The 72,089-nt window shown below is 33.9% G+C and overlaps 1 long non-coding RNA gene across 1 annotated transcript; it reads right to left on the bottom strand.

The window, feature by feature from the left end:
• Nucleotides 1–50,049: 50,049 nt before the first annotated feature.
• Nucleotides 50,050–57,776, bottom strand: LOC111027760. The gene is made up of 2 exons (XR_002603844.1): nt 57,057–57,776; nt 50,050–50,108 (listed from the first exon to the last, which is right to left on the bottom strand). It is a non-coding gene; the product is annotated as an uncharacterized LOC111027760 (long non-coding RNA).
• Nucleotides 57,777–72,089: the final 14,313 nt, after the last annotated feature.

Below are 72,089 nucleotides of genomic sequence, written 5' to 3'. Positions count from 1 at the left end.
GTGCGTACGAAGATAATATTATTATAATTTAGTAATAATATATTACCTATAACTAATCTTTGGCATATCAAATCGAATATTACACATGATGATGACGACACACTATCGTCTCGTGCAGCTGCCCACCAGAAACATAGATATACCTATAATAGGTATTATTGCTTATTGTATATACTTATATTTATATATTATAATATAAACAATGACGGCCGTTATTCCGGATTTTACAAATTGCATTTTAAAACATAATGCATTAATGCATCATTAAGTACTTAAATATTTACACACACACACACACACACACACTCGTACGTCTCATAATATATTGTATAAATTACTATAATATAGTAGTATTTTATTCAAGCCAAAAATGTGAGTGGCCATTTAAATATTTTTTTTCTCACATCGCGAATCGAAATATCACTAGTCGTGATACGAAAACGCATTATACCAGTATATAATATTATAAATTATCATTATAGTTACGAACAGTGAAAAACATTCTCTGTGAGTTATAGATATTAGATTCTCATATTGTATTATTTCTATATATATTTCAATATACCTTTATATGCTATTTAAATATAATTAATACAAAATAATACATATACACGGGTGTGGTTTGATATTGATTTAAATGATATGTAATTTTTGCTTTATATTAACTAAGTAGTATCTATAGAAATCTGAGTGTGATATTTTAAACGTTCGGTATAATTTATACAAAATAATAATAATAATAATAATAGGTATATAACGCCCAAATCACCGCAATTATTTCAGACCAACGAATATATTATACATATTACCAATACAACAGCTTCGAAGAACTATGTGTGTACGCGGTGGGATTAATGCACACGGTATACAGGGCTATAATATGTATTACACGTACATAAATTATAGTCGGTTGAACTCGAAAATCGACGTTTGTTTGCAGTCGTTCACTTTTCTAATCGGAATAATGAAAGAGGAAATCCTATTTTTCTGGACGAACGGGTATCCGCCGGGTATGATTTGCAGACATTTATATACCTACCCACAGGTAAGCGGAGCGCATAATGCAAATCTCGGCACCCACCGACCGTGAGAATGGGTGGGTATAGTGTTTCGTCAAACCTTTTACGAAAAATCCAATTACATATTCAAAAACGTAATTATATTCGTGTGGTACTGTCGTAGGTACCTACCTATAACATGTATATGCAGTATGCACACATGAACACTCGCATGCGCTTGACACGGCGAAACGATCGCGAATAACAACACTCTGCAGGGTATGTATGCTAAACATATTATGTTAAATAAATATTTCGAAAAGAAAAACAGCTTTTCTCACCATAATATACTATATACTTCGTACAGTCCTGTGCTGAAGTCCCATATTCACCGTATATAGATAAACCTATCATGGTGGCAAATCAATATATTTTGATGCAGTTTTTACTCGTCGGAAAGAAAATTCCTATCTTATGTCTCTGATTAATGAAAATTGATTCTATGCAATTCGGTTTATGATACAATTCAAAAAAATTCCATTTTTTATGAAATTAAAAAAATAATACTACAATTAAATAGATTTGGCCAAATTGAATGCAGAGTAAGAATTTCAGTCTGACATCCTAACTCTAGTATTAGACTTGTCATCAAAATCTCATTGCCGCAAGTATCTATTAGGACCTAAAACTTTCCCAGTTAAAATATTCAATGTTATTCTAATCATAATAACAATAATATAATTATTACGAAAAATATCATATTTTATTATTATTATTATTACTGAATAATTAGTTTGTTTCATTAAACGAGTTAAATATGTAAAATAATAAATAATAATAAAAATATTTGAAACGTCTAAGTTATGTTTATAATTTTAAAAGTTAAAGTTTCCCTCATCATCGACATAAACGAGATAAAATTCATCGTCTGAATTAAAATAAATAAACCACTATGTATACAGCGAATACCCCGATTATACTATACAGCCATCCGTTAGTACACAACGGCTACAATAAAAAACAAAACGATTAGAAAATGATTAATTTTCAATGTAAAAATTTTAAAAAATACGATCTGAATAAGTTATGTTAGGTTAAATACTTAAATCCTATAAAAGAACTATACTAAAAAACATTATCCATCTTCGTCGGACCCGGAATGTTCGGTGGTTTTGGTGTATTATAATTTATAATATTTATAACGTAAAGATCTTAATCGTATAATATATTTAAATATCGTATATAAAATCTGACTAGAAAATACGATTACAGATTACAAAAATAATTTAATGAGACGTTATGTTCAATCACGATTGTAATTAAAATATGATTACACTTCGGTAGTTTTATATCTATAAAAGTCTACATGTTTAAATAATTAAAGAACAACGATAGACTTCCATACAAATCAACTCCGTTTTGATGCACATAATAATATGTTTATATGCATCATATAATATACGAGTAAATGAGTGTACATGTGATTTAGGAATAGTCTCTATATAGTTGTAAGCCTCGTAAAAAAAAGGAGAGACAGTGTTTTTTGTTTTAACCAATCTGCTGCATTATTATTTTGATAAATTAGTTTTTATTTTGAAGTATCACTAAAGTCCGACAAATAAAATAAAAATCCAGAATCATAATTGAGTTTATTTTTTTTCATTCTATTAGTCCCCGGAAGATCGTTTTACAGCATATGCATGTTAGGAATAATAATAATTCAAATGATTTATCGTTTAATATTTTCACGAGAAACTATCAGAGATCGCTCGTTTGCTCGAATCGAATTATTTTCTTTAGTTTACGAACTACGCGATTAGCATAATGCCGTTATACGATGAAAAGGAAACAACTAACGAGCTCGTAAAAGTTCGCTGATAAAATATATTTCGTAACTCAACGAAGTTATTTATAATGTTGTCTTGACTAAATATTATTTTAACCAACCTATATATTATCACGTTTGGTTATTTTACTAAACTAATATTTATCTATATTACAAATAAATTGCAAATTGACTATTTTAATTCATAAAAAAAAATCAATACATAAAAAAAAACAAAAATTAATAACCCGAAACGTGTGATTAACTTACTTTGACTTTACAGTATGTGGGTATTTTAATCAGATCAAATGAACATCTCTATTAAATATTTAAATGTTTACACTGTTGATTACGATTTAGCATTATTGAGTCAATCTTTTATTTATAACCGTTATTATAATTATAATATTACATAACACACTTCCTACAATACACAAATATTCGTTTTTCAATAATTAAGATTTTCTCATTCGAACACGATATTTCACAGTCCGATACGTAGATACATCATAAGTCGTAAACAAATTACACCTAAGCTAAATACTATGTATTTTTTTTTACCATAAAAAAATAAAATTCAATTTATCGGAGTTTAGACCTAGTATATATTATGTGTACTCATACGAGTATACACTATCAATGTAATATATTTCCGGGAATTGAACTTTGTACACAACCGTCGACGGCGTAATGTCAAAGATCAATAACCTCTATAATATAATATTATAATGTTTGAAGAACAGAAAAAAGTTTAATTACATTTTTGGTGCAGTTAGTAATAATATTATTCAAACAACATCGTCTACACGTGTACCATAATGTTATATACAAATAAAATACACACGTATAATATATGTCATTTTCATACACGTATTACGATTTCTGCGAGTAAAACAATTATTTCAAGAGCAATAGCATATTAGGTGCATTATGAACTGCAGTTGGATGCTGTGTGGTGAATGCCAAAATATACGTTTATATACAGGACAATCAATTTAATTTCAACGATTCAATCAATGAATCAAATTTAATAATAATATCGCAGGACGTATTACATTATTATCTTGCATAATCAAAAACAAATACGCTTCACAATTATTATACGACGGAAAGCAATATTTCCTGCCGTCGGTCGATTTACAATTTGATCTTTTGACAACTATTATCACAAAATAACATTTTGAACAAAGAGTAAGAGTGTTACAAAAATGTAACCGAGGTTTGGTTTTTAGGGGATGTATATAACACATATTCACATCGTTATAGGTTTTGGGCCGAACAAATAGCCAAAGCGCAAAAATCACACTACGGTCCGACACTTTAATGAACATTTTTTTAAATAGTATATACTTGAGCAGCACTATCGAGATGCTAGGCTCGTTGGAATTTGTTTTATACGCCGATTTCCATGCACTTATATGTCTTACACTATTTTACAAAAATAGCTATAAATATTATTATTATTATTATAACGCATGTCGAACAAAACACGTAATATGCGTACACCACAGCCCCACACACACGATAATAATAATAATAATAATAATAATATGCAGTATCCCGCCAGGTCGTCCACGTAATGGTAATAATAATAATAATAATAATAATATGCAGTATCCCGCCAGGTCGTCCACGTAATGGTAATAATAATAATAATATGATAATAATAATATTATACTAAACCGTAATCCGCTATTAATTATAATATTCGCCGGACTACGAGTTCGGTTATCTTACTATTTTGTGCCAAGCACGTTACTAAAATATGAAAAATATATACATGAACTTGCGCAAGTGTATATAGCAATATTTATAATATACAACGACAAAATCACATGACGTATGATGTACCCATAATGATATTATATGTGTGTAGTGTATATAATATACGTATATTAGATGGGTGAGCCGACGACGCACACCACGCCGGTGCAACCGGTTCTCGGACTCGGCTCGCGTGATTATCTCTCGTCTTTGGGCGGCCCGAGGAGGGAAAACATACACGCGATAAAATATAATAATAATATTACCTATATTATAATGTTAATGTATACCGTATAATGTGTATATATGTATATACCTATTATATATTATACACATCCGAATTTATTACTGAGATTTATTTTTTAAATACGTACACGTGTATTATAATATATTATAGTATACACACACGACGTCCGTATAATTTGATGTTTAGAAAACCAACGCCGCCGTCGCGCTCTTCGACTTATCGTGAGTACATATATATATATATATAAAATGTTATCATATTATTCATGTACAGGTATGTGTGTGTATATGATAATATTATTGGTGAAGCGTTCGGCGCAGATAAAGTGCCGAACGTCGAGGATGAGAGAGAGGGGGGGGCAGAGGAGATTGAAAGAGACCGAGATGTGCCGAGGAGGAGAGGTGCAGTTATAGGGAGAGGCAGAGAGAAAAGAGATAAATAATCTCGAACGCGCGTTTGTTCGTATGTTTGTGTGGTGTGTGTGTGTGCATGTGTATGTGTGTACCCTGTATATGGCTGCAGCATCAGCGTCCGCAGCAGCAGCCACTTGGCCCAAGATCAACGACCCGCGCCCGACACGCCCTATACGATTTCCCTCGGCCGCGGCAACCGCTCTCGCTCTCACGCACGCACGCACGTGTGTGTGTGAACGCGCGGGGGGACAATAATCCACTTAGCCCAAACAGTAGTGTGTGTGTGTGTGTGTGTGTGTGTGTATGTTACGACTTACGATGCGTGCCTTGTACGAGAAAAAAAAGAAATTATTTATAAGACGTGTATATAATACTCGTTCTCTCGCTCTGTGTGTGAAATTTTAGAAAAACCATCTATTACACATTTTTTAGTCACCGAATGTTATAATAAAAGGTATATGAAATGTACCTAGTCCGGTTAGTATACGGTCCGGTACCCCTATGTTACGTATTACGCAAACGAGAGGCCGAACGACAGATTTTCTACTGAATTTGTAATAGAATTATTACTTATTAGGTGTACCTACTACAATAATACGAGTATCGGAGTATACGACGCATACTAATAGAACATTATATTGTATATTTTTATATGGATAATATACTCTAACCACTATAATAGCAACAACTCCCCCCTCCCAAAAAAAAATATTGAGTCTTAGCTCTTTGAGGTCAAAATGCGAAGCAGCAGTGTATACTAGTAGTGGAAAACTATTGATATTTACAGCAAAAATTTTAAATTTTAAATTTGAATGAGCCACGTGGTAAAATAGTAAATGACAATATTATACCCCACCGCTACATAGTTATTACTTATTAGTTTTTTATAAGTAGTTATAACCATCATGATCCAGTACCTATCAATTATAATATTATATTATACATTCCATCATCGAGAACAATTTATTCTAAATAATATGCTACTGACAGAAAAACGTACATGTAATTGCATAGTAGGCGTCGCGTGATTCGAAGACTACGGAATAGAAAAAAAGTTTTTAAAGATAATCGTCGTCGATATAAGAATATTGTATAAAACTAATATAGGTATGTCTTGGCAAACCAAATCGATTTCGTCAGACCCGATTAACATTTATAATAATAATAATAAACGGCTTGCTAAGTGCATATATTATTCTATGTAATACACGCTCTATAGTTTGTACGAAATTTGTATTATTATTAATATCATTATTATCATTATTGATGTAAAATAATATATAATATATATACATGTATACATGTTTATATTTAATACAACGGCTGAACTGCTACCGTCGTCGGCATCGTCGAAGTCGGGACGTAATGAGCGCACGGTGGCGGGCAATTTGCCACACGCGAATAACTTATTCGTTTAACTCTGCCACTCTGGCGTCACACGCTCTATGTGCCCACACGCATGTTATTACGCGTAATATTATATGATGCCCCGTATTAGCTGTCGTTGTAAATTATAAACAGTACCTATATAATATATTTGTCTATAAGTCTTAATTTTTTTTTTGTTTGCTAAATAATCTCATTAGAAAATATTAATATAATAATTGTAATATACGCGAATATTAGGGTTTCCTTTCGTTTCCGCTAAATTTCAAATTATTTCCTCTTCACCATTCATCTTAGCCGTTTTCTAAAAGTTCCAAGTATAAACAAAATTAACTAAATAAAAAAAGATTAAACAATTCTATTCTATTTATTGGTATCTACTATACTAAATTATGTTAGAGCACGTCACGCACACCACTGAGTGTAGGTACGTTTCCCCGACTCCTCCCTAGAATTCAAGTTTTTTATAACTTATAGTGTTATCAATAAACGTCAGCCAATGGTGTTCACACATATTTCTGTCAAAAAAAAAAAGTTAGTTTGTAAGGCAATTGGTGACAACTACGAATAAAATTGTTTTCGAAATATGTGGGGTTACCGCCTTGCAACACACATACGCCTTGAACGCTGCAGTATAATGTAGCTTCAGCTTGAGAGTGTGTACAACTATATGCTTACACAATATATTATGTATTTAGATTTCGCAAAGGTTACACAAGCTATGTAGACAAGCGTGTATGAAAAACATAACGAGACGGCGACGAGTTCCGACCGATAAGGGGTGGTTGATTGACATTTACTCCGGGACGTTGGGCGGTTTACGATTGTAGTTTAATATAGGTGTGTACATTGTATCAGGGGACTGTCGTTAGATATTTTCCGCTCTAAAGAGAAAATTGCAATGCCCCTCTTCTTTGCCAACCGACATTTTTTTTAATTGTACAGCCTTCAATTTCTTTAAAATTGTGTGTCAACCTAAAGCAAGGCATGACGCCTTGCTTGTGCCCCATAGCGACAGGCCTGCATTGTATATTATATTACACTAGTTCACATACAAACACAATACTATTTTTTTTTATATATATAAATTCCTTAACTGCTGAGGTAACTGGCGTTTCCAAAATACATTAAATTTCAAAGATTTACACTATACGCATATTCCAAGTATATGATACGTCTTGAAAGGATTTCTCACAATAATACTCATATTTGTGTATCATATAATATAACATGTGATGTGACGTGTGTCACTAGCACCCGAGTCGTTCATACATATTATATTCAAATTGCAAATGTGGCGGCGGCGGCGCCACGAAAGAGGAAGTCACCCGAGAATTTGCATAGGGTCCGCGACCTGCGTGCGACCACCCGATTGGACGACCGATCCCGCACTGCATGTCTGCACCGTGGTGTCCAGTAAATTATTATAATATGTTCGACGATACGATTAAATAGAAACTATAATTTCGGTGACCTCCGTTGCCGGCACACGCGACACGATATTCCCGAGCTCGAAAAAAATATAATATAATATATATGACATATGCTGTATGTAATATACATACATGACTATTTAACCACGCTTGCCCCATTTTTATGCACATTATACTCAAATTCTGATTTTTAGTACTTTAATACTTAGAGACGATATTTTCAGGTAGGTACAATTAGATTTTTCACGATATTTAAGTATGTCCTGCGGTGATACCAATTTTGTTTTTTCGCATGAAAACCTACATGACGTTTCAATGGAAATTGTTATAAGAATAAGATGATTTTTTTGAAAATAAATGTTGACGTATAGTAATCGAAATTTGAACAAAAGGTTTTTGAGTTCTTCTACTTTAAATACTTAGGATAATAAACAATTTGTAAAAAATGGATACGAGCTCTGTAATTATAATTACAAAATGCTTTACATCTGCACCCGATAATAATTTTAAAAACAAAAGTTAACAAATTTAATATTTTAATATAATATGCATGATTTAAACATAAAAATGGTTTGAGCGTGCTTATAAATAGACAACCAACGGAGCTTTTCCGTATTGCCACATACCTATACGTGCAAACTATACCAAATGATGATATTATGGTGGGTCACCCTGTGTATAGTGTATACCGTACGTGCATAGTTATATTATACATGGGTATACGCTTATCCAGGTGTACCTATACCTATGTCTATTATTAATATAATGTATACACTCGCGGGTGTGTGCGTGTGTGTTGTGTAACTGCGTAAGCGTGTTTTTTTTTTAATTTGAATTTTAAAACGTGTCCGCGAGTATGTAACCTTCTTAGTTCTTATACACACACGCACGCTATACTCTTATAGGCCCGAGCGTATTATGTATACAGACCTTTTGAAATGCAAATTCGAATAAAATTATGCCCACGACGTATCGTCGGGCCAGCCAATGCACCGCCGCAGTACCCCTTTATATGCGCCGCGATCGACGAGCGCGCCTATAACCTATAAACGTATACCTATTTGTACGCATATATTATATTATATTAGCGCACACGCAGGTTTATATCAGCATTTTATCACACGGTTCGGGTCACTGTATACAATAATAATATGTAAATATGTGAAATCCCGTGTGAAAATGCCAAATAAGTTCTCGCGTTATAATATACCTATAGGTTAGCCTATAATAAGTATGCACCGATTATCGATATAACAATATTAGATCATAATAATATTATATTATACAATACCTACACATATTATAAAAATTGTATTCTCTATTAATGTATATACGGACCGGTGAACCTATGTATTTAAATCTGAGAAAAAAAATCACAACCGGTCTTAGAAGACATCGAGGTCATTACCGTGTACATCCAGAAAACGGTTTATTATATTATTGTGGAAACTTTGGGGTGGCTCCGTTACAGAAAGTTAAAAAGGTCTGTCGTATCACTATCGTATTGAGTGATATGGATACGTCTTAAAAGCTATACATATAAGCTACAGCTAAAGTGATGTACGATGGCCGATAATACGTTAGCTGTTTTTACATCTATTCCTTTAAGACCTTATGATCATATGATATTAATGCCCCAGCTCTGAAACTCGTAAAGTTGGAACGTCAAACGTTTCTAAGGAACATAATTTATGATCCATAGAAATTCCAATCTTCTCTGTAACATAAATTGTACTTATATATTGCCTGTTATTTGGTACATATAGTTTTCAAGTTTAAAAAAAATGTACAAAGAAATACGACGAGCCCCAGTTTTTTATTAATTATTAAAAACTGTTTTTGGTATAGGTACAATTAATAAGACACAAATGTATTTTATTTTTAAAAATAAATTATTGCTCTACCACTGTTTATTTCCAAGACATGCATGCGTATACAATATGCTTCCAAATCCACTTATTAACTTATTCGGAATTTTACTTTTAGGGTTTGTACATTTATAAAATCGAATACATTTCCATGGATACTCGATAACAAAATATTTTTGAGCAGCTGAAACGTTTTTCATATGACTGTCATGACTAAGGTTATCCCCCGCAATAGACTATCGATAATCTACCCGATAACTACTATTCATCGGTTAACTGATTTCAACAAGATAAAAACAAATTACAGTTGCATGTATCAATATTCTGTGCATGTGTATAAAATATTTACTGTACATTAGTAGGTATACCCATCCAAGTCTAACTGCCACCTTCCGTATATTGCTGCAATTAAACGATTATGCATGCTTATAGTCTGCAGTTCAACAACAGCACTGTAGTGTATTATATAAAATCAGTTTCATATCGTTCATTCGTTAAACATTTGAAAAACAAAGCATATTAATGAACAATAATATATAAGTACCTATACAATCTGCATAATATTGTATACCTAATAGGCACATATATAGTACATACATATTCTGATATTCAGTTGATTTATTCGTACGTGTACCTACGCAAATATCACGATTGGTTCGAGACGGTCGTGACCTACGATTATTGTTGAAACGAACCACTTAAAATATATTAAATCGTCAAAAGGTTTAACGTCCTCAATGAAACAAAATGATAAAACCTATATAAGCGAATACTGCCGTATAGCCTACCTGTAGACTTACACTGTCTATATACACTGCTGTGCAGCAACATTGATAAGAATATAAAATAGCGTATTTTTCAATCTATATATTGATGTATGTACATATTGTATAACATCCGATTGTTGAAAAATAAATTTGTTGAGTCAACTTTTATCACTAAATATTATGTAAAACAAAATCCATACAGCCTTCATAGAAGTAGCGTAATGAATTTATACAGGGAGGACTATATAGCCTATAGTGTTTCGGGTAAATAAATCTGTGGTAGAAGGGGGGGGCTAAACAAAATTCCAGGAGGCCTATAGCCCGCTTAGCCCCCCCCTCATTCTGCGCATATGATAGCCTTCACCATTCAGTTAAATTTACCATTTTGGAAAATAGTTATAAAGTATATAATATTTTATTATATATAAATTGTAATGTATACACCTACTGACCACCCTCAATTTTTAAACTAATTCCCGTTAATCGTTATCATTGATTTTTACGTATAATATACACAAACATAAAGTACCTATATGTATTCCAACACTGCGGGGTTATATATTATAAAAACAATTCCATATATAAGGATAATTTTGAGGTATCAACTATAATACGAGTACATTATACATTTATAGCGAGAGAGACCCAACGAGCCGAGAGGTGAAGGATGGTGGAAGTGAAGAAAGGCTCAACCTACTTGCCATAAGGCAAATAAATTAAGTCAACGTTTATCATAGAATATAATATATAAGTAAAAACCGTTTGTAAAATTATACATTATAGGACCGTGCTTATGCGTACATAATTTATATGATAACTATTTTATTATAATATACTTTTGGTGTTAAAAAAAATGATTTATTTAATAACGTGATCCTATATACTTGGAATACATATTTTATACACGAATAACAATATATATTACACATTACTAACTATACATAAATTACTCCGAATATGACGCGTACTAATGTATAATGCTATTTTTTTTCAAACCTAACAAAATCTATATAGGTATGCATAAACGGTTGCAACAACTGCAGTGTTATAATATATTTTACTTCCCATGCCGCTGCTTTAGTCATGATTTATTTCGACGTGTATTAATATTGTCGATTAAAAACTGTTACCGGGTAAGTATGAAGCGAAAAGAATTGCATAAAACTAGTATTTCCAAGTAAGTATAGAAATAATAAAAAAAAATTGCAACACTGCACAAAAACAATGTAAGCAGTCTAAATTGCATCAATTGTTTATAATTATGTATCGTTGTTCCTAGTAAAACGATCGCATCCCGCGCAGAAGTATAGGAAGTATATAAAATGTTTCCTATGGATACACCATACCGACACTTGAGTACCTGCAGTGGGGCAAATTAGCATTATTGCTCATCGCGTCCAAGTATGGCTCCTTACTTTTTGTTTATTCTAATGATTTGGTACAATTGTAAATCAATCTAGATTTATGTAAGAATTTCATATAATAAATTATATATATAATGACCTCCCGCCTAAATATACATAGAATATAGACATAATAACTAATTATATGTTTAACTAATTATAAGTGATAAGTTATTACGGACAATGGGGTAGATCCTAACAATGAATAATAATGATATAGGAGTATATTATTATGCTCCTTCGAAATCGAATTCTACAAGATCCGCCAATGAGGACGATAAAAATGGCAAGACTGTTGACAATAAAATTGTTTGAAATTATAACTTATACGCAATATAATATATTGTGTACCTAGCTATGCTGATTACCATTAAACAGCGTATAAGGTAAAACGTATATTAAGCAATTATTATGATATACCTGTATACGCCATGTACAAATGGAGGAGGAAAACTGCCTGTTGGTGCAATTTCGAAACAGTGCAGCATATTACGAGTAAAAAAAGTTTAAGCATTTATAATATCTTAGAGGATAAAAAACAATAAACACATTCTTCGTGGACAGTTAAATTATTTTGCTCAAACAGCTGCAATCACAATAATATAATAATGGCGGCGTGTAGAATGCCGCATTTCATAACATTCGGATTTTACGATGCACTCGATCACGCTGCAAAGAGCAAGCGGCTATTTATACGTATTATCATAGGATTATGCACTGCGTTATTGCACCTACAACCGTAAACGGTGCACAATGCACATGCACTCGCAGAATTGGATCACATATACCTAAGTTATTAAGTATCACGAACCACGGTATCCTATGCTAGGTTTAATACTCTTGAATTCGAGATACTGTTAAATGATCACGGCATACATTCCATACGGGTAAACGCTTAATATGTGCAATGTCCATACATAAATATATACTCAACACCACTACGAGGGCACTACAGTCATTGCAGTATATTTATATATGTACTAATATGAATGAATCCTATAAATTACCTAAAATTCAATGTTAATTGGCGAAGACTAATTATCGAAAACGATTCGTGAAAGTGTAGCACCGAGTAATGTTTTTCACCCCACCGAATTAGTGGCAGGTATACACGATTACGCCGTTGCTTACTACAATATAATGCAGCCGTAACCTCGTGGTTGGCGGATTCGAGAGGGAAGAAGAGGCATAATTTGTATGGACCATATCAGTGGATCCCCAACAATGAATTTCAAAGTGTAAGAGCAAAATCAAACTTCTAAACGCGCAGAGTGATCGTTTGCCGAACTATAATATATACGCTGTATAATATATTTGTAAAAAGCTAAAATAAAATGCATAATGCAGGTGCACGTCTCAGAACGCGACCCAAATGGGCATACACTCTGCAAATATGTAGATGCGCTACAATAATGGTGAAAAAATCTTTGATTTGCGCGACAACACACTTTCAATGTTTCGAAAATAAAATCTCAAATCTGCAGTACCTATATTCTATTTCCAGTGCAATACATTGAAATCTGTCCATGGATTTGGTAAATGTTTTACTTGTCGACGGCTGTTGCAGTGTATAAACACGAGTCATCGTACAATATCATATCTGTATCGATTCACGCATCGTATCATATGATATATTATGCACGGAGTTCACCACGATTCCCGAGGACTTGACAGTTTGTCGGTTTACACGTACAAATAGCTATGGAAAATGTCACACTCGCATGACATACACTCCACAGGTACATATAATATTATAAATATAATATGTGTGTGTGTGTGGGGGGGGGGGATATAAAATGTCGAAATAATGTAGAGACTATTGCTATAATAACAGTATATAAAGAAGCTCCTCGGGCACGACGACGCGCGTTCGGTTAATTGGCAGTTTAATTACTATTGTTTATCATGTTTCGTTAATTTGCCTTATACGCGCATACGTTCTGTCGCTCCCCTCCCCCGCACACTAAGCTCGACGTGCAATTAAAATATAATACGTTCTGAAACGTCGTATTTCCCACACACGCACACGCACACACACACACACTCCACCATACGCATTTCCGTTTTCCTTGAGAAAAATATAATGCACACACATAGGCGGTGCCTATCGTATACGTGTATAATATTATGCCTACACCACGAGAACAAAAACAACCGTAATAACTCTAAAAACGTTTGAAAACCCGACGGCAGCGCATGCAAAACGAAAAACGGTTAAAATAACACGATATCACAGTGCCCATACACACGGTACGTATATGAGAATAATACCCAGAAACACCTTCGATACTATCGCATTATAGACGTATTGTAAATAATAATTATTAATTATATTGATATGCTCACGAAAAACATTATTCGAGTTACGGCGCATTCGTATATCCATGCAGCGAATACAATTATGATAATATACGTATTATGCGATATCGTACATGTTATTATATAATATCACGTTATTACTAGCGCAGTGTATCGCATAATATTATTATATAAATGTATATTATAATATATAAATACATATTATGGGTCTGTGTAACGCTTTAAAAACTAAAATCCATCGCGTTCAAACCTTATCAGAGACACAAGAGCATATTATTATGATCATATATTATAACACAAGTATAATATTATGGATAATCACCGTAAGCGTAGCTGGCGTGTGAGCTATAAAGCATTTGCAAACACAACGTCGTTGTCAAAGTCCAAACGTCACAAGGTCGTCCCGTGACCTCTGCGGAGCGTTCAAAGTCCAAAGCGAGCGCCCCCGTTCTCCGGAATCGCGTTGTTTGTATAATATTTTTATAATTGTTCACACATACAATGATAACAATTGGGGTTCGGCACTAGAGCATAATAACAAACTAAAAACGTAGACAATTTGAATTGCTGGTGTTAAACATTTAAAAACGCAATAGGCATACTAATAATCGAGTCCCGAACGAGGAAAAAATGACAAACTCATATTGAAACACTCGGTAGAACAGCCGGACAATTAAACTTTTCAGAATTGTACGGGGCAACCATTTCAAAATTAGTTAGCCCATAAATCATCCTACAGACAATTTATTTCATGGAATGTAATGTGATAACTCTAAATATAATAATCGGATTTGTATGTGATTGCAGGTTGGTACGTCACCAATAGAAAGGTACAAGATTTTCAAGAAGAAAAATTCGATACGTATCGATACGTACCACCTCGTATCGAAGTCCGAGTCCGATACGGGTCGGTACGTATCGCTTGTATACTGCACGTGTAACTTCTTGAACGCTCAAAATTGCCTCGATACGTATCGATACACTCCAAATTCTTCCTTGAAAATCTTGGTACTCCTTCAATGAATTCGGTTTCATGGAAAAGTCAATTTACAAAACTTGCCCGGTTGTTCCATTGATCGCTTCAATTGAGTTCCGGGTATCAACGAAAAATATACGGATTGACGCCACGATTGGAAACGAAAAATATACATATTGAGTCCGAGAATTGTTTTTCGTAAAATATATAAAATCAACCATAATAATACAATATTTAGGGACGATTACGTGACATCGTTGATATCATACAACATTTTTTGACTTTAATAAGACGATTTGAAGTTATACAATATTTATCGCATACATTTTACCAATATAAAATAAAAATAATTTAATCTTAACCAATATACATTTTTTTATATACAAATAACATGTAAACTATGAACACAAAATTATACATATGTATTATTATGTTGTAAAATACTTCAAAAATAAAATTACTGCCCTGCGTCTGTTGGAAATTGAAAAAAATATGTTTTTTAAAGTTTGATGTGACTGGGTTCGTATCAACACATGGACTCAATTTAAGTATTACATTTAATATTGCAAAGGACTTAATTCGTTGTAAGCATGTGATTGTCAAGATCTTCAAATGTAAAAAAGTAGCAAAAACTGTTTCGCGAGGGCAAGAATTGAGAAGGCTACAGTTAATAGTTATAGTTGAGAAACCAAATTTTTATCTCGAACAGAAGACAATTTTAATTGTTTTTATTTTTTCGATAACACCAATACATCAAAAATGATTTAAGTTTGGAAAACCTTAAAATATCAGATTTTTATAAGTATTATAATTTTTTTTCTTTTTAATGATATCAAACTAATAAAAAAAACTACGATACAGAAAATATTATCTTCTATATTGTGTACACATTTGGTGTCTCTACTAGGACTAAAGACTGAGCGATTTTATTCTGCTCAAAACAGTTTTTGCTATGCTGTACATTTGTTAGACGGAGACACCACATGCAGGTGTAACTCTCAAAATGTTTTATTGGGACTCAGTTCGCATGAAGCCTTGACTTTTTTTACGATATCGAAGTAGAATTTTTTTACGCGTACAGGATCAAGAATACGGTAGATACAAGATTTTCAAGAAAGAATTTGGAGTATATCGGTACGTATCGGTTCAATTTTGAGCGTTCAAGATGTTACACGTACAGTATACAAGCGATACGTACCGAGGGCGATTGTAAACTCTCCCGATGGTAAACTCTCCCGGGTCTACTCCAGTACTACCTAACGAAAACGTGTTAACTCTCCCGGGTCTACTCCAGTACTACCTGACGAAAACGTGTAAACTCTCCCGGGTCTAGTTTAGTACTACCTGAAGAGAACATGTACTCTCCCGGGTCTAGTAAAAATCATAAAATAAATTTAATATACATTTAAGTTGCGTTTAAAAATAGTCAATCATATAAAATAATAATAATAATAATAACAATATAAATTAATGTCTTTAGCTGCTATGAACATGATATTATAGTCAAAATACAATAAAAAATAAAATTTCAAAAAATCCAATATACATTTAAGTTTCTATTAAAANAATAATAATAATAATAATAATAATAACAATATAAATTAATGTCTTTAGCTGCTATGAACATGATATTATAGTCAAAATACAATAAAAAATAAAATTTCAAAAAATCCAATATACATTTAAGTTTCTATTAAAAATAGTCAATCACAATCTCTGCAGTGTAGCCAACTCGTAGTGTAGCAATAACATTTAAAACAACTCGGGAGAGCTTACATACTTCCTACAGGTAACTATAAAGTTGACCCGGGAGAGTTTACACATTTACTTCAGGTAAACATAATTTTGACCCGCGAGAGTTTACACATTTACTTCAGGTAAACATAATATTAACCCGGGAGAGTTTACCATCGGGAGAGTTTACTATTTTGAAAAATCGGGAGAGTTTACCATAAAATCGGGAGAGTTTACCACCGCCCCGTACCGACCCGTATCGGACTCGGAGTTTGATACGAGGTGGTACGTAACTATTCCCGTATCGATACGTATCGAATTTTTCTTCTTGAAAATCTTGATAGATCATAGGTGTAGTACCACCCTATATACTACTAAACAAGAACTGTGTACAACAACAACATGCGGGCTGCGTGACAACACCTAGCAGCGATGTACGATGTATTTAAGAAAAAATACAATGATCCAAATATCTTACCCTGCTACCCCGTACTACCGTGCGTTTGAGTAATCGAGTAATTAAAAAGCGCCCCCTATATGTTGTTACGCTTATTTCCATACACTCATTGCTTGTCTAGTAGTATGAGGCCTATTTATATGTACCACAAATAATCCAAATTTTGAGTAACACAAACCGATGGGGCCACGGGGATGAAAAGTGTTCGGCGTGGAAAGTGGTACATAATACAGGGTGGGGAGCGTTCGAAAAGCGTGTTTTATTATAACGAGAGAAAATAAAAATAGGAAACAAGCCGAGCAAACGGAGAAAATGTTTTTTTTAAATTTAATATACACTTTCCGAACGCGAACAGAGAGAGAAAAGAAATGGATAAAATGGCGAAATTCTACTGCAAAAAATATATATTAATACAATATCATGCCGACAGAATTTCCCGAGTAAAAAACTACTCCCAGTTGTGACCTAACAGGCTAACCTATATGATATTTATTTTTTGATAAAATAATAATAATCTCCAGACTCGGAAAATAAAATTAATAAAGAAAAACTCTGAAAGTCACTCTGCTGTATCATATAGTCAGTGACGAGTGTGCCTCTTATTTGAGTAATGGGTATAAATGTTAATTTCAATTAAATTATAAGTAATTGCAAATGAAAAGCAATTCTGTACGGAGACGATCTGTCAGTCTATATTTCTAAGGACATTTTATCATATTATGATACATGTATTTAGGTTATTATTTTGTATAGGTAGCAAAACAGTAGTTCAGTAGGATGAGCTAGTAATTGTCGTCAAGCACAAATCGCAAATATTATGCAGTCGAGTGTAGTAACTCGAATCTCAGTGGGGGAATGATAATAAATTTGACTTAAAGATGTGTGTTATATACCCGAAACCCGACTTAAAAACACTTCAAGGGACGAGAAAAGCATTCGAGTTGTATCGAGGTGTGGTAGACAAACAATTATTGAAAACGTTCTGTTTTCGTTTTCTCCGTATAATTATATAATATAAAATTTAACACATCCGAAGACCCTTAACAAGCTCGACGACGACTACCATTCTAAAAATGTACGCTTTAACACGCTGTATACACGTTACTATACACCACAATGTTGGTGTGTGTGTGTGTGTGTGTGTGTGTGTGTGTGTGTGTGTGTGTGTGTGTGTGTGTGTGTGTGTGTGCGTGCGTGTGTGCTATTCGGAGGTTCTAATCGTGTTTGACCGGTCAATTACTATACGGACCGGACGGAATGTCTATAACCGCGAACCGGACGACGACGACTACGACTGTTTTTATTTCAATAGCCCGCGCTTTCGTCTATCGTCCGACCACGCAGTCGACGAATACGTTTTTACATTTTTTTTTTAATACGTATTTCAACAGGAATCTATATTATTATATTGTTATCGACTTCGTCAATGTACAATAATATTAAGCGGGGTGCCTGTAACTGCTGTGGGAGGCGGAAAATATGAATACAATTTCATAATCATTATTGTATCATTTTCTAGCTTGCGCTTTAGTTATTAGCAATTATTTATGTGATGTTGTGTATTCGCTTTCATGTCTTAATATAAGTTAAAATTATAATATATACTTGTGGGTACCGATCGCCCATTTGCCCATACAGACAACTATATATTATCTGCAGTTCCTACGTGAAACGATTTCTTTCTAAATTATTTCAGATCTATTTGGTAGCCCCCCCCCCTCTATTTCTCCTCTCGGAAATCGAACCGTGTTTTTCCACATGGTGCAACGTTGCGAAACAATATTATATTAATAACATCATTAGTATTATTACTTCACGTCTACATTATTCTAATAAGTCCCATGCTCTTGTTATAACAATTTAATATTTTAATCTGTTATTGTACGTCCAACCTGAATGTTAATACACAATCAACCTGTTTCCTCGGAGAGTGTTTATCACATTTTTTCCGGGTTATCTGATACCACCACCATTCTCGCCGTATTTTCTCATCTCAACGATTCTGTTAACCTAACCTATATATATTTGTATTTAGTAAATGTTATATACATACGACATACCTCCACAATGATGGTCTGGAAAACACTTACAGTTCTCGAATACGCCACACTATCCGATCATTAAGACTGAGATAATAATTAATTAGTTTAAAGTAAAACTATATAGAAGTGGGTCCAGAAGTCGATTTCGACAAGAAGTACACTAACGCATTTCAAACCAAATTATTATTCAATGAAATCTCGACTGTTCATATTTGAATAAAATTTTATTATTATCATACACGTGTTCGACATTTTGGCTATAAATTAACGCCTATGAGATATTATATGCTTACTGAATTAAAATAGGTTTGTATTAAAAGTTGATTTACGTTGATCAAAACTATTACACACAGGTGTAACTTTATGGTTATAAAAAATGTTTTTGACAATGATTTTCGATATTTTTTAATTGTTGACGTATGAACAACTTATGAAGAACATAATTGCATCACATTTTCAAACTTTTTGAACCAACAAACAAATTGTTAGCGACGTTTAAAGAGAAGTAAACCAAAACACTTTCGTCAAAAACTGGTTTCGCATAAAAATTACCTTTTTTCCTACATTTTTTTTCAACACTTGTAATTTTCTATTTTTTAAGTGGTAACTAAATCCAAATTACTACCATAATTCGAGAAACCACCATCAAAGTGCAAGTTTGAAGCATTTTTTCCACTATACACCGCATAATATACAGATACAAAAAAAACCATTGTAAAATCAATATACATTCATCGCTCGGCTCAGAATCTAAAAAAAATAATTGTATAAATATTTAGATAATATATACTTTTTTAAATTATATCATATTATTATGTAAGTATATATTTCAGTATATATTTGTGTCAAAAATCGAAATTCTATTAAAAACAGTTTTAAAAATATTGTGAAAACTGTGAATCTGGAAAACTGTTTTTTTTTTTGTGAAAATAATTTTGAATCATTGAAGTAGCTGATAAACTACATGTCTTATTTGAAATGACAGAATGGACAGCAGAAGATGTTCAATTATTGTTCTTGATGTCGAATAATCAATTACACGTGATTAAAAGAAAACCGATCCGATTGGTAAATATTGATCATTATATGATATAGATTTCATTGTAGTCACTATACCCCACTTTTCCTTGATAATAATACATACGATATGATATGTGTGTTTGTCACATTAATCGAGACAAAAAGCTACGAGTGCCGGGATAATGGATGTTATTGTGTTTGAATAAATCTATAAGCTAATTTCCATAAATCGAATCGTCTTTGAACGGTCATCATTATATTCAGAGATTGTAACTATCAGAATGGTCAATTAAAGTTAAATTTGATAACGTTATAGAATGTTAATCGTGACTAGTATTTGTTTTGTTTTATATAATGCATGCAATCGCTTGAAGTCTGTATTAATAGAATAGTAGCCGCCAATGGGTACCTTCACAATATTACACAAAGAAGACCAACACTGACGACACTTTTTAGTTTTTACCAATCAAGTTTATGGCATTTCGTCAATAGAAATAGGATTTTAAGGAATTAAAAATATTTAGTTAATGTGTGAACTAACCCTTTTCACGAAATCATTCAAAACCATTGGTATCCGTAAATAAAATATTATTGCCGGTCGCCAGGTTCCTACTACTAACAAAGGTTAAATAACATAATATATTGTGTTATATTATTATATCGTATGAAGTACATTTAGTGATTATTTTTGGGAAAAAGATTATTTTATTATTATTAGCTAATTAAACTTTTCGATTACAGTTGAATATAAATATATGCATGTCCTACTCGTGTATACATCATCTATGTGTTCCCCCTTCCCCCCCCAGCATCGTTGTGCAGGAGAGACAGATAGATACTAGGGGATTTCAAGGAGAACTACAATTGCAGATATCCATTTATCCAAGATTTTAATCAATGAATATTTTATAACTGTATAATTACTTATGTTAAATTCCAGTTTTCACTTGGAAATATAAACATTCATTATTAATTTGTCCGTGATCTACCCCCTCCTTATCTTTCTCCATCACTCAACAACTATACTTTTAATTTCTCTCTCGAAGCGCAGTACATATCTTTATTTGCCTACGACAAACTAAGAGTAACAACAAGACACCTCCAATTAATATAGTTATTGTTCAGGAGGCACTTAAAATAGTTTTAAAAACTAACAAAAAATGTATTCAGATCCAATTCCGATCGGTGTAAGTAGTAATCAGTGAAATATTGTTAAAATCAATTTTTTACAATCTCAAAACCAAAAAACAATACTTGGAAATATCTATTGTTCCTGTACAACTGTACAAGAAATAATTAAAAAATAAATATAAGTATACCTACTCGTAGGTAATGAATAAATTATTTTAATGCAACAACAAGACATCCTGATTTATATGATAAATATTAAATACTAATACTAATATTAAAACCTGATTAGTCTGGTTGTTGCACCACTTGCACCAAACGACGCAGTTTGTTGTTTCTTAATAATAATATGCAATCAAAAACTAATTTTGCACAAATTATGAAGGCGTATTTTTGTTTCTTTCAGGTCTTCGAATACAGAAAAATAATACCTAATATGCGTCTCAGTCTTCTATCAAATAATAACCCTTTTAGTAAAACTAATTCTCTTTTTTCGTGTTTACCTTTCTTGTGCCAGTTGTACTTCTAAGGGTTCTCGGGATTGCATAATAGTACACTTGCCACAATATTATAAATATTAATCTATACACTAACGCGATTTAGTTAAATGTTGCGGTTTTTTCTTAATTCAATCATAGATGCAATAGCTATACGTGTCAATGTGTTTTGCTGTGATATCTTTATCAGACCGATACAACTATTATTAATACTATTGTTTAGTTGTTGCACATAACTCATAACACCACACAACAATAAAAATATTCGTCAACGCTAATTCAAGAGTATTTTTTAATCAGACGAGTGATTATAATTTCAATTAAATTAACTCGCTGTTTGCTGTTTAATTTTCGAGACGTATAATGTCGAATAAAACATGAGACATAACGTATTATATAAATCGTTTTTTCAGAGTGGAAACCTTTACGATCCTTGGATAGGTGTTTTTTCATTATATATATTGCATCTGCTACGCAAGCCAAGCGAGTGATAATATTATTAGCGACTATGATTTATAATGTTTGTCATCAAAAGTGCACAGCATATATACAGGCACGATTAATGTAGTAGTATAAAACGTCCACTCACCCGCTGAAGTATACCCACTTAATGAAAATATTATATATGAAAAACGTTTCACGTATAGGTACCGGACTATTATTTTTTTTTGGCAGGTTTAGAGCAAACGACTGAAAAATTACACTTTACATTTCATAATGCCCATCGGAAAATTTACCGACAATTTTCCAACAATTTTTAACAGAGATAAAAATAATATAAAAAAAAATAATCGGTTGACGGTCCCCTTCAGCGTGAACTTTCTAATCATATATGAAATTGCGGCTAGACTTCTAGCGTCAATAGTTCGGCTACATCAGCGTTTATTGTGATATAAGCACATAGCTCCGGAAAGTTCGTACTGCAGTACACGTTACACAAATAATAATGATAACATGACTTCTACTTCATTTTTAATGGTTCTTATAACGAGTAAAAATTAAAACAAAATATTATATTATGTGTATCCCGTGCACAGAACACTTCGTGACGACCCCGGTGGAATATATATATACATGAGCCCAGTAGGAATTCTTATCGAAACACGTGATGATTTTACCAATGTTAATTGCTCGGGTCTTTATAATATAATATCATAGTCTCTAAATCACGACCACTCGTATGGCATAGAACAATATATTTATATATATATATATATACATAATATACGCCACGGAGCGGGCTCGTTCGAGAGAAAATTCTCCGACGTACCGTTTTATCGGATATAAAAAAAAATTACCTCGCCATATTATACAGAGTGCTCGGGGCGTTTCAGAAAACTGCCTTGGATACGGCTGTTGTACGATACTGTGCGACATCGAGATGAACAATATTATTCAAACTCGTGTATAATGGTTATGCGCGTTCGAGGTATAAGTAAGGTATAGGCTTAAGTACCTGTAATTGTATAATATAATGTATAATAGCCAATAGGTATAGCCAGATAGGGACGGAGCTGCAGTTTAAAATATTGGGCGATTGTAAACTCTCCCGATGGTAAACTCTCCCGGGTCTACTCCAGTACTACCTGACGAAAACGTGTAAACTCTCCCGGGTCTAGTTTAGTACTACCTGAAGAGAACATGTATCCCGGGTCTAGTAAAAATCATAAAATAAATTTAATATACATTTAAGTTGCGTTTAAAAAAAGTCAATCATATATAATAATAATAATAATAACAATATAAATTAATGTCTTTAGCTGCTATGAAAATGATATTATAGTCAAAATACAATAAAAAATAAAATTTCAAAAAATTCATCAAAAAATAGTCAATCACAATCTCTGCAGTGTAGCCAACTCGTAGTGTAGCAATAACATTTAAAACAACTCGGGAGAGCTTACATACTTCCTATACAGGTAACTATGAAGTTGACCCGGGAGAGTTTACACATTTACATCAGGTAAACATAATTTTGACCCGGGAGAGTTTACCATCGGGAGAGTTTACTATTTTGAAAAATCGGGAGAGTTTACCATAAAATCGGGAGAGTTTACCACCGCCCAAAATATTATAAATGATATAATGCCGGCTACGGCCAACTCGTCAAGACTTTTTGATTTTTTTAACGACCACTCGATCGGGTCAAAAAGTCTAATCTAGCGCATAATACCTACTCTAGTTCTGATAATATAAGCTTACTCAAAAATCAAAATACGTCTATTTTGTTTTGAACTCGGTTCGTTCATCATTGTGTTCGTTCTATAAAATTATTAGCTTCGTGCATGACATCGGATTCACTGTGCGTGCAGTACTGAGATCCAATAGGGCGTATATTATATTTCAAATAAAATATAACAAAAAATAAACAATAAATATTATGCAGGCGTCGATACTTATTCGCAAAGGTGTTCGGCGGTCATAATATTGTATTCCGTGCATGGTCGAATCGCCGAGGTGTGCATGTAAATCGAGTTATTTTAATTCCCGTACTTGGACGTAGCCAGTAAAAAATGTTGATATTTCACCGAGCTGGTCGCCTAAGACGCCTGCAGTATACTTTACGCGGAAGAATCACGAACGTTTCGGATTGATGGTCTGAAAAAAAATTCTTTGGAAAAGTAGAAACAACATATAAATTATGTACAAGGTGATATTTTTTCTTTTAACAATTAATTAGTATCAAATTCTAATATTTGGAATTTTTAAGTATGTCTTATACTCAAAGACCATATTTTAAATTATTCAGAAATGTATGGGTACAGTTTAAGGAGAGTGTCTTATCAATCTTTTTTACTGAAAATTGTCGAGCAGATGATTTTTTTAAAAATTGTAATGTATCGTAACCAAATTTCGAACGAGCTGCAGTTTTTGAGTTATTAGAATTTATATACCAAAATTAGTTAATTCATTCTAAGTATAGTAGTTCTTTTAAGATCGTTTTACCAAAATATAAAATAGATTCAATATTGAATGCGCAGTATTTATTTTACTCAAACAATTTCTCTACATTTTAAAATGTCAATAGTTTAATATTAATTATAGCTACAATAATTTTCAAATCATCATAAGCCCCCATGTAATCCATAATATATTTCAAAACATATTATCTTTAGTACATTAAATGCTGAATAACTCCCACACGATTCGTTCGAATTCGAATTATACGCAACGACGTAAACAAAAAAAGTCATCTGGTTAACAATTTACAAGAAAAAAGGATGATTTTCATTAAAAAAAAAAAGAAGTTTGTATTGCCACAAGACACTCCAGAAACGATATAAAAGAAATCTAGTAAACCGAAAAAATATGATCCTTAAGACAGTATGGGTACTTAAAAATTGCAAAAATCAGTATTTTAATGAATGCTTTATTAAAAAAAAAAAATGGGGTTGAGTATACTTGATGAATTACACTGTATACTGATGTGTATATCTATTATCTTGTGTTAATTCATCACGCCGACGACGCTTTAATCGCATTTTAAATAATATTTTATGATGCATATTATGATACGTAACACTATCGATTGCCGGAGTGGGTACTCTAAAGACTAAAATATAATATATTATGTGGCGAGGAGGAACATAAAATATTTGGTCTAAATACGACACACATATTGTTTCTAGCATCCTCTATGCAAGGTCATTAGTTTATACTAAATATTTACATTAGATTAATCCATACTATCGATTTTTTTTAAATTATTTATCAGCTTATTATCATTTGCCAAAGATCCCCGACACACAATTATTCGCACGAGGACTCCGTATAATGCTCTCACGCGTGTTGTCTCTGTCTTATTGACGCTAATTTGAGTTCGGTAAAATCCATTTTGTGTCGTTAGTGTCAATAATACAGTGGATATAGATCTATTATAAGAAATTTCAAATTTAAGGGTAATACTCTTGCCTGGTAAGAAATGTGTAGAATATGATCGGTCTGCTCTCGTTAGGTTTTTGGGTGGGTGGGTGGGTGCTCAATATGAAAGTGAATAACTAAGTAATAGTACTTGTGTTCATTATAAATCGTTGGTAGGAGGGTGGGTGCAGGGCGATGGGTGAATTTTAGGTTGCTCACTGGTCATTTTAGGTTCGTTTGGCCACTGATGGGAGCGTATGTGTCTTCTCTATATTATTATTATCATATATTGTATACCGTCACATTATTATGCCAAGTCGACATAATTTGCTCGACTTGTCTTCTTCAGCTGAGCGTGGGAGTACTGTGGGTTTGAGGTTCCTTGATCCTTACTAGATTATTGAATAACGAAATTCCCAGTTTCACTATACTCTGTTTTAATGTACCACTACGTTCCACTTAGTGTTCAACTCCTTTTTATGTTCCGCATGTCGCCACTGATTATCAAACAAGGCCAATGAGCCTTCAAATATGGTAGATCAGTAGATGTCGAGACGCTTATATGCTGCGGATCATGCCTTCAATTTTTAGCTGTATATATATTGAACTAATTAAACACGTGTATATATATATATATCAACAATTACGTAAAGACATTAATTGTATCTTAATATGTGGTACTTGTGCAGGGTCGCATATTATGTACTAAGCATTTAATGAATAATCGACAGTGGGCTTATGGTCCTTTAAACATGATTTAGTGGCCCATGACCGGTCCATTAAATTTTATTGAACCATTACATTTTAATAAATTGTTCATGCAACCCGATATTAATCTATTAAAAAGGCTTTGCAAAAACAAAATAAATTCAGTTTAAGGTCATAAACTCATAACTCATAGTTATTACTATCGATTTGTGGTGTTTGATCGGCAATGACGTTATATTGTATACGAATTCAATTTCCACCTGTGATCACCGGGATCACCTGTAGTCACATCTGTATCTACAAATTTTTAAAACCACACTGTGCGAGAAACTAATTTTGGTCCTAAAAGGTATGCTTCCAAGTATAACGTCAACAAGATGTTATAGTTTCTCCGTAAAAATATTACGGACACATTTTCAACGTGAAAAATACCAAATATTTTATCCTCCTAAAAAACAAACAAGTCTCTCGATCATTAGGTATAACACGGAACTGTTCGAATAATATATATACTGCGCGGGATCTGGGAGTCGTTAACCCGCGTGACTCCTCGGACCACGAATAAAATGATTTATTTTTAGATGTAAAGAATCGACACGATGAAATCGTAACGAAAATCTAGTGCGTAGTTTTTGTTGTATTTTGTCGAGGTTTTTATTTTAAGAAGCGAAAAGGTTGCCGACCCTCGGCGCAGGTTCGAAAAACCGTCATTCGTCACGATTTTTCGCCGGTTTTGCCGCCAATTTGACCACAGACACCGTGATTCACATCGAGCGAATAGTTTGCGCACGGTTACGTATACCTATTTAATATAATATTTACAGATCTTTTGCCCAATATTATTATAGATCGACGGCAACTCGTTGTAAAAATATGTCTTCACTTCATACGAGAGCTGCAGCACTATTACATTATAGCTGCAGGTAATCCGCGCTTAACGCTTGGTTGGACATAATAATAATAATAAACGAACAAATATGCATTAAGGTCAACGAGACATTATCCAATACTCATAATAATAATAATAAGTCGACAACAACAATAGTAATAATATTATCGGCGGCTAATTTAATAACAATAATACCACCGTTGCGTGTGTGCCGACGTTTCCGACTGCATTCGTACCTATCCACTGGAAATAGTGAAAACTTTCATTATGACAATATGTTTACCTAATACGGTTCGTTTTTCATATTGCGATTCGGTGGTTGTTGGTGTGCGTATGAATAATATCGTGCGAACGAAGTACAAATCCACGGCAGTTCCTCCTCCCTATATATGTACAGAGAACGTTTACGTTTCATTGACGATTTCATCAACGACAAATCTCGAAGAAAAAATTAATTCCAAGTACTCATTATAGTCTCTGCTGCAGTTTATGTGTTTTCGGCGGTTCGAAACCAATTAAATCGTGGGTGGCACGGAGGAAGACTCTTGATTTTCAACCCGAACCTAGAGCAGACCAAACGTGACAAATGCTAGATTAACGTTATAATTGCAGCTATAGTGATCCGCCCAAAAACGTTTCTACATTTTCTAATCGTGTAGTACTGCAAACTGTATATACTTTATCTCGTTGTGTATTTTTATTTGTGAATCAGATAAAACAAACTAGTAAAAATAGATGTCTGAAAAAATGTGGACTTCATTTTTCCGGCTGTACTTACTGTATACAGGGCGATTTGTCTCTGACCGTGAACCAAGCAACGCATTAGAAAATAAAGATGATTTTTTAATTTTGAGAAACTCTTGGCCACAGAGACGTTCAAATATCTTAAACAATAACTTTTCGTTACAAAAACAATTTTACAAATAATGGCCTATTCTGCCGAGTTGTTATTAATATCAATAATGAAAAAACAAACATTTTTAATCATGGTTGTAAAGATATTGCCTGGTTCACAAGCCAAAATAATCACCGTAGGCACATGCGCGACGTCTGCAATTTGAGGACTAATCGACCGAAAGCTTGTCTGAGACTAATAAAAAATACCACTTAGGGGATTCATCGAAACGTTTACATAACGTCGTTTATACTATTTGGTTAAGCTTTGTTCCATACAATACTATAGCATACTATATCTACATAATATTATTATTATTATTGTATCATATACGTATAATATTATTCTGTGAGGCGTGCACTCGGCACTGCGTGTTTTTTCCTTCTGTTTGCTTAAAAATCGTTTCAGACGACTGCGAGTTCCACATCATAATAATATATGTAATATGTGTGCAGTACCTATACGCGCGCTGTGCGTTACATAATGCTATACACAGGCGTATAAATAAATATGACAATTTCGATCACGAGAAACATGCGGCGACTAATTAGAAGACTCGGAATAATCAACACACGTGGCTTTGGTTTCGTAAACATTTGAATTTTATCTGCACACACACACACAGCCACCCACGCAATAATTATGGTTCAACGAGTTCCACGCCTTAACCACTTATCTCTGCCGTCAGCACAGGACTGCGGTTCGCGGGCTTCAGATCTAAACTATATATTATGAAACCGATGCAATATTATAACCACGTCGTCGTCGTCGTCGTCGTCGGCGGCGGCTTTGCGGTACATCATCACAAGACGAAAGCAGCAAAAAAAATAAGCGAAACCTTCGGTCGTTATATTATTTTAATTACTCGACACTAATTGTCGTATACAATAACGTACAGTATACGGCTTTGTTAGTGTCAAACCATGTCTTATCACGTCGTCGTGCACCCGTGGTCGACATGCGAGTGTTCAAAGGCCGTCGATTCTCATCTATAATATCCTATGATGCACAATATAATTATTATAATTATATTATGATATTACGTGTACGTGGAACTGATACCTACAACTGTTATTTCGTGTGTATACACCTAATGTATATTTGACTTCAGGGAGACGTATACCGTTGGAATTGTTTTCAAAATGTCGAAAGATGAATAAAAACCGTTCAAAGTGTGCAAACGCGATATTATATGCCAACTCCTTTGTAATTGACAAACTAAAATGTGATCGAATTGTATTGATAAAGTGTGTTCGTTCAGCTTCTGTTGGTTATATAGATGATCAAACGGTGCAGGTGAGGGGTGTACTCACGCTATCACCTTTTGTTCGATATTTATAATCAATAATATATACATGCATATCACCTATACGTATAGGTATGCTCACATGAAAAGTAATATGAACGGTAGCCTTGTCCTCATCCCCTCACCACTCCCACCACAACAATAACCACAATAACATGACCATCTGCACTATCAGCTAGAGAGGATTAAACAACAATTTTAGGCGCCCATGCGCAGAAAGCTAATAAATGCTATATCAACACTGTTATGAGTATATTTGTACTTAAAAGACTATCGTCTTGCATATCAGTATTTTATTGCCTATTGAATGTATCACGCGTAACTAAAAAACAGTGCTAAGTAATAAATAAAATGAGCGGACGCATATTGGCCACCTGCAGCAGTCACCATTCACCACCATATCGAAACACTAATATTTGCAGAAAAAAATTATTTGGCTATTTAATTCAAATTTTTAAATATTTAAATGCTTGTAAAAAAAAATTATGAATAAATATTTTTGAAATTCATCGAATATAGTACCTACGGTTATTACATGATTGGAAATTAGTAACCTTGTATTTGAAATTTACATAATATTGTACTTAAATAAACACAACTGTACACAAATTTTATCAAAAGAAATCATAAAATAATGTCGTAATATTTTAACCTAATCTATAGGTAAGAAATAGTTAAAAGTATTAGCTTTTTTAGTATAAAATTACAATAAATAATCGAAGCGTAGAATTACATATTTTATCTGCAAAAGAAAACAAATTTGTCGTGAATAATATTGTGAAACTAAGAAATTTCTCATGGTCCAAACTTAAAGCAAAAATTTTATTTTAAAACTATTGCCAGGGCCGATTTTTAATTATAATCAAAATAACATAATATATGACTAATCAAGAACTCATTTCCGAAAAAGCTCTCAAAAAATAAATGTTCAAATTGTATTTTATAATGATAAGGCCAAAAATCAAAATAATAATATTGTATCACAACCCACCAGGTGCCTATGATAAACATGTTTTAATCGAACAGTTAAAATTACCAAGTCTAGAATTACTACTAATTAATAAATATTTGTATTTTGAATTTCTTCTGAAACATAATAGATATACTACAACATGAAGAACTACAAATCGTAATGTATGAAACTTTTGGATCACAATTTATTATTCTAAATTTCTAACCAAAAAGTGTTGACGAATTTTAAAACTAAAGACGTAAGACAGTTATTATTGGCTTCAATATTTTGGTACCTCCTACCAACCGTTCAAAATTATAAACACAAATTAAAAATAATAGTCACCGGTTTGCAACTAATCATGCGACAGCCGACGACTGAGACATTGTTATGTAATACTCTATGTATATAATATGACTATAGGTATGCCCATTATTGTTTCCTTTGGCGGTTCAACTGAATAGCAAATGAACAACTTGCAATTGCAGTTCAAAACCCAAATTTGTGTCGCACGCTTGCGATTTTTTGAAGATAATTAGTACGTTTTGAGTGAGAAAAAATTTGAAGTGTGCAGTGTAAATATTAATATATTGGTTGGTAAATCATTCAGTTATTATATTATGCATATTGTGGTATACACACTCATCACGCACATCGATTTCATATATTTTTTTATACGATACATTTACTGCAGTATACGATTTTTGAATTTTTTGCAACCGAACTGTTAAATAGAGTGAAACCTGTTTGTACAAAATTGAAAAGATTCAATTCCCCTTTCTGCCAAGAAAAAGTATGGAAACCAATAATTCTTAGCAATAATACTATGAGTGATAACTGATAATAACCATAATTAATAATAGCAATATATAAGTAAATTGTTTCTTTTAATTGATTTAAAAAAATATAATTTAGTTGTTGATTTATTTGACTCACCTACCTACTTTTTGATGGTTAAATTTCAAAATGTCATCGATGTGTCATTTTTTTAAATAATAATTAACGTGATAACTTATATTTTTATGAAATTCTTCAAAATCACCTACTTTGATAATTCATACTCGTATACAGTTCAATAATATTTAACTTTACTGTGATGATTTTTTGACGTCTTTTAAAAAAACACAACCACATTTTGGTGGAAACTAAAATCGCACCCCTTTCGTTTTTGGTGGAAATGGGCTATGCATAAATATGAGAACCAGTTTTTTTGCGGGAAATATTTGCATGTCCATTAAATCGATATCTACAAAAAATAATCGAAACACGTACAAAAATATTATCAAATACTTTTATAATTCGTTTCTCAAAACATTTCCATACTTACTGCATAATCTTACCAAATTCTGTACAAAAACCCATACACCGTAGGTGCCTATACTGCATACCGCATTACAAACGAATTTATCTCTGAAAATAAAAATTTGACATTTTCCTAACATTAATAAACTGCATACATTATACAAATAACTATTAAACCTTCGAGATCTAGCTTATAATTACTGTCAAACACGTCCTGCTTCTTCACTGCCGCAATTGCGCAGACATCACTTGGACCCGATAATGAGGATTCCAACAAAATCTTAACTTTTCCAAAAACAACCAAACTTGACATGCTATACAGTTTTATAAGTCTTTTTTGCTGTTTTTTTTTTCTTTTTCTACATTGTACATACATGGATTGATCATATTTTAGTATTGTAAAATTCTATGTTGAATCCGAATGTAATAGTAATGTATTGTAAATATGTAAGCTAATAACATTGGTTGTTGAGGCTTAAAAGTAATAAAAAATAAAATAAAAAAAGATCTACACACATAGAACTCCCGATAGGGACGAGGGATTGTATGAGCGATATAGATATATTATGTATAATACATATTAAATGACAATATTACACCGTTGAAAGTAGGCAGCAGGCACACACTCTTCTGCAGCGATGCGTAAGATAATATTATAGTATTTTCCACTTTATTGTATTAAATCCCGTTGAACACATATCATTATTATTGTTACTTCGATCGACCTTGTACGTAAAACCGCCTTGAGCGCATCAATATATAATAAAGGATAACCTGTTCCGATCGACAATGAAATCCTTTGCTTTTTTTCATAACAAACTCAACATACGAGAGGCTACATTATAATACACTGCCGTGTACAAAAACTCTATACACGCGCACGAAACCCAAACACAAAAATGACCTCATGGTCCTCTACACATTGCCCCATTATGTACAGCCGATTATCATCGAATATCCAGACACGGCGTACAACAATGTCGTCCGTCAGCGTACGAGTATTATGCGCGTCACATTATTGTATAATTATGTGGACTTGCAGCACGCATGGCGTAAACGGATATTACAACAATTAATAATGTGCAATATGCGTGCATAATAATGCGATACTAGTTTGTAAATAACACTATAGGCTAAAATCTCCGTATAGTTTTGAAGCGGCGCCCCTTTAATCAAATACAAAAAAAAAATAACGTTATACCTGCGAGGGACGGCGGCGATCGCGACTTTTCGAACGACGTTTTATTTGCCTCGTCCAAGAAACCCTTGCAATAACAGCACAATATGACACGTTGTAATAAATTACCGGCACACTACGGTGCATAATTGTTGAGCAAATTACTATATAATACGAGACTATTTTGCTGGCCGAGTTAAAAATATATCTGTGGTGACCGTTCGTTTAATCATATTTTATCCCTCGAATAATATTATACTCACACATTATTCGTAAGCTAAGGGGCCGTTCCTGCAACGACCGGATTAGCGTCTGTCGGTAACCGGATGGCAACATTTTCGGTGAAGTCTCCACGTCTCCAAGTCGGCGTTTACCGCAATCTGTTCTTACAAATTCCGGTTAGGCTAATGGATATCATTTCAAAAAATAATAATATAAATACACCGTATTCCAAACATATAATATATTTTGTGTACCTACTGCAACACGCGTATAAACGGATATTACAATTATAATATAATATGCATATAATTACGTGATACCTATGAGGAATGACGCTTGTGACTTTTCGGGAGACTTATTTTTTATCTCCTTATTTTAGACAGTGAATGACACGTTAGAATAAACTACCGGTACTCCATAATACATTGTTGAGTGAATTACTAAACAATTATACCTAAACTAGTTTGCTGGCTGTACATACCGGCGTTGAAAAATATAGCTGTTGTAATAATAATAATAATATTAAAGGTTATCGTTCGAATGATATTCGTATACTATTCAAAAAATAATAATATAAATACATTGTACTCCATACTTCATATTATATTTTGTGTACTGCAACACACACAAACGGATATTACGATCAAATTTGCATATAGTGTGATACCTGGGAGGACTTTTCGAACGACGTTCGACGTCCGCAATACTAATGGGTTAGTCTACCTTTGCCAACGTTCTGATAAATTACCATTTACCGGTACAATATAATTGTTGAACAAAATTCTATAAATTAAATAATACTATTTCATAGCCATTTGCTGGCTGTGTGCCTGCAGCGTTACACAACTTATCTATGATCGTTGGTTACAATAATAATAATAATAATATTAATAATATAAAGGTTATCGTTCGAATAATATCAAATTCACATGTTATTATTATTATTATTATTATTTCGTACACTAATGATTGCTTCGAAAAACAATAATTTAAATATGTGTAGCATAGGTACTCGATAACGTCGTACTCAAAGTTTCTCGAAGACGATAAAATATGATATTATTGTTTTTTTTTTTCGAACCACATGGCCAATGCAACAATATATTTATGTCGTACAACGGTAAACGCTGGTCGTGAATGCGTTTCGATCAGTATAAAAATACTACTAAGACACAGCTGCAGTGTATTGTTTACTGCGACAGCGCAGTTATACAAAAATAATATTATGTGCGGTGTAAGACCACGAACGTGGGAATATCGTCAAATGTGGACTCGGAAAAAAAAAATCGTAAGACGAAATGAGCGGCGCCAAAAAAAATCTCGACTGCTAGCTCGAAGACACGCGGACCGCCTTATATACTCGCACACGAGACAAAACAATAATGATAATATTATCACCGACGTCCGCCGTCAAAGGAACAATAATAATAATATTATATCATCATTTATTGTATTTATTACAATAATAATGAGAGAGACGACACGAATAATACGACGGCCGTCACAAGTACCACTACCACGGTTAGGTTGTACAGCTCGGGGACGTGCGGTTTTGTTTTCGTCTAGTTTTCGTCTCTCCTCTCCTCTCCGACGCCATTCGTTGACGGGTTGGAAACCACTGGTTTCCGCTGCGGCGGCCAAACATGCAAAACGACGACGACGACCACGCAGCGATCCGACACGAGTCGTCGTCGACGAGACTCTTGGGGAATTTTTTAGCTTCTCTCCCCCCCCCTATTCCCCAACACCACCACCTTCACCGCCATCCCGGTTTCACGTCTAACCGCGATTCTCGCAGGTATATAATATTATTATTGCAGGAGGTGTGCAACTATATACACTCGTCGCACGCGGTTTACGATTCTCGTCATCATCGTTATTACTATTATTATTATTATTATTATTATTTATATTTATATTTATATTATTATTACACGTTCGCAGTGCGGCTAAACGGTGACGATGATGGATACCAGCTCGACGGGTTTTGACCATGAATGTTTATTATCGGCCTTGGCCACAGGTTTATTACGTGCATACGAAACGAGCCCGGCCCTTACGTCCTCCACGAACAAACACACACACGCGCCACAGTACTCACATGGTGTACGCCTGTGTGTGTATGACGTATGTGTGTGTGTGTGTGTGTGTTAGTGTACCGCCGCCCGCCCGCCAACCGTCCAGAAAAACCACCTCGGAGAAATGCAAATGCAACTGGTGTGTGTGTGTGGTGTGTGTATGTGTAATATTATTATGATGTGTTTCTTTCTCGTTCCGCTGCCACGCAGAACTGTATTTCATTATTTTTTTCCCGGGTGTGCGAGTGCACATTGGTAGGTATAATAATTATTGAAAATAATAAAAATACTTTGGATTTCACAGAACACGCGAACATTAGCATTTAGCACACACAACGATATCGCATACCCGTGTCGACGACTATAATACCTGTGCATCGATAAACACGCTGAAAATTATTTTCTCCGTTGTAACATTTTTTTATTGGGCGCCTACGTACGCATCTAGCTACATTATTTTGTTGTAGGTTTTTTTCGTTATCCTCATGGTTCATAATAATATGTACTTATATTTTAATAATACTCATGCCGATCGCTAGTCATTAAAACAATACGTCGACTCCGTACGTAACGATATTGTACACACTCGAAATTATCGACGATTATAACAATAACAATTTTTATTGCATTGAAAAACGTTCGACGTCTACCGCGCGGTCCAAACCAACGTGGCCTCAGGTGTCTGTCGGGATGTGCAGGAAAATCAAAAAAAATGTCGTTCTACACGGTTTAGGCCGTTAGGGGTCATTTGAGACGCCAATATTACAATAAAGGCTTTATAAATCGTGCGGGTCCGACGACCAACGTGTCAGCTGTGAATGTCTGCTACCTATTCAAATGATGGGAATTGTTGAGTTCAAACGGAAACCTAGTCATCATTCCTTTTATGATAGTAATAATAATAAATAGAACACCAACCGTTCTGGCAGTATCTTTTACACGGTGTTTTTTTTTCCACGTACGTGCCAGAACGTATATATAAAAAAAAAAACATATAATACGGCACAACCTTCGACATCAAAGATAAGTACACTTATCGGCAGTTTGCTGACCTTAAGCGAACGAAAAAAAAACCTATTCCACTGTGCGCAGTGCGTGCCAAAACGACCTTTTCGAAGACCGTTTGGTTTTTTTTCAGACGGCGCGGCGAGGGCTGCGTGTCTTCGTCGACAACGTGGACGTACGACGTTTGCTTTTTGCGAGCGATAGGAGAGTGACATTTTTTTCGAACTTGTGAGCGGACTTTTACAACGGCCGAGCGGTCACGCTGCACTCCTTCCGAGAATATTTTCCGTTCAAATCTACGCATATAGAATAATCGAAATAGAAACTAAACGTATTCCTACCCATGTTATTAATTGTTTCCCATCCGTTATACGCACCTAATATACGTCATATGATAGCGGACAAATTAAAATCAAGTTTTAATAAAATCTAAATAGTTTTTGATTTTGAAATCTAGATTTCTACACGTCTGTACAAATCGTTAGTACTTAGTTTAAAATACGATAATATTATAATAGATATTCATAATGGGCAACGATAACGCTCCGCTTGTAATTATTATAATTGTATTATAATATGATCGTATCTATAATTATTGTGCAGCGCGCTAACTACTCAATAAGTATACAGTCTGACAGTCGTCGTCGTTCAGTTTTCAACGGTTTTAAACTTATATTCGAAAAATGTCATCGAATGCCTAACGTAAATACCGTAGGAAATATTAATGATTAATCGCGGTCGTGGACATAACTACAGGCATAAACCTACTTAACAATACATTGTATAAGTAATTCGTTAAATATTTGTGAACAAATTTTAGTCGTACCAGTGTTGTTATATTATAACATTTCACATAATATTAATATAATATTATTAATGTTTGTTATTTTACAGTTCAATTCAAACACGTTTCACTATTGTTTGCGGAGCAAACAAAAAAAATGTTCTATGAATACGATTGCACGATTTAGACTTTGCAGCAAGGCATTTTCGTTTTCCACAAGACATGATATTATGCCTATGCGCACGCATATCATTATATACACAGAAATTCTAACCTATAACTATGCGAGAGCCGATAATATATTAAAATATTGACAATGGGAAATATCAAATACCGTTTTAGTAAAGTAGAATACGTTATTGGAAACCACTGGCAAAATGATAATAATTTGAACCGGTTGTGAACTCTCTCTCTCTCTCTCTCTCTCTCTCTCTCGTAATACATGTATCGATCAACAGGCGGTTTTCGTTCATTCGTTGCTGATAACACGCGGTTAAACGGACAATATAAATTATTGATCCTCGAGGACTAACTTAGTATGCGTACAATAATGTAATATTGGCCTCCACCATAATAATTATAAAAATGATTTCATACTCGGACAATTTAATTGGTCAACGGCCAACTTTTTAACCATGTGACGGAAACATTCTGTATTGAAGATTTTACAGCAAAGCAAATTTAATGAAATTATATGTAAATTAAGATAGGTATCACTTACATGGTCGGTGTCCCTAACAAACACAGTGTATCAGCAGACAGCAATTGAAATGCTGGAAATGTTTTAAACAGGATAAAATGAGGTGCGACTTTTTGATCGGTTATAGAAATATTGTCACTTGGTCTACCCTCCTATTATTGGCAAACCGCGATTATGAAATATAATACTTATACCATGATCTATACGTTCTTCAGTGGTATAGATTCTACATTGACTACTGTTCGTGTCTTATATTCGTCTCAATCGATATTCTCATTCATGAACATAAGGTTTTTTTTATTCCCGATTGTTCAACATGTCAGTTAATTTTGTCTGTATACTGCAGTAGATGCCGAATAGTTCTCAATGTTTATCCGTCTTGTGAGTAATGGTAAAAATAATTAAGTGTTTTAAAACTAGCCACAGAAGAATATTATCAAATTTAAAATAACAAAAAAAAGTTGAATTCATGTCGCCGAAAAAATATTTGGACGGTGACCAATAATATTGTCCGTGTATAAAATTATGACGGGGGGCCAATCGTCCGTTTATTCGCGGGGACCAATTTTAAGGTCTTAAATCCGATAACAAGACTATAAAATCATTAAAACCGACGTCGTCGTTATTTCCAGTTTTTGTACATTGGTATTTGAAAAACGCTCCTCGGATATTAAATTCATCTCGCCGGTCGTCAAAAATAACGATTTTGTATCCGTTCGAAAACAAGAACCGCATTTCAAAATTTGCCACTTGTGTCGGCCCAACACTTTTCCGCTGCAGTGCGCGATCAATTACAGACATAAGTAATAACTTTGTTTCAAGGTCATAATATAGAAGTCAAACTTCTCCTTTCCCAGGACCACAAAATTAAAACCTTATACAACCGGCCGCCCCAAAAACCGGTATCGAGTTTGATATTATGTTTAAGTGTATAAATCGTTTTTTTTTACCTATACGTATATAATATTGTATATAATGTACATGTTTCTTTTAGGCAGCCATCATCTTTCAGAGAAAAAAAAATAACCGTCGTCCAGCGAACGGATACAGAGAATAGTCTGTCGCGGCCGATTTTCTAAAATATTTATAAGTCGAACAACCGACCGTGGAACGAGCAATAGCAATAAACAGTAATAATAATATAATCCGGCTAAAACCAATTATTAGTAAAATATTATAATTATTGAGTTGATAAAATATTATTTTTATATCGTACCATTTATATACTCGGCCATTCGACAATCTGCACGTTATTTCACATGTATTCACGGCAGACCTTTGATTTCGATTTTTATTTAGATTTGAACAAAACCAAGTACACCTACAACAAACTACATTCTATCGTTCAATGATGCAAGAACTATAAATCTTATCGGTAACATAAACATTACAGCGAACAAAGCCTATATAATTAGGTAGGTTAAGTCTATAATATACAACGTTTCTCAACCTATGGTACGCGTACCACTATATAGTGGTACTCATGAGGGTCATAGGTGGTATGCTAAAAAAATCTCCCTTTATAAAAAAATTGGTGTTATATTATCGTAATTCGTATTAAATATTATTTGGTTTGTTTGATAATAATAATACAAATAATTGTTCACATTAAATTTTTTTTTGTTTTTGTGCATTAAATGCTTATATTATTATCATTATTTTGTAGTTTCTGATAAAATAAAATTCCTCGCATGTAAGATAACGTGTACATTTTTGATAAGCAAAAACAAACGTTATTTAGCACCATAAAAATGTTCGAGCTGTGTAGGAGGTATGCGGATATAAAAAGGTTGAGAACCGTTGGACTCTAAAATACATCCTTATATACAATTTGCAAGTTCTATGCTCGTCGCGATCAGTACCGAAATCACGTTTCGACTCATCTTCTAAGACCTCCCCGTAGTAGTTTTTAAATATTTACCGAATTTTCTCCGTAATGAAAATTATTGTTCACCGTTATGGCGGAAAAAATTACGATACCGGTGCAGTTTTCTTTTGAAAGTATAATATAATAATACAAAACGCTCGATTATATTATTAATAATTTGAAAAGGGTTTTTTTCTCGTCGAACCAAAAGTTCGAAACCTCTATTTTCTCCACTCGCCTTGCGACGAAATAATCTGTTGAGTTGGTCGTTAGATGTGCATAAAATCATAATATAATCGTGTATACGCGTGTCACACTTAAAATACGTGCAGCGTTCAATGTAATACAAACGAATGCGGGTATAACATTAATTCTACCGACTTTAAATCTCCCACACATCGGACGGAGTTTTTCGATCTGTCGCTGGTCGGTTGGAGACAATATCGACTCTCGTAATACGAAAGAAATGTGCGCTCTCAAAGGCGGCTAAATGATTAATACACGGAAGGTATAATACTGCAGGCGTAATAACGATATGGCGATGATGACGATGTTCGGTGATTTGCGCTAATCGAATTACGCCCAAATGGCAATTACTTAAAAATTTTCGAGATCGCTTTTTTTCGCCGATTACAGTCGAAAAACGTGTATATTATTATTGTGATGTGACATTAAATCGTGTGGGTTTATTAATAATATACATTTTCTTCCACATAGTAGGTACAATAAGAAGTGGGTGTTTTGAAATCGTTTTATACCGTGTCCAAACCACGTGTATACGGTTTAAAATCAAAATAATGTACCTGCAGATATCTCGTATATCTTAGCGTCGGAGAGAAAAACCTAATAGGTCGGTACACCCAAAAAAAAAAAAATTTTTAAAAATACCAATCCGTCGACGACAACCGGTTCGTAGGAAATGTGACACGACGGCGTCCTATCCTGTCCCGGGATACATGGAATATATATGTAGTGAATTCCATTTAAGCGGATTTCCACCACCTCTTCCAACCGGTCACCGTGCTATGCGCTTACCTATACGCCATACATGCTGCATATTATTATGTTATTTGACACGTGGCGGCGGCGGCGGCGGCATATCATTTGACCCGCGTGTATACAATTGCAGTGCCTACATATATAATATATTATGTATACACTGCGTATGACGATTATGCTTAGACGACGGACAGCAACCCTTCTCGGGGATGCGTATTATCATCCCCTATAGTACGGATAAAGGTTGAGGTTAGGATCTGGTCGGGATCAAGGGGGCGGTCGACTGCAGACGCGGAAATGGTACAGCAGACCTGCAGCAAAATATATAATGTTACTATACATCGACACAGGTAAACTAAAAACTGGGCAATAACGCCGCCTTCACACGCTCATTGCACCTACCATCACATTTGCCGACTTAATTATACCAATTAATTATTATATTCATACTATACCGGCTGCAGGGGTGACGGCGGTTTCTAAGTAAACGCTATTACCGCCAAAGGGCGATCGCACACTTTTTAAAAATGCATAACACAAATTATGGTGATGTGGTTATAGGCCTGTAGTGAGTATATCATTCTTAACCTCGGGTGGGGATATGAAATCACATCACCCCCAGTCCATCCATTATAATTCTTACGTTGGCGAAGGACATTTTCAAAAATTCCAAACGGGTGAGGCCGAGATGAGATGTAGAGACATTACCACGCGACCTCGCGATAGTTTACAGACATTTCACTAAAATGTACTGTTTTAAAAAATTGTTTTTTGTACAATCACGCTGTACACACACATACGTGGTTTTTATTATCGATTTTGAAGTACCGGGGATCTAGCCCCGATGACTTCTGAATCGTAAATACACCCATTACATGATATGGGCGCAAACGCTGCTTGAATATAGAGATAACGTTATAAAATAACACATTTCACCGAGCGTATGTGCAACACTGCCTACTTATTTTAACTTGTTATATAAATGGTCGGTAAATAATTTGGTAACGTCATGTTCATTATAAAATAGAATACCGTCTTATCGGTGGCGGCGGCGACGCCCGCAACGACCTTTGCCGATAAACAAATTATACAGATACCCCTAATATATATATATATTATACGTGTAAATAATAAAAGTAAATACCCGGAGGTCAGCAGAAAAAAAAAAATAACGATAACCATTCCATCCATCCTGGAACGCCGAGCTGCAGTTGAACAGAACGATTGAGTTGGCGGCGTACAAGTCATGATAAATAATCAATAATTGTTGTAACTCACGATGGCGATCGTCGACCAAATTACCAGTCATTATTGGCATTAGTCTTGTACATCGGTTAAATCTTCTCCGTCACCCTATACATCACACCGATATCATAATATGATACTGCTCGACCGATCTGATGCCTGATAAATGCATAAAAATATAAATACCTATATTATTATGTTTAACATGCCTAAATACGTTGGTAGGTATTACAATCTTAATTAGGCACATTAGGTAATTTGTCAGGATGACGTTATAACCGCGAGTGTGTTATCTCCGTCTTACTAAACGTCCAACACTGCATATGGCATAGCTAATTGATAATTATAAATGATTATTTTACTCTATCATTTGTAAGATGTCAGAGTGCACGAGAATCGATTAATTATAAAATTTAAAAGTACCGATAAATATATTATCTAGGGCCCAAAGCAGCTTTTGTTGAAATTTTTATTTTAAAGCAAGTCATGAGCGTTTTAAAGTTCTAATTTGCTACGATGGTTGTATATTATATTTTAATGCCGAAATTAGACTAAATTTGAATGGTATTGAGACAATTTTAACGGGATGATTAATTTCAATGGAAGGCGGCTTCGGCCTTATTATTTTTATTTAATACAAAATGAATAATTCGTAGGGCATTCTGTCATTCAGGCCCAAAGCACGAGACTCTGTTTCGATATCGAAAAATGCGAGGAAATGTGTTGACTTATTGTTCAATAAAAAATATTATTTTACCAGAAGACGTTTTTCCGGCATGTAACGGGAAAAACTGGCTGTACGATATCTCTACGGCATATGCAATTAATGTCCGGCGATAGATTATTTGGAAAATTCTAACTTAAAACATAATAATTATCACGGGACAACGGCCAGAAACCTACAAAACCTTTACTTTCGTTATGTACAATTACTGCAGTTCAAATTCAGCCGCGGTTGGGCGTAATTATATTTATAATGATATTATACGATTGGAATTTTGAACTATGAACACGTTCGTTTCCGGTCGATCCTGTAATACCTATTTAAAAACTTATCATTAAATTGTTATAAACGACAGATGAACTGGTTCGAGTTTTATGCAGCGAGCACTCATAATTAGTGTAAATGACTCACCCTTGGTAAATTTGTACATAATTAATACCTTTAATTAAAAACGTTCGTAATAACCCAGTAAATCCAGAAAATAATGTCTGTTTTTCATGGACGACTTTCTAATAACATTATTTTACTATTATAATTTTAATCATTATATAAATCAGCGGTCTCGGACATGTGGCCCGCAAGAAACGTTTATTTCTTCGACGATTTTTAAAATAAAAATAATGATTTCATCCAATCAATAATTATTCAACAACAAATCAATATGTCTCTGTAATACCTGGTATAGAAATACAGTTGGGTATATTAAAATAATTATAATCAGTAGACGAAATAAATGTTGTCTTCATTTATTTTGTATATTTTGAATTAAATTTTAAGATTAGGAAAATAAAACCGTTGTATTCAAATAATATCTCTTCTACTTATATAAAATTCTCACCAGAAAACTATTCTCGTGAATGTAGGAAACTTTGTTGTCTCTATTGATATAATTTATTTACTTTTTCGCATAATATTTATAATTTGAAAAATGCATTAAAATATGTACTTCTATCTAAATAATTATTATTTACATAATCTTATATTGCAATATTGTATTATAAATTATGAAATAAATAATTCCAAAAATGTCTCATCTAAGTATGATCAATGTATTATATTTTCCTATAATTTCTTTAGGTGTAATATAATATGTGCAAATAAACTTATAATTTATTTATTATTAGTAGTAAAAGTATAATATTATTTTACCACATAACTATATTTGCATATTGGACGTGCGTCCGTTAATAGATAAATAAATAATTAGTGTCTCCAGCTCAGTGAAATAATCAAACATAGCTAATTTGTTAAATTAAAAATGCTCATAAAAAAAACCCAATAATCCACCACCCAGCGAATACTGAATAATGTGCTCGTTTACATTTTCCTCGACGACTTTTTTTTGATATTATTAATTGACTATAAAACGCCATATTGCCCAAGCCGTTAAAATAGTTTACTGATCTGTTATTTTATTATACAACCGTTTATGTATTACACTTGTATGGCTATGGAGGTTCCTGCGTGTGGGCAATGAGGGCAGCTGACCGTACCAAAATCGCTGGCGCCACTTATTGAAAAACTGAATAATTTACCCACTGCTAATACTATTAAGTTGTTTTCGGGGGAAATCGACACGAACATTTTGCTAAAACTATAGGGTGGGGAGGGGGGAATGAAATTCGCAATTAAGACCTATTTATAAAAGGTTCTATGGTCCTTGAGAAAATTTAGTTCTAGTGACTAGATATGGAAAGTCTCTAAATGGCGATATATCGTCGTCGGCATCGGAAATGGATGAAAGCGCGCCAGCAGGGGGCACGACGTGGACGGACTTTTCAAATAAATTTCCTCGAGGCGATTGCGTCAGCTTAAATCGCGAAGAGCAGATCACCTCGTCCAGCAGCCCCATTGTATCTAATGTGCAACCGTAGGAGTGAGGCAGTAGAGGAACGCACCAAAATCGTTGTAATAATAAATTGATAGAATCATAAAAAGCTGATTTCACTGGAAGACCGCCGTTTTTGGGAGACGAATTTTTCGTGTGAAAATCGTTTGAGAATGGATTATGTTCACATGTTCATGTTTTCATATTATATTATTGTCCGTCTCGATGTACATGATTATTGCGTATAGAAATATACGTGTCGCGAGTGTTTTTTGTCAGCGGAAAAAAGTATTGGCATCTCAAACCCAGCGGACGTGGACGGGCTTTTCCGTACACATTTTCCCGAGGCAATCGTGTCGCGCGTCGGTCTCGTCGAGAAAACCCTATCTCGGCGGCGATGATCTGGTGTGCGACAGCGGGGGCGAGGCAGGGGGGGAACCCACGAAAATCGTTTTCCAAACACGTCGTTATAATATCATAGGCGACCGCCACGTGTACGATGCGTAATAAAGGAAAGATATCATTAGACTATTATGAATATTGTGCCGCTGCTGGCCGTTATCGTTTGCGTTCGTTTGTGAAATTATTGTTATACTCGCGTGCGAGTACAAGAACAATTTGTTATATAATATTATTATTGTGATGTGCGGGTGCAGCTGTATAAGGTAAGGTCGAGCCAACGCTGGCGAGCTAAACCAGCTCGTTTTGCGATTACGCTCTGTAATAAAATATACGTTTATCGGTCGACGTTCGAGCCGGCGGTTGTGGTGGACCAGTGTTGTAGCTAATATATTATTTTGTACGAAATATGCGCACATAATATAATAATAATAATAATAATAATAATATTATACGTATCATAATATTATAATGTTATAGTACATATCCGGCGTGAAAAAAAACCAGTCGTTTGATAACGGAAAAAAATCAATCTAAAAACTATTAATGTCTACGCGTATTATTATTAAACATATTGTACTGCACACAGTTGTACACGTACGATACAACAATATGCGCACACGTGTACATCTATGTATTGGGTTATATTATAATATCAGCGCTTTTCGCACTATTAGGAACACTAATGATAGTTAATAAATAGAATAAAATAAGGTAATAAATAAATAAAATCATAAAAAAAACCTACGGTCGATTGCTGCTGTCTGCTGATATTATATAATAATAATACACATTGAACGACGACCATCGCGTCTCGTCGGGAGGAGACGAATAATTTCTCGTGTGAAAATCGTAAAAGTGTGTGGATTATTATTTATGTTCCAACTTGTGTTTAAATATATTATTGTCTGTTACGATTGTACACGATATTATATTATTTATATTATATAAATGCCATTCATTCGTGTACTTAATACCTATAGTATTTATTATAGTGCTCCGCGGCGATTTGTTTTCGAAACAATAATCTCCGAACGATTATTATTGCTATCACCGCCGTCGTTGTGTACACAATGAAAAAAATATATATATATCACATAGTAAATAATTGATAAATTTTACTTAAATATTTCGCAAGACGTTCGTTCGTTGGAATTTGATTTATTGGCTTACACTTTTTTTTTTCCATTTCCAACACACCGAATGCCTACTTGTTGCTGTCGAATACACGTGCATTAAAAATTTAAATGTTTATTTTTTTATGTATATTATTATATGCGTGCACAATAATAATTATTAATTATATTAATCCGAACGATGTGTTCTTGATAATTACCGTCGCCGCCTTGTTATCGACGGGCCAACGTTGCCGTTATATATATTTAAACGCAAACCGGCAACGTCGCATAATTATTGTATGCGAGTGTGTCAGGCAAACACACACTCACTAACGGTTAAAATGTTGTTGAAAAAAAAAATAAATACCAAAAAAAAGACTATTTCGATAACCCTTTTACAGCCGATCACGCATGGGACTTTAGTACTTTACCACATAATATTGTGTAACATAATATAATATATTACCCATTCGGTTGTAATGCAGCTAAAAGGTAAAATCGTATTTTGTGTTTTTCACTGTTGTAGGTATAATATTACACTTAAATACGATATTCGGTCTATCGATCCATCGATCCTGTACAGTTAATAATGTTTTGTAATTTGACTATTCTATAGTCCAAAATGTTTTTCATATATTTGTTATTCGTATACTTGCATTTTATGTGTGTATAATACTTTAGGTGCCCTTTATTCTAAAATATCTAAATATCTAATATGATATAATATATGTTAATTAGTAAGTCCTATTTTTATATTTCGCCTAAATATTTTACTATAAAACCAGATACGAGGTTATGGCTCAGTTGGTCTACGTATTAGCTATTATATTAATGTAAAATTATTTAGCTGTAATTGATTTGGCTGAAATAAATAAATAAATATTCGTTAATGAAAATTCCAAATAAACGCACTTTGACAGATTTATATCAATATTAATGTCTGACCCATATCAATATCTCAATACCGAAAAAAGACAAATACTATATTATAGTCTTATGGTATTATAAATATACTATAAAAGTAAAATTTTCTGCCGGGAAACATTGTTAATAATATATCATGAACAAGCAAAGATATCTAAGAATTGATTAGGAAGAATTTGAGCCTGAACATATAGTTTTTTTTACTGTGATAGACATTATCATTGTATAAATAATTGTTTAATCCTCTTGGCAGTACGCCCGGTGAATACCTATAAAATATTTTGACTGTCAATAATTGTGTTTCTTGTGCGTATTGACGGATTCGGGGAATTAATCGAAACGCTTTTTAACGACCGGAAACCACGGCGGGAGTTGTAGTGTTTTGTCCTTTCGGCACACATAATTATCGTGCAATAAAGTATAATATAATGTGCCTACACACACATAGGTATCAGCCATCGTGGATTCGTCATTCGATGTGAATGTTGACCGTTTCGTTTGATTTTGGAAATCCTAAAAAAACATTAATTGTTGCTCAAAACATCGAGTACAGACAACCGAATAATGAAAAACCCGACTTGTCTATATAGTTTGTAAACGATGCGCAATCGTACAACATTATACGGCGCGGAGTTTATTATAAATAATAATAATAATAATACGTACTCAATCGATTAAACATATCGAAGCGATTAATAATGATATTATTATTGTTTCGATTTTATAATATGAAGGACGACCTCTGCGAGCACTATGTCGGTCACATACCGTCGTATTATGATTAAAATAATAATTTGTACAGTTGTAAGTTATTATGTAGGTATCATATTATAATAAAATTATCATTACTATTGTGATATTATTTATAATATTAGGCACCCATAAACAATCAAAGATGGGGAGGGGGTATGTAACGATTACATTTTTTTTACCCCGTCAACGGTTTTTTACTGTTGCCCGAAATAGATACATAACATGTATTACGCACAGGTGTAAATGCGTCTGCAGGTATTGCGACATATTATTATTAAATATTAAGAAGCACCAGTCGAATAAAATGATTTGCAGTATGCGACAACAATTCGTTTGGTACTCGGCGAAAAAACCGACGACGTATAAATCCAAAATCGTTGCCTGACATAATCAACTATGGGTGTTCATCGTTTCGACTAAAACACAATAAAATACGACTTGCATTGAAACGTAATATTATTTTCGTTACAGCCGAATTATTACTTCAGATGATTTTATGAAAGTCGACAAGTCTGTGTGACTGTGTCTTTGGGTAATTGGAACATTTAGAATAATCAGATAAAACTGATGTGGGTTATTGCAGTGGGTAGGTACGTATTTGTTTTCGTCGCAGCTCTGTATTATACTTCTCCGTGCATTTATAATAATAACTGTAAAACTTGCGAATTTTTACAATTGCTATAATCATTAAATTTCTATAAGTCACATCCATCCAGTGGCGCCGAACTCTAAATTTTTTTATGAAGCAAAATCTAAATTTTTTATCCAACCACCCACCCAGAGCAACTTTCCAGTCATCTAAATTTAAGAAATGAAACGACCGCTTGATATAATATGAGTTCGGCGCCATTGATCCATCCAATAAACATTTTTAAAGATCTAACCGATTAAATACAATACGATATGTGAATAATATGCATATTACAATACAAACAAATAAACAGCTGTAAATCAAAGACACGAACAAATCGCAAGAGCACAAACAACAAACTAAGACTTAACAAATAATAATAATAATAATATTATAGAAGAAAAAAATTCCAATTCTTGAAAACCCTTATTAATTATAATTATTAATTTTTAACTGAAAAAAAATTATAACACTATAATACCACATACATTATTATAATTAAGAGGGATCGATGATAATATAATATCAATAAAGTTAAATGTAAAATTAAATTAATGTATTAAAAAATCGTAGGGTTTTCGTTTGCAGTCGAAACGACGGGCTCATAATATGAAAATATGTTTACTTCGTGGACAGTTTTTTAAAATTATTTTCATATTATTGCCCGTCAGAATATTACAAAAATATAAAATATGATGTTATAATATTAATATTTTATGTGTAACGGCTATCGGCAGCGGATAACGAGCGTTCATTCTGCGCTTATCGCTGCAGCGTTTTGCTGCCGCTCGTTATCAGCTGTGTGCGTTGGCTCATGCCCGCGACCTTTGATACGCGGACGGACCCGGTCCCATACATTTTATAATAGGCGTTCCAGGCCGTAACCACGTCGATGTGAATAACACGACCGAATACTATCATAAAACGCAGTCGAGTGTAATCGGAATAATAATAATAATAATTATAATGATAATGATGATAATAATAATAATAATAATAATAATTATTATTATTATTATTATTAACTAATCGAATACTCGAACAAAGAATGATAATAATATAATATACCACTAATTTTGAAGTAATGGATGAACGTAATTTTATTTTTTTTAAAACCGAGCTCGAACCGATGACGTGTCAGTACTGAGTTAAGTCTCAGTGTGATTAGCAGCCCTACCGAGGAGCTTGTGTAAAATTGTCAAAACAATAACTTGGTATCACCAAGCCCCTCCCCCGCTCACTCGGACTTGATATTTCGAAATACACTGAAACCTTTTGGATTCGAACGTGCAAATTTGAAACCCGCGAAGAGGTAACTGCAGGATCCCCTGGTCACTATAGTGGAAAAACCAAATCCACTGAATGGCTTAATCTTGCGGCGGTTATTAATGGACTTCTGCGATGGTTTTTTTTTTTTTTACGCACAACATCGAAATATGGCCCCAAACACGAGTGGCCGTACATCTGTAAGAAAACGTCATAATACGAATCAATATAATTATTGTATCAAACATAAGTTGAAAAATAAATTCGCTTATAAAAATAACACAATAAGTATGAGGTCCTTTTTCGAAATATTTTCAAAATACCTAATTGATTGAAAACAATTGCGCGAGTTTCGTCAACGTCTTGTACCCAACCTAAAGCCTATACACACAAATATATTATGTATATTGATAACGTACACAAGCACACGTATATATAACAACTATATTAGAATACTAATGTGTTGTGCACACAACTATTATGAATACTTCAGCCACACGAGATAACATGTAGCAACCGTGTTTAAAAGGCCATCATCATTGACCGAAGACAACCAATCGAGTAGAAATAATCTTTTGAATATAATTATAATTCAACTGATACAAATGTAGTTTAAATGTTTTAATTTTAAACCATACATTGTCGACGATCGTGTTTACGACAATCCATTCATTTCAGACCACTTTTTATAATATAGAGTACAAATTCTTTAAATAGATATAAAATAATATTATGTAACATTCAGAATAAGCGAGTTATTTTTATATATATTTTATTATTATTACTATTATTATTATCACTGCTATAATGACGAGACGAATATATTGCTCCATTTGTGAACGCTAAGACTACGAAAACTTTCCAAAGTATGAAAAGTTTTTGATTTTAGAAAATCATATTTTATTTCAATTCGTCGCGAGGGACGAGAGTTCAAAAACAGAGTATTTTTCAGTCTGTATAATCAGCAGAATATTCAATGAAATCCACGCGTAAAACGTTTTATAACTTTTAAAATAATATGAACTTTTCACCAATCTAAAATTAAAAAAAACTTGTACTTAAACGAAATAATTTGAAAATTATATTTGGGAAGGAACAATATAATCATATTATAGATTGTATTTATTATTATATTTTACACAATATTAATTTATTGATAATTCATTAAAATAATTATAATTATGGATAATTTCAAGCGAGGTTTAATTTATTAATCACGCATTCACGCTTGTATTGATTTACGTTTAATTTGTACATAATATATTGCCATTGCTATTCAATTATAACCTGGCAGTAAAAAGTGATTATAGAAAGTTATAAGACGTGTGTGCGTGTTAATGAAAACTATACCATATAGGTACTTATAAATTGTTCGTAAATTACGATCAATTATTAAAACTCTTATGTTTAATTATTTTATAATTTTCTCGGTTCCAATAGTAATCATGAAAAATATTTCTCCAAGTACGTAATGTATGCACGCTATCTATAGAATATTAAAAATAATAAATTTGTTATTTTATATTAGGTACGTGTGCAACACAGCAGCACAGTAATAGTATATTATTATTATGTCATGAGTTGTAATAAGTTAGAAAGTCAATGTCATGACAAAACGAAAACAATATATCACATAAAATATACTCAAGGTGTCCTTTAGATCATAATTGTATTTTAATCGAATTTAAAAACATTTGTAGAACATTGTCTAACGGATAGCGATTTAGGTGTACTCAATTCAGTATTCACTGTGTACAGGTAATAAATTGTAGGTAATATTGTACATAACTCGTAATAATATTATGAAAGTACATCGAGTTATTCTGCGTTAGGAAAAAAAAAACATGAATATTTCGCACAGAAACTAATAACTGGCAACTAAATGGATTTTTTATTCATTCTTAGTATACAGGAAGATCTATAGTGCCTATTGTTTGTTTGGAGGGAGTGGTTTTACTGAACGCGAAAGATTGATCATAGAATATTCATAACTGTGCACAGAAAAAAAACTGAATATCATTATAATATTATATACCTGAGTACAACCATTATTGGAAGCATTATAGTATAGCTTTTAAAAGATCTATTAAAAACAATTATTTTCAGACCGATCATTAAATTAAGTGCCACAGTAGCCTTCGCTATAAATTACCACGAGAAAACTATTGAAAACCATAATCGTCTTTACGGACCTCAAGAAGTACACATAAAATAACGGACAGGGTCGTTTAAAAAAGGCCATATACGCTTTCGCGCACCCAACTATATATACTACACAAGTGTCTGTGGTGTTTGCCACAGTAATAATAGTAATATTATGATGGCTTCTGTGCGCGGATTTCCTTAAAACAACAGAAAAAAAAATGTGAGATGAGTCCCACATTAGTTAACACACTTCAAAATATAAAACGCATAATACTATCGACGTATGCACATCACGGCCGACTCTACTGTACTTAGAATGTAATATTATGTTTGGGATTATTTTTTTATTCGATCACGATCTCGTTAAATAAAAACTTTAAAACAATGAATAGGAAAAAAATACTCGCAGTATTCAACAATGTATGCTATATATTACTATTGGTGGCGTGGCCAGGATTTCTAAAAGAGGGGGGGGGGGGGCAATAAAAAATATTAATCAACGTAATGAATACAATTTCAGATTTCTATAGCTATATTATATTAATTACATAATATATCATACTGTAGTAGGTACACATATAATTTTATATACTAAATACTCGTCTATGGACACAGGTCCACTGACATGAAATCAATAAAAAAAAAAAAAAAAATACGGCACCATCTGCCTCCTGGCCACGCCACTGAATTTACTAGAAATTCTTGAAATAAATTCGTAACCATACAATGCAATATCAACTTGCGCATAATAATTATACTATAATATTGTACATATTACTGAGCACTGGAAAACCGAACGTACTCGTTGTCGCTAATAATAGTAATAAATAATAACTAAAAAGACTAACGCAATCATGGTATGTATACGCTTTCCGCGAGTTATCAGGAACAGTTAACATTCAAAACGCCTTTTTAAAAATTATTATTTTGTTGCAGAAGCAAATTATTCCAACGAGATGAGATTTGTTGTTTAAAAAGTTCGTTCGGTCTCCAGCAACTATACGCCTATTTACACATACGACCCACCACTAATCAAACACCATACAATGCACGAACATATAATGCGTCTATAAACAATAATAATAATAATATAATAAACGTTCGGTATATAATGACAATATTTGTCGTCGTCGTCGCTCGCAAACAAACGACGTCCCCGCGTAGGTACCCTATATACTCGGTGCTCAGATTAGATAATAACGAGCACTTCCTATTTAATAATATTATATAATATTGGTAATAACTAATAATAATGTCATAAACTCATAAGTGACGACGCCGCTAATGAGACAGAAAGACCAACACGGTACGTTTTTCCGAAAGACAGAGGTGTCGTATGAAAACACATCGTTACTATTAATATTATTATGCACACAACACGACACGTGCGCTTCTTTTGCGCCTAAAAAGTCGTCCGATTTCGTATTTATTTTGTCATCCGCGTCGCACGGCACTGACTGCCGACAATGAATTTTCTCTGTCTCTGTCTCTCTTCTCGCAGCGATTTTCCGCGGGGCTTAACGTTATCCCGGGAGTCGAACGGAATACGAATATTATTTACTCACCACCTGCTGAATACATAACAGGTGTCATATACATTATGCGATGCACTAAATTCACAGTGTGAAATCGTGGGTGCCATTCGTAAATATTTCCGTTGCAGCGTTGCACAGCGGCAATAGGCTGCAAAGCCCCCTTTTCGTGACACGCGTTGGTTTAATGTTACTGTGTTGTTGCTATTATTATTATTATAATTATTATTATTATTATTAATAGTATACCATTTAATATTGTACTACTCCGGGACGAAAAATATATTTTATACATTGTGTTGTCGCGGCTTCGTTTTCGTGTATACATACATTTGCAGTTCGTATACAGGCACATTTGTACAGGGTTTTCCCGTGCAGTCGATCGTATGACACACAATACCGGATGCTGCTGCAAGTTGCAACATCGACCGTTTTCCGAAATAATAATATATAATATTATTATAATTCGTGTAATACAAGTATAATGATATCCGCATACCGCATGGCTCATGCAGTATTTGCGTCGCGTGATCGGATGTAAATCAAACGAACCATATTTTCGACATTTTTGTGTGGGGTCGGAGACCGCAAATAAACCCATTTCGCCGGTAAACAAATTGTTTTTATACAGGGTGATTCGCTAAAAAAGAATATTTGTATTCTTCAATAATGTAGTCAACAGTCATTTAAAATCTGATTTTTGGAATTTTTAAATATACTTACTTACACACAATATTTAAAAATTACTGAGACTTTTTGCACTATATCTATAGAAGTATCCTGTAACTTCCGTGAAGGTCCACATTTCTGTTTTTCAACTGACAACCCACCTTTTTTACTGGATGATTTTTGTGAAAATTGTGGGTACGTATCAAATTTAGAACGAGTAGTTTTCGAACTATTTAACTTTGTGCACTATGGTCTAAGGTCTAAGTAAAATAATAGAATAAAGATCCGCTATAATGGATTTGGAAAATCTAGGACAGTTGAAAATATTAGTTAAGTAATATAATATATTAATCTATCAATAGATCTACCCAACGTCACAACTATTTTATATTTTTGTAAAACCATTACAAAGGACTATTACCCTAACTCCTTAGTATTAATAACCAAGAAACCATTCCTTTGAATTTCCAATTAGGTGGATAAAAATTTAATATCGATTAAATAATAAGCAGTAGAAAATAGGGGTTTCCTTTAAAAAAGTTTGTATTGCCACAGGACACTAGTTAAGTAATACAAAAAAACTCAACTGTAATAAGCTTGGTTTTCGTTCAACATATGCTAAACAAAATGAACAAAAGTATGATATTATAACATTTACATATTATTATCATTGATGGCTCTAGGTTCAAATATTTTTTTTTAAATTAATTCCATTTCACCGAGTAATATGCATTTATTTTAAATATTATTATTAAAATTACTATTAATGTATAAAAGCGCGGACGTAGTGTTTGTGGTGTCTGCGTGCGTGTGTGTGAGTGTGTGTGCGCGCGAGTGGACTTTTGGCATTAGAACTCGTCTTGTAGATCTCTAATGGCCGCAACACCAGTTTTGCATTTTTTAACGTTTTCTACGATGTCTAATTTTATCTCAGTTAATAATGCAGGTATATACGTATATACGTTCACGAAATTTGTGTTTATAGTCGGTATATACATATATATAATACAATATATACCAACCCGTTTCCCGTAGCGCATTACACAGCAGCGTACACAAAAACAGGTTTTATAATTAAAAAATCGGTTTGATTTAACATATTGTATATAAAAAAAAAAAAGGTATGAGCCAAAACGCATTATAAAATAAATTAAACGCATTTTTCCCAACGTATACTAGCTACACACTTTACGTTATACCTATTGCCCATACAAAAAATATCACAATCCGCTTCTATACGGTGCTGGTTGCTTATATTATTATAATATTAAAAAGGTGTACGAGCGATGACCGTCGGGAGGGCGAGGTTATTCTATTATTTTTCAATTATCGACACCGTATAACCTAATGTAATATGATAATAATATATGATACAGGTACTTCGGTACTTGGATACTTGAAACACCGACAGTGCGTACGTCCAAAAACTCCGTCGCGGTAAATTCAAAATATATTTTTTTAAACCACAACCGGTAAACGTTTAACTCATATTCGTCGATTTTCCTACGTCACGGGCCATCGCAGCAAAACGTGCCTCGTCCCGGGCCGAGCCACCGATATTCGCCAGCATCGTCATCGCGAATACTATTTTGGGATTTTCGAAAAAAAAACTTTTCCGTCGGCCTCGCCCAATTGCGAAGAAAAATCTACCCTTGTCCAGCTCTTACAAATGTATGTCACTACTAAAGTTTATTGATATTACCGTGGCTGTAGTTATTACTCGACGATAAATATTAAACTGCGATTTATTCTGTTTTAGATTATTATCTTACAGGTTGTTGTTGATTTTGTTGTGAGCTTCATAATTCAGTATCCATTAAACATTTCTAAACATTGCTCTCCTCGATGTGTACTTATTACATAATATTGTGTGAAAATATTCTTCAAAAACGACTAAACGTTTCTTCGAGTCGTATAGGTCATTATAATATATTTGTCTCATTCTGACAATGGCATTATAATACCATTTATGACAACACGAACTGGTAGTTTTCAAGTAATTGTTTTTCTCTGCCGACCATATTACTATTACACCCAAATACCTAATATACCAGATATTATGTATCGTAGATCGATCGATCACGATGTAAAAATGATGTTATAGATCGGTATTTAGAATTATTAGGACCATTCTATTTCCACTCAATATACGGTCGTCGTCATAACCAGCCGATCGAGCGCAAAAAGTCTGACAAATTGTGTTTTGCTTTAAATCGGTACACAAATAGAATTATCAGGATTTACGGTGGAGCACTTACGCACATTTGGCCACCCCCGTGACGAACACCCTGCCCCCCTACCCCGTGAAAGACGTGGTCACGACGTGTGTGGACGGTACATACGGTCGTAACTCGTATAATGGAACAACAGCGAGTCGTGCGTCTGTGCCGCCGGTGGTAACGCCGCCTGAACCGCGGTATACGCCAAACATGGCCGTCGGCCCGTAACGTGCATGTAGCACACACACACGGGCGAGCGCGCGCACGCGCACGATCGCAACACACTCGCACTCGAATAATGCGGTTGCGGACGGTTCGTGCGCGTGCGCGAGCGTCCGCCGGTGATGACCGGTTACCGCACCGCTACGACGACGTCGGCCCGTTCGCTGGTATGTCCGTACGAGTTTTTTCATCGCTCTCTTGCCCGCTATCTCACTCTCTCTCACTCAATCTCTCTCTCTCTCTCGGTCCGTTCGACTGTTTGTGTCTCTGTCGTTTCGTTCTTTCCACACACGCTGCCGGCGAGCCGCCGCCGAGTAGAATAATATAATATACAATTATTATTGTTATAATATGCTTACCGGGTACCGTGTCGTCGAAAAAATTCTATGCCTATACGTATTTGGCCGAAGAATACTACCGTGGCGGAAGAAAAAAAAATTCATACAACAACAATGCGTACGACATAATAGGCAATCGAATGACAATTTTTTTTTTCCCCGTCCGAAACGTCGCGCCGCACGACGCACGCCGATTTAGATAAGAACCCGCGATGTTTGCGTACGCGTCATACACCGAGTAAATAATATTATATAAGTACCTTTGTGCCTTGTACACCATCATAATAATATGACTTATTTTCGTACACGCTGCACCCAACAAGTACACACACTCCACGTCTCAAACATAATAATATCATATTATTGCTATTTGCCAACCGCACGAACGTGTACGAGCACACGAAACTCGTCGCTTGGAACCCACTATAATATTGTTGTGCAGACTTGGGTGGAATACTTTTCAAAAGTACTCGAACACATGTGAGAAACAGCATTCGGAATAATTTGTATTCGTATCGAGTAATTAAAATACTTCAAAAGTATTACGATATTAGTTTTTAGTTTTTGTTTTAAAACATATTCAATCAATAATGGTATTTTCCTTCGGGACAATTTGGAATTGGACCCAATAACATACATAATTTTTACAATTCGTAATTTAAGTGGTCGGTACTTGATTCAAAATGTGTATATTAACATTGTAAACATTTTTGTTTCTGTATAGATAAAAAGTATTTTTTATAGGAATAAAATACCTTTGAGTAAATATTCTAAATAGTTATTCTGAGTTACTTTTGAGTAAAGTATTTTAAAAATACTGCCCAATACTGCACTTGTATTATATGTCCTTATTATAAGTAGTAAGTACACAACGAGTACACACTATTATTGCATTGACTATGAAGGCTATGAATTAGAACAAAATATCAATGGTGCCCATTTCACATTTTTGCTCTAATCATTATAACTTGGCTTTACCGTCACACGAATATTATTCTAAAACGATAATATCGATAATACTATTTATGGGCATCCAATTGATTGATTCATATTATTATTCATGTGTAACGTTGTCTACTCATGTTTTTTTTATTTTAATCTATTGTCGGTCTATAAAATGTATGTGAAGAAATCGACGTTGTCGATCGTGTCTCATTAAAATGTCCTTATTATATTCAATTCGAATTTGTGTCATCATCAGAAACATTGATTTTTAATTTATCATTTAATTATCCGTACGAGTTAATAATAATAATAAGTTAAAATTGTTAAGATGGTTTGAAAAACGCATAAATAGAAATTATTAAGCATAGTGATTAGTGATTACACACAACAAGCTACATAACGGGAAGGGCGGGGGGATAAAAAAGTAAGTACCTACAGAATGATTCGCCAAGCATGCTCTCGCCACCCTTTTATCCTATAATTAGTAATACATTTTTTTTAAGTAATATAATATATTGTAATTTTTATTTTTAGAGACCTTTCAAGTACTTGGTGGCGGTCAGACTTCATGCTTATAAATTCCACTCTTTCGACCACACATTGTAAAATTGATGATATTCGTGTTTGAAAACTTTGATGTCCCTAGATCACGAGTATATAATATAATACATATATATATCAATATATGACGTACCGTTTAGCAAAACATCAAATTAAATATTGACTAAGTACTTTTTACAATTTTAGAATAAACAATTATTTATTAAAGGGTCATACGATTTACAATTAATATAGACTTATGGAGCAAGATATAATAATTTCGATTTTCTATTATTTTTGCTCAAAATAATCATACTAACGTCAGTACGTCACGGCAATTTAAATTCCATTAATACTAAATAACATTTTGAATGTCCGAAACACTAATTTCATTAGCACATCACAACACAACAGGTGTTTTTGAATCGCTCGTTGAAATAAAAAACGCCGGGTCATCGACATTAGACCGGATTGGTATAAAACATGTACACACATTTCCTTTGGCTATAGGAATAACGTTGAGCAAATGTGAAAGTTTACGACCACCGCCAAAGAGGGAACGAAATATTTTCAGCCTGTTTTTTTTTTTTTTTAATATCGAAAACTTAATTTTGTTTCCGTTAAAGTTTTTAAAATATGTGATAGGTAGGTATAATATAATTAATATTATATTATTATCACAATACGTATATAATACAACTACTGTCTGAATAATAGCACAAGTTATACAGCTTGTTAAAATAATAATCTTTGCTATATTACATAACGAGTATTAGGATAAAAATATTTAGTTCATGTGTTCATTGGTTCTACAACTCGATTTACGTTAATTTTACATAATTCAAGCTCAACATCTATTATTAATCATACAGAATAGTAAAATAGGAAACCTCTGGATATTTATGTAGGACGATCCAGCTATCAAAGATGCCGTTCACGTATTCGAACAATATTTTAACACACTCACACAACAGTCTCTTTTGTACATATCTCGGCCATTATAATTGTACTATTATATAAAAAAATATTAGTTTAATGAAACACCCAATATTGTTGTATACTAAATAATGTCATGATTTTTTTTCAAATAAAATAAATAGTTGTAAAATTTGTATGACTTTTTTGAATCACCTAATACAATAAATAATTACTATTAAATAGGTATTAAATATATTTCATAAACGAGTATCAAGTTATTTAAGTGGATATACAATTTAGGTGCCTAAAAATTGAAATGCCCTAACATATGTGTGTAATATATTCTCATTAGTTATTTAAAGGTTTAGAGGACGGAACGCATAATAGTTTCCAAACGTTGAAATAACATCGTAATGAAAACGACTGCGACTACGATGTTGTCAAACGTGTCCAAACTATTACAACCTAATAGTGAAATTTATTGTGAAATAATTATTTTCAAACTGACTGGTCAAATCGTAAGACTGCAATATAGATACTGGAGAGTAAAGTAGAAACGTAAATTGATATATTTATAGTTTCTTTCGCGCGAAGAATAATTGACACTGTTGGTCTGTACTCGGATAAAGTTTTGGCTAAATGTTAGGGAAACCGAGGAAGTTTGGTTGTGAAACGGTGAGAATCTATACAACGCAGTCGACATTCTGGAATAGTCTCCTCAGCGTATTATACAATATTAGTGTTGTGTGCAGACCGAACCGAAAATGTAAGGCAATAATAAACGCAGTACACAAACGACATTAAACTGAGTATAATATTTTATAATATCGTATGAAATCCCGTTGGGGTTCGGTTCTGTTTGCAAATACCAGTCACCCGCGTCGCCGGCGATAGGTATTTAGATATTATCCAAAACTCCGGCACATAAGACATCAAAAAATATAAAGGTGGAGTCACACACACACACTCTAAGTCATATCGATATCAACGACTTGGGCCCCCCAATAGAATTCCTTGTTGTTTTTTTTTTTTTTAATGCGGGGCAACATCACTAGTTACCACACAAATCCACCTTGACATTCTCACATTTCAAACGCGTTATACACTTGCTTTTACCTACCAACATTCCATCGCACGCGGCATTGCGTATTCTCTCGGAAGAGATAGATATACATAAAAAGAAAGAGGTGAATAAAACGCACACAAATCGCAACTGACGTTAAGGGATTCGAAGCGTACCTACATACACACCCGTCTTGGGTCACGTAAAAAAAAAATCGCAATCGAGGTGATTAAGACTATTACATGGTTTTCACCAGCGGTATAGGACTGTATCGGAGGTATAATTCACGTACGTCGGTTAAAAGCATTATTGTCTCGTAATAATGTTTTATCCTGCAGGGTATCTAAAAACAGGATAATTATCATTTGATAAGCGTGTCTAGCAATAGGAAAAACACCGACAAGATACGACTGCAGAAACCGGATGTAGAACACTCGTTTCGCTTCTCTCACCTCCGTGAAAGAAAGATAGAGTAGTTGTGTAATTATAACTATACATTTGAATGCAATAATAAATCATTGCACGCCTAAAATGGCTGCAAGCGAAGCTCGATTTAGTAGTGTTTTGATTACGTTAATTTGAAAATGTTGTTAAAGATCTAAAGTTCTTCAGGTAATTAATAATTTAATGTTATTTTAGACGTCCAATAAATATTTAGGTATTAGGCAATGAGTAAATGGAGTGTAACCCTGTGCCTATTAATATAATAATATACAAAACTACAAATTATATCATGTAAAATATTAACCAGATGTGACAAACGATTTTTGAGATTTTTGAATTATTCTAGCTAATATACCATGTCACTATAATCAGTAGTCGCTGACCTTGTACATGAAGTTTGTAGGTCTTTAGGAAAAATCTTAAATTGGGCAATATATATATTACATAATTTATAACTATAAAACTGAAAAATGAAATTATATCAATATTTATGACTTATCTTGGGGTAGTATTTCTGAGCGTGATAAAATTTAACAGAAAATCAAAAAATTATCGGTTTTGAGCCAAAAAACGAAAAATTATAACCTAAAAAACTCAAGTGAAACGAAATAATAGCTTAGTTTTGTATTAGTACAACAATTAACAATTTATTATAATAATATCATACTCTTAATATAAAACAATAATATTAATTGTTGATTTTACCAAAAAAAGTTTCAAATGATTTCGAAGTATAGGTTCGTATAATACAGCACACGCGCACAATAGATATTTTAAAATATAATTCGTAAGCACTCAAAACACACGACAAAGGTTATACTTTGGAATAATATTTTGTAGTTGAATATATTAATATCCATCCCATTAGTTACAGAATCCAGATGCAAATGAATGTACCTATACAATACCGTAAGATTTTATCGGTCAACTCTCGCCATACTTGCCTACGCGGGTATAATGTATAGTAATGTATAAACGAGCTTACGGCAAGGATTGCATTCCTCGGAGGATTATAAAATGTATCATCTCAAAATATTCGTTTGTTACGATCCGATTTTTCTGTTCATATTCTTCTTATACACCATCATATTAATGGACCGTCATTAACTGTCAAGTGATACCGAAATATTGTTAGGATCGACAAATTTACTTTTTAAAATATCTGTAGAATAATAATTGTAAGTGCTCAAAAGTGCAGAACACAACAATAATGAAACATGTTTAAACATTCATAATTCTTAATAAATTAAGGTTCGTTTACGTAAATTAATGAACAAATAGGATTATTATTTCTTCGTTTTATAGCGTTAAATTAATAAATTACATAAAGAAGAGACATTTTATTTTTGTTTTGTAAAATAACAAGAGTACTCAGTGCAATACAATATAATACGGACATTTTATTTTTTCAAATAAGATCATATGAGATAAATTATTATTTTCATTAAGTTTACGTATTTTCAAACCATGATCATTGTAATCAGCACGACTGTACCTATCTTAGTGTGTATTTGTATAGCATATATAATACTAGTGATTGTTTAAATTAGAAATTGCGTTATTAAGATTTAATGCATTGCAAATACATTGGCGGCCCCTCTATATTCATTTAAAAATCGATTAATACAAATTGTGTACTTCATATCAAATAGGGGGGTGGTTTGTTTGTGTAGGGCGCATAAAATACAAACCTTCAGATTTAAAACAGTAATAAATTAGTGTGATCCCGAAGTCCTCTCCAATCCTCCCCCTATCCTATACTAATTAAATTTTAACCGCTAAAATGTATTGTTTGTTTTTTAATCGAAAAATAAACTATACTAGTCGACTGTGTATGTTGACGTTTTTCAACAATGTGTACAGGGCAACGTCGTTGTTTTTTATTGACACTGTTTTAACGGGGCACAGCCATTAAAAATAGTTCGGCTTAGTGGTGCTGTTTGGAAAATAATATTCAAAACCAATATTATAATATGGGTAAAAGATGTTAATTCGATTTATCATTACACTATTGGCGGCGCTAATTTTTTCATATCCTATGTTACATCATTAAGGCGATTTAAAACGTTCGCAGAGCATTCACCCTCCCCTTGACAATTATTGTACCCGACTTCCACCCACACGCAAACATCTGTAGATTTATTGAAAAAAAAAAAAATAATAATAATAACGATGCGATTTCTATAAGCGCGGTTGGGGGTGGGGTACGGTCGCATACGCACGCCTCGTTGTACATATTCTATTATGCGATGGATACATGTGGTTAGGACGCGTCTCGGGCGGAGGGCTGCGTTTTGGAAACGGTATAAAAATCGAAAAAAAATGGACTCGGGACGATCCAGACCCCGGAGGCCAAAACATTATTATTATGTTGTGTAGGTGCACGTTTTTCGAATTCTCTCCTGCGCAAAGACACACACTGCGAAGTCTCTCCTGTTTTCCCGCGGACACGTGGAACCATGGCCTTGTCTACGTCGACACACGCACACACACGCACGCACGCACACATACACACAAATTACACATGCAGCGTTCCTAACCCTTTTCTCCTCTCTCGTTCCCACACACACACACACACACACACACACACACGGAATAGGCCGTGGCAGGAAGAGGAACGGAGAGGCGGTGCGGTGGTTCGGCGGCGGCGTTGGGACGCTGACAAAATACTTGTGTGTGCTAGTGAACACACACACGCACACACGGCGTGGACGCCACTGGCAGTGGCGACTGGCGGCGACGGGACCCGCATGCCTATATAATACGATGGAACCGGCTATATGCGTGTACGACGACTACCTACTATAATAATAATAATAATAATAATAATAATAATATTATACAAACGGGCATTATAACGACGACGACGACAAACGCGGCAACGGTGGGCCGGCGGCGGCGGCGGCACAAGAGTAAAAGCGCGGGACGCAGCCGTGGCGACGTTCACACAAACGACGCGGCGGCGGCGGTCTTCGAAACAATCGAGATATTCGACAATAAGACCCAACCGTTTTTTATGAACCACTTCATTTTATTTTTTAGTTTTTTTTTTTTTTGAGGAAATATCTCGTTTTTACCTGACGAAAGGTCGGTTTGGATTTTTTGTTTCGGACACGACAATAATTATTATTATTAGCAGAGCTAGTAAAGTAGGCATTATAATATAGGAATATATCATTATCATTATTATAAACTCGTACACAAATACGTTTGTTCGTTTTTATATTGTACGCGGCAGTGTCGTATACCGAGAAAAAAAAACATTGGCTTCGACGATGACACGTGTACACCTGCTGCTGCTGCCCTCTCGGTTTATAAATCGGACATTTTTAAGGCCATTCGAAAATAGGACATGTTTGGCTTTTTCTTGGTCACGACGAAAATTGTTTTTTTTCCTTTTAACTTTAATGGAATTTCGACCAAGCCAGAAACATCTATATTTACGACGTATTTTTACCAGCGTAACGAACTTGTGTGTCGTATATACGATGACATTAATTCTCATTTAAAAGTCATCAAAAGGTTTCCCTCCTCGTCAGCTACACGAGTATTTTTTTTACGATTTTCTAATAAATGACATCCAACAGCTATTACTACGGTGTACTGCAGAGCAGTACACGCTCGTGTTCGATTTTCGGTTAATTTGCGTAAGATGGATATCTATTCTCTTTTTTACACATATATTCTCACACTTGTTGATGCCCATCGAAGTCGTCGTAGATAGGCGAACAATTTCTCAGTTATCTACATACGCACACGTAGTCTAAGGAACATATACGCACCATCTCTAATTCCCACCGTTCAGCTTCTCGGTATTTCTCTCTGTATCAATAAAAATCGTATGCCGCAGCCGGTTTGATTCTTCGCTGTTCACTACAATAATAATATAAACTAGCTCCTTTGATCAGAACAAAATTTCCTGTCGTTATAGACTTTCATGGCATAAAATATCTAAACTGGTTTCTATATCCTCTTAACTCATTTAAAATATTCTAGTTCGATTCACTGTGAGACTTTTAATTGATAAAATATTTATATACGTGACATATTATCGTCCAAACCTTTGCAACAACCATCGTTCTGATTCTGGTTATTTTAATTTACTTTTACTACTGCTGAGATAATAATATCCATTTAACGAAATCGACATTCCATAGACGTTAAGTTATTAAAAAAGTTAATAAATTGTGGCGAGGAACACATAGAAATACACAATAACAAAATACATTCTAATCCGATGGAAATAATGCGTATAAGGTGATATTATTTTTTAAGTAATCGGAAAAATGTATTTTTAGTTTTTTATACGATAAGAAAAACAAGTTTTCAACAACAGATTGAACATTTCAACATTAAAATAAAATACAATAGACAAATTTCAAACTTAATTCCCAATTAAACGTCGGAAACACGCATTCATAAGACGCCATATTATAAACTTAAAACTTGAATTACATTTAAAATCTTTTATCAAGTTTGTTGGTATTTATTTTACTTTTTAAAAATCGTACAGTACAAATATTAAAAATAGTAGGTACACACCACACATACTACTCTTAACTAATGTACATTTGATTATAATTATAATAGATTTAAAATCATTAAATAATTAATCACAAAAAGTTAAGAACCTAGAAGGTACTTAGCAGTGAATATTTTAGTAAAGAAGTAATCAGTTTGGTTTTTATAAATATATAATATACATACCTATTCATTATGAAGTATACAGAGAAGTTTAATGTTAGTAGGTATATTTATTTTACTCTTAATTGTATAAATGTATGGGCAAATATTTGTTTACTAAATAATATTGATGTGTCAATACATAGTAAAATGTATTTTATCTAACCTAACCTCTGTATAAAGGCACGTTTTCACAATATATATGTTCACGAGTACGTGCACAAAAATTATTTGCTGTGATTGGTTGGTATCCATGTTAAGCATTTGGTTTACCAGTGTTTATACATTCTTATTTCTTACCATACAATTAACCAAGTTACCGTACGTCGTACGTGTTGGATCTAGCTCAAAATGTTTGAAAATTCGTACACAAATTCGTGTACGCAGCACACCATCGCAATACTGACTAAAAGATGATAAGTTAGGTTAACATTTATTATAAACAATTATCAAGAACCATATCACATGATTTAACCAGTTTTCTAGTAAAACCAATGTGAAACGTTTGGAGGGCCGATCGTAGTGAACACAAATAATGTGTGCGTACACGCGAACGTGTATAGTGGAAACCCGCTTCAAATTTAAATTTCTTAAAAATATTGTATTTTATTTTTATTAACGGAAAAATTTCGTCTCTCCTATGGTGAAATATTAGCCCATCCAATACTTCAAATTGTCTAATGTTACTCAATCCATTTCGTATACATTAAAATGTATATGAGACCACTAAAACACACTTATTATGCCAATTTTCACAAGCTTCATTCATAATTTATTATCGTATCACGCATATCCGTTGCACATACATGATTGCACCGACTAAGGGAAACACAATTACCAGCAAAAGCACTTGGTCTAGTTGATTTTCAAACCGAATTTCGAACGACATCGTAGGTAGGTAATCAGATAAAACAATTTTCAATAGAATCAACAATTTGTTATGTATGAATGCATGCGTGGGATACGTACACAGTACACGTGGCAGGGCGAGTAGAGGTTCTTTTGAAACAAAATAAGTAACTTACACGCATGTTCGGAGTTGTCTGTTAGTAATCTCTTTATAACTTCAAAAATAAAAATACTCTCTACGGGGTTCGAAATGCAAGTAGGTATTATATTAAACGGAGAGCAATTGAACCAACACGCGTATACGATTTTGGAATTTCTTCAAGGCCATTTCGAGTCAGCAGTTTTTGAAGAGGGTAAAAAATGGCAAAAAAAAAAAACAATAATCGCCGCAATTTTGTAAGGCAGTGGTATGAAGAGTTTAATCTGTACACAACGAATGTCAAATGTCAGGACCTCTTTTTTTCGTCGAAACAATGGACTTCCTCTTTAACAACTACCGCCGTAATTACATAACTTGATTAAGTCGTCAAATATATCAACTATGTCTGCATCTGAAATAAATTTTTGTTCGTAACTCAATTACTGTACATCCAATAACGCAATATCCACTCTATATAAAGGTGTATAATGTATATAAAATTAACTAAATAAAAACACCAATTTTCTCGTTTTTAAAACAAATTGAGAATTATAATCTTAAGAGTTAAATTATTGATTCCATTATAAGTATTCGTACATTTTTAAATTTAAAAAAAGCGCTGAAGTAAAATTTAAAAAAAATAATTATTCAAGTAGAAAAACATTTTACCCATTCCGTAAAAAAATGTTGTTATTACATTTACGATTTTTTTATCAACTAATGTCGTTTCAGATGTCTAAGAGTGCTAGTAAGGTAAGTTATACTAGTTCGTAGGTAATATAATTGGTTTGTATGGAATAATAATCACAGTAGATTTAAAAAAAAATAATATACAGAAAAACATAACAGGTTTAAAATAACTATTTTCAAATCGATAAGAGTGTTGAAGCAGTGTGACTTATTAGCCAAAACACGAGGTTAAGAATAAAAATAGAGAAAAACACCATTTTTGGTTCAGTTACCTGACACACACACACACAATTTGGCAATAGCCGAATACTTTTGAAAAACACTTATTATTATAGAATATTATGTCATGTGTTTGTACCCGTGCACACCTTGAAATATATGTAAGATAGTTTATTTAATTGACAATCTTATTAATTTTACAACCAAGTGAAAACAATAAATGTAACTTTCCAAAACTTTTATAATACTGGTACTCAAATGTATGAATAAAAAATCGTTACAAATATAAAAACTGAACAGTGAATTGATTTTAAATTTAAGTTTTAAATAACAATCAATAATTATTTCCAATTCATTGCAGAAAATGTGTTCCTCAATTACGCGAGAGTACTTTTAAATTACGTTATTGTTGTTTAACTGATTACGTATAAACCACAGACTGTTTTACAACACGCCAACAATTAAATTAAATACTTGGGTTATCATACTTATCCAACTAGTTAAAATTGTATTAAATTTCGTAAAATGTTTTAATAAACCAAAAAAAAAAAAAAAAAAATGAAAATAAAACGAGTAATAGCATAATATTAAAATATTCAAGAGGTTTTCATATTAACAAATATTCAAAACTGTCAATTAGACCTTAAGTCAAACGCGTTTTCAAATAAATCTCAAGTTTCAATTGAAAAAAATCTATGGGGTATCATAATATTATATACTTATAAAGATTATCGAAACGTATGATTTGGATTCACCTGTTTTCGGGTATACAAGTGTAACACGAAACAGTTTTACCGAGTATTTGACAAGTGTCACTTACACTACAACGATATTGAAAACCAAACGTAAAATGTATTTTACATCGCATAGGTAATTCGTATACACATGGATACGATATACTATGAATTAATAACAACCCGGACGTAAAACGGTAAAAATAAAACGTCGACGACGGACCACAATGATTTTTTTTTTATTGAAATTTCCTTGGCGTTATTATTTTTATTGAACGGTCCAATGACAATTACACTATGACTATGCTGTAACAACCCAAAATTAAACACTACATATGTCATAAATAGGGTGTAAGGCCGACCGAGAGACGTCGTCGTCGGCCTCGATTTCAGCTGCCTGCAACGACGATGGCAATAATAATAACAATAATGTGACTGTTACAAGTATAACAAATCCACTCGTCGCAGGTTTCCCAATCAGAACCAGCGTATTATTACCTGCACGCACGAGGCACTTACAAAAATACCGCCAAAAGATTTATTTTATTAGATAGGTACGCGAGGGGGAAAAAGGAAAAAATAATACAACCGCCGGAGAGGTCAAATCAAAGAGGCACTCGTGATTTTTTATTTTATCGTCGACCTAACCCTCGGAGGGCCCAGGGGGCACACACACACACGTGGATACGTGACTGACGAAACCGGTTTCCACCCCAAAGACAATAGACGGAGGAAAAAAAAATTAATAACAAACGCGGGTTGTTCTCAAGCAAGGTCAGAGTAGGACAAAAAGCGGGTGGCCGATTGTGTGACTATAATCAATGATCAATCTAGAGGAAAACATAAGACGTGTAGTGTGGATGACTATGGACTAAAAACTAATAATAATTACGACGACACGGGAGGTAGTTCAATGATATTAAAGTAGTAGCAATAGCAATAATAATAATAATAATAACCATGAGATTAATATATTAAACGTACAAGTAATTATTGGTAAGCCGGCGCACGGTAACGAATAATATGGTTTATAAAAAAAAAAAAATACAAAACAATAGGTAGAGTACAATACACAATAAAAATTAACTACCTCGCGAGGAGGGACACAAAAATATCCACCGTAGATTGTCGCAAGTCCAAGAGCACGGTATGAAGTTCCTACGAGTAACATTCAAAATTTGAACGTAGGAACTCTATACCTCGCTAGTGGTCATTGCTGTAATGTGTCCATGAACGTAGATGATGATGAAGTGGTTGTCGATGCCGCTGTGGACGGAGAACTATGGTAGCAGGTAGTTGTAAGTGCACTGAAGACTACACCGGCGGCGTGGAGTCAAGAATGCGGAGCGAGCAGCAGGCGGGCCCGTCGACCGCCATCTGTGGGGGTTTTTATGTCTTTTAATTTTTTTGTTACACTGAACACGCATTCAGGATGAGCGCGACACCCGGAGTGAGGAGATTTTTATTGTTATTATTTTCGAAATCGCAACTACTCTTTTGAATAACTTTGTTATTTAAAAATATTGTCTTGCCGTTACATCGCGTATGAGTTACGACCGTAGGGTGGACGAGACGGTTCACATACCACGTGTACGTGGCGAACGACCGTAGACGAAATTTGTCCGGAACAAAACAGAAATACCGAAAATACATGGCGTGGAGTATTTGTAGAGAATAAAGACCGAAAATCGATGATAGACCGGATACACGACGTTTGTGGATAAACCTACGCGCCCTTTATGCCCGGCCAAGTTTTAAAATTAGACGTAGACCGGCGAAGACGACACGCGGTATTTTTTCACGTGTTGGAGGCGAGGTAAGAAAAAAAAATAAGAGTTTGACATTCCGAAAAAATAATTGTTATTAAATTATAAAAATAAAATATTGTAGATAACGCGAGTGGAAAAAATTTAAAACGTAAAAAAATAAATAAATTGAAAACCATGTGGTGGTGATGATGATTCGACACACGGCGGAGGCGGCCACGACACACGCCCTACAGCGGACGACGACAACGCGGGCGGCGCAAGTGAAGAATAATAAAAAATTGACATATTTTTTTTTTTAAATAAATTTGTTAAGTCTACTAGAGTTAAATTAATGTACACGCAAAGAATGAAAAGAAAAAATAAATTTGAAAAAAACATAAAAAAAAAAAAAAACAATTTTAGACTCACCTGTGTGATGGGTCCGTCCGCAGCAGCAGCGACGCCGGTCTGACGTCGAGCAAAACAGACAACGGTGTGAGTGATACAGTGTCGGCGTACCGGTGCGGTGCCGCGAGAGGCAGTCGACGGACACGACCGATCGTCAAGGCGGTGGCGGAGAAAAGGACGGTGGGATCGCCAGTGGTCGGACGCGCCGCGTTCGTTCGGCCCGAGTCGGCGGCCGTCGGGCCGCGCCACTTGTCCGCCGCGCATCACCACCACCACCACGACGACGACGACGACGATGGCGCGACTGTGGTGGGGAGTTCGAGGAGCGCGTGCGCACCGAACACCGCCGCGACCCGCTTTCGACTTCGCCGCCACCGCTGCCGCCACTCGCCACGTCAAATGCTACCACCACTCCGCCGCCCGTCTGCCAGAGTCGGGGCGACCGACGCCACCGGACACGCGCAACCTTCGCTCGTACGCGACGATCGTACAACAATGTACGGCTAGCGCGCCACGTTTACCGCCAAAAACGTAACGAAACGCACTGGCGACGAGTAGGCACTTTCGAAAACGATTTTATACGATGATTTTCACGGCCCCACCCGACGAAAACTCCCACCCGAGAGCGACCCGACGCCGCCGCCAGCGAATCGTAGGTACACAGATGGGTTGGTGGGTTAGGCATACCCACCGCACGAAATCGCCGTCCGTTAAAACTTAATATTATGATCACATCAAATTATTAATATTTAAATATTGTTGTCGAGAAAAACTCATCACGAGCAATTACGATTTAAGTCGTTTTCGGAAACTATTGAAACCGTGATATTTGTGACTCGAGAAAAAATGTATATCTACCTATTGAGCATATTATATAAAACTATGTACCCAAGCCCCGAGACACCCGACCATTATACAGTATTTTATTAATATATTATATCGTACCTATATGTTACTGCCACCTAGTGGATTTGACGAGAAATAATTTTGATAACCGAGTCGAGACTACACTACTCATAACTACCTAGTAATAATTTTATACGCAATATGTGTACTGTGTTACACGTCGTTTGGTTTTTTTTTAATAAACCTATTTTTAAAATAATGAATTATCAGATTTATATGATAAAAATATTACATTAGGTAGAATAATTATCGACTGTGAAGGTGGTGGTCATCTACTGTAAATATCACTATTATACGAGCGCAAAAGTGAATTTTAATATTTGAAAGTAATTGTTTTTGTACTACCATCATTGACATGTTATCCCGTGGCGTTTTTAAAATTACTTTAGAACGTTTCGCGATCGACTTAATTAACGGCAATTTAACTTTTCGTTGGTTATAAATTTATAATATATTATTTTTTATATCTTACCAAACTAAACACGACAGAATTGGTAAGAAAAACTGTAAAATTAGATTACGGACAAAATAATAAATATTTAATTTAAATTTTGTGACATAATCATGCATACATTTGTATTATTTTTGTATTACCCGACGGGTCACCATTGTAGCTCATGAGTGGAAAATATGAACAAATACAATTTCGAACGCTGAATAGTTATCGAAGAAATATAACATATTATAATATTATATATGTTCGCGTATGATTCTGTGCGTGTGGGGAACAATCGTACATGCCGCACCCCCTTTTGAAAGTTTTTTTTG

Source organism: Myzus persicae, unplaced genomic scaffold, assembly GCF_001856785.1.
Source record: "Myzus persicae strain clone G006 unplaced genomic scaffold, MPER_G0061.0, whole genome shotgun sequence".
NCBI classification, from domain to species: domain Eukaryota; kingdom Metazoa; phylum Arthropoda; class Insecta; order Hemiptera; family Aphididae; genus Myzus; species Myzus persicae.
The sequence above is the reverse complement of the archived record's forward strand: the minus strand, read 5'-3'. Positions and strand labels throughout refer to the sequence as shown.